A 72,089-nucleotide genomic window follows, 5' to 3' on the forward strand; every position below is an offset into this window, starting at 1 on the left:
ATCAGGCCTCCTTAATTCTCACTTGATACATTGTTTTTGCGTTAAATAGGCTAAATTACACATTCTTATACCATATGACACCAAAGTGAGCTGTTCTTGCAGTTTGTAGTCTATGATATTTCAGATGTACATATGCACATTTTTCACAAAGCAGTTTGGATGTAGTGAACTGCTTTTTCAAAGTAACTTTAGTTAAATAAACTATATTTTTTCTGTAGGGTATCTTTAGTGCTTAACTTCTTCCAGTGTGAAGTAATTGGTAGCTTGGCCAACTATATTTTCAGAATAGCTTCGCTAACACTGACAGTTCATTTGTAAGACATGTTTTGTGTTTTTTTTTAAATTGTAACTTATGAATGAGGCTGGTACCAAGTCTTCTGGTACCAGAGAAGCACCTCCATAGTTGGTCATATACACTATATGACACTGATAGAAGATTAACTGATATTAACCCCCCATCAACTTATATTTTTTGAGTCAGCTGTATAGTGCCAGGCAAAAATGAAAACATGCAGCCAGGGTTGGCCCCAGGACAAAGTTTGGGAAACCCTGATCTAATAGGTTCACGGCTTGCTACGGCATTGTGGATCGGGTTAGCAGGGGTATTCAACTCTTGCTCTACAAGGTCCGGAGCCTGCTGGTTTTCTGTTCTACCTGATAATTAATTGCACACACCTGGTGTCCCAGATCTAAATCAGTCCCTGATTAGAGGGGAACAATAAAAAAAAACGAGTGGAACTCAGAAGAGGTTGGTGGGAGGAACTATAGGAGGACGGGCTCACTATAATGCCTGGAATAGAATCCATAGAATGGTACCAAACACATCAAACACAAACCATAGATTTTTTCCCAGCCATTACAATGAGCCCGTCCTATAACTCCTCCCACCAGTCCCCTCCACTATTTAAGGCCCAGTGCACTAATTTTGTGAAAAAGTATATTTTTTCCCCAAAATTATATATGAAAAAAACAAAACATTTATTTATTATTCCGATTTTTTAGGGGGTGCTGCAGCACCCTCAGCACCACTACTTCCCGCGGCTATGACGGGACTACATTTTCTTTGGTGATTGAGTTGGCAATTGTATTTGGACTTAATGTTGTTTCCAAACAACTTCCAGCACACATTTTCAGAAAACTGGATACATCTACTAGTTTATACATCGATAATAAAGTTATGTATGTAGAAGTTGCGATAATGTCATTTTGATGCTTGCCAAAATATGATCTTCTCCAGGTGCACTATTATAATGCCTTAATGCACCATAATATCACAAAATGCATTAAATGACACACACAAAAATCCAACCATGGGTTTCAGTATATTATAGTTTATTACACATTTATTAATACATAATTAACAGTCTACAAACTTGATATACAACCTTACAATACCTCTTTAGAAAGTGTATACCTTAATGTAAAGTGTTTGTGTATTTTGATTAACAGAAGTATTGGCTATTCTGGGGGTGGGTAGACAGTGCTTTTAGAGAAATTTGTACATCATCAACTATTGTAATTTTCATCATTAGAAACATGGAACTCAAGATTCTACATTGAAGAAGTTCATTCAAGATTTTACATTGAAGAAGTTCATTCAAGATTTTACATTGAAGAAGTTCATTCAAGATTTTATATTGCTAACTGTAACTGAGACTCCACCTCACTAAACATGCCCCTGCTGCCATGACACTGGACTGTACAGTGATATTATATCCCTTACTACTTGTGATGCTAAGCTCTCTTTTGTTTGTGTTTTTTGTCTTGTCTTGTGCCACTGGTTCTCCCGTTGCAGGTGATCAGTCCTCCCTCTATACCAGATCCTCCTGAGGATGCTTGATGTCATCTTGTCCTCCTGGTCATTATGCTACTTGTTCCTCTCAACAATACTGCCCTCTAGCCTCTTGCTGCTTCCCTACTCGAAATGCCTGGCTGGCCTTTTCTATCAAACCATCGTGAAATTGTGTGCAGAAAGTCCTCTCCTTAATACTCCTCCTACTAGCTGTGTCTTTGGGACACAACAAAGGATTCCTCCAGACAACTTGGTTGATGGACTTTTATCAGCAATCAAAGTTCATGTAAAACAAAATGTGTTCAAGTGTCTGTGTTCCATTTCATTTTAAAGGGACACTTCACTGAAAATGCAGACTAAAATGATAAGAAATCTGTCTAGAACCTTACCCGTTTGTGCCCTGGCCTGCCTTGAACATCCTTGCCAGACACGTAATTGTTAGCTAGCTAAATGGAGCTTGTGGAGGATATGTTCAATGAGTGTATTTAGCACACGAGTGGTTTGCATGCGCAATGACAGCTAACGTTAGCGTTAGGCCTACAAGTGTTACTGACTGGCTGGGGCTGTAATTAGCCTAGTTATACGTGCCTGCATTGTGGCTGTCTCTGTCATGTTCTAGAGGGTATTATTTTTCAAGAGCACAATTCCCGCTTGCATTTTAAGCCACGCCTACCAAAACTCTGATTTGTTGGAAGAGTTGAAAAGCACCCTCAGTCATGACTGTCCTGATCAGGTCAGGTTACAGGAGACCACAACCCTACAGATTATCTCTCAACCCCAGCAGAGGAGGAGAGATCTAGGGGTCTGAAGATGTGTGGGGTTTTATGACCCCTCACGCCCCTGGTAAATCTCAGGCCACAGACAAATTCCTTTGTCCTGTTACTATGGAGAACCAGCCTCAGAACATTATACATGAAATAAAGGGACAATGGTTTCCGTCAGCCACAATGGTGGTCATGACAATAGATGGAATATGAAAATGTATGTCATTTTTGTTTTGTTATTAAAGGTTAATAGATGACGTTATTACGAAAACATTGTAATGTTAAGAGTTTTCCTGGTATATGTTTCATGTTTATACATTGTATGTTGTATGGAAAATATCCAAATCAAAGAGAATGTTTTGGGGAAGATGAAATGTTAAGTTGGTTGTCTAAAATTGGATTTGAATAAAATCCAGACCTTGCCTCATTAACTTGGTACGCCCAGAGAATTGCCCTAAAGGTGGTTACGCCCACTTCTGACCCAAGGGTATAAAACCTGTGAGTATAAAATTTACAGGAAGATGTGGCCCCAGCTGCAGCAAGGTCTAAAAAGTCAACAAACCCAGAACGCAACGCAAGTTTGTAGGCAAAGAAATCCTTTTCTACCCAAGCTACGGATGAGTAGCTGTGTCTAAGCGGGTGAATTCAAGTCGAACCACCTAGCCTCCATCTTCTATTGAATCGTGGTATCTAAAGGGTTTCATTCCTATGCTGTGAGCTCTGAGCTACAGAGCTGTCTGTCCTCAGAAGACCCCTTCCAGAGCAAAGGGTGAGGGAACAGACTCCTAAGCCCAAAAGGACACGGACAGCGGGAGGACGATCAGGGAGGTGCGCCAGAGTAGTGCATCATCGAACAGCTGAAGGCCTACGCAGAGAATCCTCAGAGATCATCCCCACGTAATTACATCATTATATTCTGACCCATAAGAGTGGCAGTTTGGGGCAAGGCTAGGGTTAGAATAGCATAGCTGACAAATTCACCCATATGTATATTTCTCTTGTGTACTTTCTTTTTTCTCTCTCTTTTGAAATGCTCACTGTGGGTAACATGCGCCATAGTGTGTTGGCCCGTTATACTAAGTTCTAATCAATAGCCTATAATGTGTTTTGTCTATGTGTATCTTTTATCATCATTTTAGATTTTTAGTAAATAAATATTCAACTAAGATTGGTGTGGTACGAATTCATTGGTGAGACCCGGGTCCGTGCAGATTCACGGGCTATATGACTTTCTGAACGAGATTGGTAGAGGCAACTGGTTAATTAGCGGCTGTTGTAAAATTGATATTCTGATATTCTTAGAGTTAATTTGGGAAATAGAAACTCAATAAAAACTAGTTTTCCCATGGTGCCCCAGGTTAATGAGTTAATAATTGCTTGATTCAGTTAATCACACAATTAGAAACTTTAATCATTCGATGAACAACTGTCATCACATTATCTAATACAACGTCATGACACCTCCGTGATCATGTTTAACTAGTAATGCTAAGCTAAAATATATGCCTTGTTTTCCTCATTATTGTTGAGGCGTATCTGTCCATTTCCTGGTTAGTTTGACTGTCAAACTGGGTGCGTTCGAGTGCATGGTTTATTCAGGGTACGGTAATACGGTAGTAGTTTATTCCCAGGGGGATGTACATCACAGGAGGTTGGTGTCACCTTAATTGGCGAGGACGAGCTCGTGGTAATGGCTGAAGCGGAATGGGTGGAATGATATCAAATACATCAAACACATGGTTTCTATGTGTTTATGCCATTCCATTAGCTCCATTCCGGCAAACTATTATGAGCCGTCGTCCCCTCAGCTGCCTCCACTGATGTACATGTTTATATCCCTAACTTCCATTTATGCTTAAAGCATGGGTGTAGCATCTTTATTGAAGTGTGCGCTATGGAAATACATTTATGTTTATGATCCGCACATGTTGTATTGTATTTCATGTCTTTTGAATATTACTTGTCATCATGATGTGAAATGATTTCCTATTGGCTGCTTTTCCACTTCTACTGCTCCTCTGCTGCTGCTGCTGGGTTTTTCCAGGCATGGGTGAAGCCTGTTTTTTCTTTTGATAGAGCTCCACGTAATTTATTCAGTTTATGTTCTTTGTTGCTCTGACCAGTTTGCAATTATTGTGAGTATTTTTGGCACCTGGTATTATCTTCACGGTTGCTAATTAAAAGCTTCACTCTGAGCAAAAAAAAGTGAGTAGGGTCTATCTGCAGACTGTGGTTATTACATGCTGCGCCCACTACATGCTGCTAGCTAGCTAGGACACCGGCACACACTGTCCTTACCCCCGCCTGCTGAGCACTTCTTTCCCGCCGTTATTTTAGTTAAGGCGAAGGTAATCATTCCCCGGGAGTGCCACACGAGAGTTGAGTTTGCTACACTTAACAGAACTGCGGGAACCCAGTGCTCGGCAGGCAGGGTCAAAGGACACTGTGTACCGGTGTCTCCTAGCATAGCTAGCTAGCAGGTTCCTTCTTCTTCTGTGGGCATTTAAAGCAGTTGGTATCCAACGTTGGTGCATTACCACCACCTACTGTGTTGGATTGTGGGTCAGAGACAGCACTACCAGCCTCAATGTCAGTGGACACAGCATGTAGCATGATAAAATCCTACTGCTGGGTCAACCTAACATACCAGGTGCTGTTGTTTAAGTATTTCTAAGACTAATTTGCTACCACCAAGGGTGATGCACAGCAACCATTTGTGCTGAACACTCACCACACATCAGCCAGTGAGGAGTGATATGTGCCAATTAGGAATCAAGGGGATGTGGCACCAGGGTCAACACCCCCAGTCTTACAATAAGTGCATGGGATTTTTTTGGACCAGAGAGAGTCAGGACACCCATACAACATCCCACTCGAATGATAGCACACTACACAGGGCAATGTCCTCTTCACTGCCCTGGGGCATTGGCATCTCTTTAGACAAGAGGGAAGAGTGCCCTCTACTGGCCCTCCAACACCACTTCAAGCAGCATTTGGCCTCCCATCCAGGGACTGACCAGGACCTACACTGCTTAGCTTCAGAGGCAAGCGTAAAGTTGATGCAGGGTGGTATACTGCTGGTGAAACAGTTCAGCACTGTGTCAGATAAGGCAATAAAAAATGTTACAACTGGACAAAAGACTGAGGAGATTACTATCATCAATCAAATTAAATCATAACAAATTATTCATATCGTATTATCATAACATGAGAAAATGTCTACCCAACGTACACCCCAATTTATCATTGCTACCGTTGTAAATGTGTAAATACTATTATTATTATCATTGTCTCATTCACTTCTCTTTTTTTAACCTGTACTGAGCATAACAATTTCACTGTACCCTGCAATTATATCTGCATCCCTGTGCATGTGACTAATAAACTAATCTAATCTAGTTAAAGGTACGCCATTGATAACACATTCACATGAATATAATAAACACTACGTTTATAAATCAGACCCTTATTGTGAATTGAAAGATCTACATACAAATCCTGGTCTAGGGAGTAACTTTTACCCTAAAGTAATTACCATACATGTTTTTCTTTAGGCTCACTTGTCATATAGGCCTATATGTGTGACAGTGTCATGTTTGAGTTAAAAAATATATATTTTTGTCCTTTCAAATCAAACTAATATGTACTGCTGTGAACAGATAAGAGGTTCACATTTTAGCTAATAGTGTTACACTAGAAATAACAAAAGACAATTTAAAAATATTTTTGCAGTTTTCTGCAAGAATGCCTGGATATCTTGTGTAGTCCTCATTAATGTTAATTGTTTCTCTTCATAGTTGTAATGTTAGAGTTGCTGTCTGTGTGATTGGTTTTCTTCCTTCATAAAATCACTATCTGCAAACGACTATTAAAAACAGCAATAAACACACAGAAGGTCTAATGCCTAAACAACAAGTGGAAAGGTAGAGAGACAGACAGACAGACAGAGGTTTAGTCTGATTCCCTACCCTTCTCCCACTTGAGTTCACATAATGTTTTGCATATTGCAGAGATGGCCAGAATATTGTCTTCTTCTAACTTTGCTTAATAACAACAAGTGGAAAGAGATGTTTACCACAATTACCACCTGTACTGGAGGAGATGTTTACCACAATTACCACCTGTACTGGAGGAGATGTTTACCACAATTACCACCTGTACTGGGGGAAAACAACACTCTGTATACCTGTTCCAGTAAGTAGACACCATGGCCATTCACAAGGCTGCATGTACATTATTTGATCTAATACTGTCTGTACTCTCGTCAAAGGTCAACAACTTGACTCCATAGGTAGGCCCAGTCAATATTAGATAGAACATCATGGCCCTGGCCGTCTGTTGGAAAACAACCTGTGGTTACCTAGGTTACTGCAAAAACTCACAGCATAAACTTGACCTTTTTTAAAACTAAAAAAACTAAAAACTATCTTACCTGTGTTTTCCACACACACAGCTGTGTGTAGCCTACTTGGACACTAGGTCCTCACATTTCCAACTCTCCCACACAAATAGCCTGAAGCCACAGGGCTCTTCTCGCAGGCTCTATTTCCTTATGTGGGAGCATTGCTAACTGGTTACATGTACATTGAACAACACAGCAGCTTTTTGGCATGTTTTGTTATTTCTGTATAACAATAAATGGACGACAAAGTTGTTTATTTTACAATGGGGTCAATGGCAAAGAATGTTTGTTTTCTTCAATTTTGGGCCTGGTCGAGGGGAATTCCTTATTATTATGTGAGTATCAATTCGGAGTATGCTGTAAAGGGGTCGATGAAACGCAGACCATTGACCAGATTGGCGCACATTCAGGTTTAGAAGAAGTGACTGCTAAATGCTAACTGTTCGTAAAAGACAGTTGCATAGCTAGCTTACAGAAATCGGTGGTGGTAGGCAAATACGTTTTTAACTGTAATGCAGTTGATTGTTGATGATGACAGGAACATGTATTGGTGGTGACATCCATACAAGCATTATACTCAGATTTTTACCTCAAAATAGTATGAAATACACATATAAACAATAGCCTAAATGTAGGCACATTTTACTGGGGGGCAATGAGGAGATTCGGGATCTGTTCCTTGCAGCCCTTTCCCCCACGTGTTTCCATGGCAATTCTATTGTTTGTTCAAGTTCCATTGACCTCTTTGAATCAAATCAAATCACATTGTATTTGGCAAATGCTTCATTAACAACAGGTGTACACTAATAGTGAAATGCTTACTTACGGGTCATTCCCAACAATGCAGAGAGAAAAGAAAATAATAACACAATGAATAAATACACAATGAGTAATGATAACCTGGCTGTATACATGGGGTACCAGTACCGAGTCCATGTGCAGTGGTACAAGGTAATTGAGGTAGATATGTACATATAGGTGGGGATAAAGTTACCACATCTATGCTCTGTCTCTCTCCCTTTCCATTTGTTGTTTAGGCATTAGACCATTTCTGTGTGTTTATAGCTTTTTTTTAATTGTAGTTTGCGGAAACATGCCCAGGATTACCCACAACGATTGAGAGGTAGAGCCTACATGTCACACCCTGACCTTAGAGAGCTGTTTTATTTCTCTATTTGGTTAGGTCAGGGTGTGATGTGGGGTGGGAATTCTATGTTTTATATTTCTGTGTGTTTGGCCGAGTGTGGTTCCCAATCAGAGGCAGTCAGTCTATCGTTGTCTCTGATTGGGAATCATACTTAGGCAGCTTGTTTTTCCACCTTAGTTGTGGGTAGTTGACTTTGTTAGTGGCCTGTATAGCCCTAGTAAGCTTCACAGTCGTTTTTGGTGTTTCTTGTTTTGTTGGTGACATTCTGAATAAAGGAAAATGTACGCTCTCCACGCTGCACCTTGGTCCGGTCATTTCCCCGACGACGTTCGTGACACTACGTGCAAAGTCATCACATGATCACAGGATTGGATTGATAGCTTTTTCGAATCATTAAATTAACTACGCACCCTGTCAATTTTTCAAATAAAGTCAGTCAGCCCTGTCACTTGGTTTGCAATAAAGCTGAGGGATGGAGCTGAAAGAATGTTTCTCTAATCAAGTAAGAGAGGCTCGGTAGTACTGATAACACCAGAAAAATGTATTATTGCTTGGTAGAAGCTGTTTGTAAAATTATTTCTAACTCTTCCACTTGTCACTCCCTCTTCAACAGCTTTTCCACCTGCATGGTGACATTGGGTGGAACGACATAGACCCAATAGATTACTTCTGCGACTGGGCTCAGTTCCAACGGGATAAGCTTCAACATGCTGGCCATCATTGAGTCCTGTGTATTTGTTTATAAATTACAGCCTGCGCAGAGAGTGCACATAGTTATTATTCTGATAATTGGAAGCCTCAACCATTGATTGGAGACTCCACTGGTAGGTTTTTCTGGAGGCCTACGGGCTGTCAGAGCAGTGGGACAACATCAACCCACTGCTGCAGAGTGACTTGAGCTTCAGGTATGCCAAGTTAGAGCAGCTAAAGGGCTGATAAGGATGCAGAAAAAATACTGGCGGTGGAGTCCGAATGACAGAGGCCCCTCCTTTACCTCCGCATGAATTTGGGATTCGGCACAATGTGGGCACTTTACCTGGTCATGTGCATCACCTGTGAGCTCTTGGGCCTGGCGGTCCCCAACTACTTCGCCATAAACATCCTACGGTTGGAGTGCTCTAACGGCTTATTGGTGGGGCTGATGTTCTGGCTCAAGAGTGATTGTCCAACAGCAATCTCCCTGACGACATCTGCCAGTGGCAGGTTTACTGGCGCTTAAGTAGATGACCTGTTAGAGACTCTAACAAACATCCAACGGCTTTGTTCAGCTTGTCAGGCAAGGACAGAAAGCCGCTCCCGCATGTCTGAATCAGGCCAATCAGGCCAAAGGAAAAGCAGACGTGATTCATGACACATAGGCTTACTGATGACCAGCAGGGTCAAATAATAATCACAGTGGTTCTAGAGGGTGCAACAGGTCAGCTGTGGAGTAAATGTCAGTTGGCTTTTCATAGCCGAGCATTCGTTTGAGCCAGCAGGTGCGGTAAAGAGAGAGAGAGAGGGCAAGCGAGAGAAGAAGATTTGAATACAGCAGGTCCGGGACAAGGTAGCATGTCTGGTGAACAGGTCAGGGTTCCATAGCCGCAGGCAGAACAGTTGAAACTGGAGCAGCAGCATGACCAGGTGGACTGGAGACAGCCAGGAGTCATCAGGCCATGTAGTCCTGAGGCATGGTCCTATGGCTCAGGTCCTCTGGGAGGGGAGGGACAGACAGAGAGAGAGAGAGAGAGAGAGAGAGAGAATTAGAGGGAGCATACTTAAATTCACAGAGGACACTAGATAAGACAGGAGAATTACACCAGATATAACAGACTGACCCTATCCCCCGGCACATAGACTATTGCAGCTTAGATACTGTAGATTGAGATGGGGGGGGGTACACTGTGGCCCCATCCGGAAATACCCCCGGACAGGGCCAACCAGGCAGGATATAGCCCCACCCCCTTTACCAACGCACAGCCCCCACACCACTAAAGGGATATCAATAGACCAACAGCTTACTACCCTGAGACAAGGCTGAGTATAGCCAACAAAGATCTCATCCACCTCACGAGCCCGAGGGCGATCAAGACCGGACAGGAAGATCACGTTAGTGACTCAACCGACTCAAGTTGAGTATAGCGCAAAGAAGCCTTGCATGGCGTGATGCACCCTTCCAAGGGACAGCATGGAAGCCAGAGGCAGAGAATCCCAGTGGAGAGAGGGGAGCTGGCCAGGCAGAGACAGCAAGGGTGGTTCATCCTTCCAGTGGCTTGCCGTTAACCTTCACACCCCTGGGCCAGACTACACTCAATAATAGGACCTACTGAATAGATAGGTCTTCAGTAATGGCTTAAAGGTTGAGACAGAGTCTGCAACGCTCACATGGAAATGGCAGACCATTCCATAAAAATTGAGGTGAAAGCCCTGCCTCTAGCTGTTTGCTTAGATATTCTAGGGACAATATAGTGGCTTGCGTCTTATGTACTGCAGGACAAAATCGTAGAGATAGGTAGGAACAAGTCCGTCTTTGCTTTGTAGGTTAGCAGTAAAACCGTGAAATCAACTCTAGCCTGAAGAGGAAGCCAGTGTAGAGAGGCTAGCACTGGAGTAATATGACACATTATTTTGGTTCAGGTCAAGATTATAGCAGCCATATTTAGCACTGACTTAAGTTTATTTAGTGCTTTATCCGGGTAGCTGGAGAGTAGAGCATTAAACCAGACTAATTTAGAAATGACAAAAGCATGGATTCGCTTTTCTGCATCATTTTTGGACAACAAGTTTCTGACTTTTGCAATATTACGAAGATGGAAAAAAGCTGCCCTTGAAATAGTCTTGATATGTTCATCAACAGAGAGATCAGGGACCAGATAATGCCGTGGTCCTTCACAGTTTTATTTGAGGCGACTGTACAACCATCAAGATACATTTTCAGATCAAACAGCAGATCTCTTTGTTACTTGGGACCTAGAACTAGCATCTCTGTTTTGTCCGAGTTTAAAAAATAAACATTTGCCGCCACCCACTTCCTCATGTCTGAAACACAGGCTTCCAGAGTAGGCAAATTTGGGACTTCACCATGTTTTGTCGAAATGTACAGTTGTGTGTTTTTTTTTATTTTTCACCTTTATTTAAACAGGCAGGCCAGTTGAGAACAAGTTCTCATTTACAACTGCGACCTGGCCAAGATAAAGCAAAGCAGTGTGACACAAACAACACAGAGTTACACATGGGAGAAACAAACGTACAGTCAATAACACAATAGAAAATATATATATACAGTTTGTGCAAATGTAGTAAGATTAGGGAGGTAAGACAATAAATAGGCCATAGTGGCAAAATAATTACAATTGAGCAATTAAACACTGGAGTGATAGATAGTGCAGAAGATGAATGTGCAAGTAGAGATACTGGGCTTAAAGTTAGTGAGGGAGATAAAAGATTCCAGCATCAATGATTTTTGCAATTCGTTCCAGTCATTGGCAGCAGAGAACTGGAAGGAAAGGCAGCCAAAGCAGGAGATGGCTTTGGGGATGACCAGTGAAATATACCCGCTGGAAAGCGTGCTACGGATGGGTGCTGCTATGGTGATCAGTGAGCTGAGATAAAAAAATATATATATTTTAATTTATTTCACCTTTATTTAACCAGGTAGGCTAGTTGAGAACAAGTTCTCATTTGCAACTGCGGCCAAGATAAAGCATAGCAGTGTGAACAGACAACACAGAGTTACACATGGAGTAAACAATTAACAAGTCAATAACACAGTAGAAAAAAAGAGAGTCTATATACATTGTGTGCAAAAGGCATGAGGAGGTAGGTGAATAATTACAATTTTGCAGATTAACACTGGAGTGATAAATTATCAGATGGTCATGTACATATTGGTGTGCAAAAGAGCAGATAAGTAAATAAATATAAACAGTATGGGGATGAGGTAGGTAAAATTGGGTGGGCTATTTATGGATAGACTATGTACAGCTGCAGCGATAAGGCATGGCTTTACCTAGCAAAGACTTATAGATGAACTGGAGCCAGTGGGTTTGGCGACTAATATGAAGGGAGGGCCAGCCAACAAGAGCATACAGGTCGCAGTCGTGGGTAGTTTATAGGGCTTTGGTGACAAATTGGATGGCACTGTGATAGACTACATCCAATTTGCTGAGTAGAGTGTTGGAGAGTATTTTGTAAATTACACCTCATAGTCGAGGATCGGTAGCATAGTCCGTGTTATGAGGGTATGTTTGGCAGCATGAGTGAAGGATGCTTTGTTTCAAAATAGGAAGCCAATTCTAGATGTCATTTTGGATTGGAGATGCTTAATGTGAGTCTACAGTCTAACTATACATCAAGGTATTTGTAGTTGTCCACATATTCTAAGTCAGAACCATCCAGAGTAGTGATGGTAGACGAGCGGGTGGGTGCGGGTAGCGATCAGTTGAAGAGCATGTATTTCGTTTTACTTGCTTTTAAGAGCAGTTGGAGGCCACGGAAGGAGTGTTGTATGGCATTGAAGCTCGTCTGGAGGTTAGTTAACACAGTGTCCAAAGAAGGGCCAGAAGTATACAGAATGGTGTTGTCTGCGTAAAGGTGGATCAGAGAATCACCAGCAGCAAGAGCGACATCATTGATGTATACAGAGTAGAGAGTCGGCCCGACAATTAAACCCTGTGGCACCCCCATAGAGACTACTAGAGGTCCGAACAACAGGCCCTCCGATTTGCCACACTGAACTCTATCTGAGAAGTAGTTGGTGAACCAGGTGAGACAGTCATTTGAGAAGCCAAGGCTGTTCAGTCTGCCGATAAGAATGCGGGATTGACAGAGTCGAAAGCCTTGGACAGTTCGATGAAGACGGCTGCACAGTATTGTCTTTTATCGATGGCGGTTATGATATCGTTAAGGACCTTGAGCGTGGCTGAGGTGCACCCATGACCAGCTCGGAAACCAGATTGCATAGCGGAGAAGGTGCGGTGGGATTCAAAATGGTCGGTGAGCTGTTTGTTAACTTGGCTTTCAAAGACTTTAGAAATGCAGGGTAGGATAGATATAGATCTGTAACAGTTTGGAGTCTAGAGTGTCTCCCCCTTTGAAGAGGGGGGTGACAACAGCAGCTTACCAATATTTAGGGATCTCAGACGAGGTTGAACAGGCTAGCAATAGGGGTTGCAACAATTGCGGCGGATAATTTTAGAAAGAGAGGGTCCAGAATGTCTAGCCCAGCTAATTTGTAGGGGTCCAGATTTTGCATCTCTTTCAGAACATCAGCTATCTGGATTTGGGTGAAGGAGAAATGGGGGAGGCTTGGGCAAGTTCCTGTTGAGGGTGCAGAGCTGTTGACTGGGGTAGGGGTAGCCAGGTGGAAAGCATGGCCAGCTGTAGAAAAATGCTTGTTGAAATTCTCGATTGTTGTAGATTTATCGGTGGTGACAGTGTTTCCTAACCTCAGTGCAGTGTGCAGCTGGGAGGAGGTGCTCTTACTCTCCATGGACTATAGTGTCCCAGAACTTTTTGGAGTTTGTGCTACAGGATGCAAATTTATGTTTGAAAAAGATGGCCTTTGCTTTCTTAACTGCCTGTGTATATTGGTTCCTATCTTCCCTGAAAAGTTGCATATCGCAGTGGCTATTCGATGCTAATGCAGTACGCCACAGGATGTTTTTGTGCTGGTCAAGGGCAGTCAAGTCTGGAGTGAACCAATGGCTATTTTATGTTCTTAGATCCTGGGTTGACATGGTTCCACGTGGTCTGTGGTTGTGAGGCCGGTTGGACTTAATGCCAAATTCTCTAAAACGACGTTGGAGGTGGCTTTTTGTAGAGAAAGGAACATTCAATCCTCTGGCAACAGCTCTGGTGGACCAGTATCTGAGAAGTAGTTGGTGAACCAGGCGAGGCAGTCATTTGAGAAACCAAGGCTGTTGAGTCCGCCGATAAGAATGCAGTGACTGACAGAACCGAAAGCCTTGGCCAGGTCGATGAAGAGAGCTTCACAGTATTGTCTTTTATCGATGACGGTTATGATATAATTTAGGACCTTGAGCGTGGCTGAGGTGCACCCATGACCCTCTCGGAAACCAGATTGCGTAGCGGAGAAGGTACGGTGGGATTCGAAATTGTCGGTGATCTGTTTGTTAACTTGGCTTTCGAAGCATAGCAGTGAAAGTTGACATTGTGTTTCCGAATGACATCCCCACGAGGTAGAATATATAGTGAAAACAATAGTGGTCCTAAAACAGAACCTTGAAGAACACCTGAGGACTGAGGACAAATCATCCACAGAGACAAACATATCTTTCCAAAAGATAAGATCTAAACCAAGCAAGAACTTGTCCGTGTAGACCAATTAGGGTTTCCAATCTCAACAAATGAATGCGGTGATCGATGGTGTCAAAGCGGCACTAAGGTCTATGAGCACAAGGACAGATGCAGAGCCTTGGTCTGACACCATTAAAATGACATTTACCACCTTCACGAGTACAGTCTCAGTAATATAGATTTCAATGTAAAAGAGGCACTTTAATTTACCTTCAAATTCTTCCACAAGATTCCTCCTTCCTTGGATCTTGGTTCTGTTGTAGCACTGTTGGCAGAACTGGAGAGTCTTGCCATGGAGAAACAATTGTGGTTTCCACTGGAACAGAGAAGGTTCCTCCTGGACCAATTTACAGTGCCTTCGGAAAGTATTAAAGACCCCTTGACTTTTTCCACATTTTGTTTCGTTACAGCCTCATTCTAAAATGGATTAAATTCGGGGGGGTTTCTCAGCAATCTACACACAATGCCACCATAATGACAAATCGAAAATAGGTTTTTGGAAATCTATTAAAAATGAAAAACAGAAATACCTTATTTACACAAGTATTCAGACACTATGCTATGCGACTCAAAATTGAGCTCAGGTGCATCCTGTTTCCATTGATCATCCTTGGGATGTTTCTACAACTTGATTGGAGTTCACCTGTGCTAAATTCAATTGATTGGACATGATTTGGAAAGGCTGTCTATATAAGGTCCCACAGTTGACAGTTTATGTCAGAGCAAAAACAAAGCCACGAGGTCAAAGGAATTGTCCTTCGAGCTCCAAGACAGGATTGTGTCGAGGCACAGATCGGGGGAAGGGTACCAAAACATTTCTGCAGCATTGAAGGTCCCCAAGAACACAGTGGCTTCCATCATTCTTCAATGGAAGAAGTTTGAAACCACCAAGACTCTTCCTAAAGCTGGTCGCCCGGCCAAGCTGAGCAATCGGGGAAGAAGGGCCTTGGTCATGGAGGTGACCAAGAACCCAATGGTCACTCTGACAGAGCTCTAGAGTTCCTGTGTGGAGATGGGAGAACCTTCCAGAAGGACAACCATCTCTGCAGCACTCTACCAATCAGGCCTTTATGGTAGTGTGGCCAGATGGAAGACACTCATCAGTAAAAGACACATGACAGCCCGCTTGGAGTTTGTCAAAAGGCACCTAAAGACTGAGACCATGAGAAACAAGATTCTCTGGTCTGATGAAAGCAAGATTGAACTCTTTGGCCAGAATGCCAAGGGTCACATCTGGACGCAGCATCCCTACAGTGAAGTATGGTGGTGGCAGCATGATGCTGTGGGATGTTTTTCAGTGGCAGAGACTGGGAGACTAGTCAGGATCGGGGGAAAGATTAACAGAGCAAAGTACAGAGCAATCCTTGATGAAAACCTGCTCCAGAGCGCTCAGGATCACAGAATGGGGTTAAGGTTCAACAGGAGAACGACCCTAAGCACACAGCCAAGACAACGCACGAGTGGCTTTAGGACAAGTTTCTGAATGTCATTGAGTGACCCAGCCAGAGCCCGGACTTGAACCCGATCGAACATCTCTGGAGAGACGTGAAAATAGCTGTGCAGCAACGCTCCCCATCCAACCTGACAGAGCTTATCTGCAGATAAGAATGGGAGCAACTCCCCAAATACAGGTGTGCCAAGCTTGTAGCGTCACACACCAGAAGACTCAATGCTGTCATTCAGTTTTTTATTTTTATAAATGAGCAAAAATTTTAAAAACAGTTTTTGCTTTGTCATGATGGGCTATTGTGTGTAGATTGATGAGAAAAAAACAATTTAGCCAATTTTAGAACATAGCTGTAATGTACCAAACCGTGGAAAAAGTCAATGTGTCTGAATACTTTCCGAAGACACTTTGCTCGCTTCTTTTTTGCCATGGTGTTTAACTTTGAAAAATCTACTTCCTAATTTGGAGCAGAATTCTTAGGTTATAACAGTGTAATTAATGTGTAATATGACATTTAATTGTATGGCAAACCCTGGTGTGGCAAACCCTGGTGATTTACAGGATGTAGGCCTTCCATAAAATAAAGTCCCCAAATCTCTAAACATTGCCTGACCATCTTCAAGCTAGGCACACTCATCTAAACTTGTAGTTATGCTCTTCTACAGGAAAGTTAGGCCTTTTCCAGAGGGGCTTGTTGGCATCAAAACACTTTTATGTGTTTTCAATCAACGTCAACATTTTTAAATTTCCCCCTTCTTATTAGTTGTGTTTTATACTGTATGTACAGTACGGGTTCAGGGGGTTACTCAAATGTATGAAGAGTGTATGTGTAAGCAGTTTACTAAAACACAAACACACACACACACACTCAACATTTTGAAGGAAGGCATGGTCCTGATGTGGTTTTTGTATTGTGGTTCAGTGCTTTCTGTCTCTTCTGTTGATGAAAAGGTACCTCAGTGGACTCCAACATAAAACTGTTCTTCTTTTTGGGAAGAAAACACACACTTTTTGATACATGTATACAGACTGAACTTTATTTCACCACTGTCAAATACAGATAAATAAATGTTTATTTCACCACTGTCAAATACAGATAAATAAATGTTTATTTCACCACTGTAAAACAGATAAATAAATGTTTATTTCACCACTGTCAAACAGATTAAAAAAATGCGTCATTAAAATAATACAATCAATATAAACTAGACTTTTACAGGGATCCCCATGAGGTTTAAACACTTTCCAGACAAAATACAAAACTTAGATCTATGACTTAAAGTGGAACTGACAGCACTTTAGCAAGATGAAATCTTATTAAAATCTGTTCCTATACACCCCCAGGACCAGAGTCTACGTAGACCGGTGCGCCATAGCCAATCAGAGATACAGTAGGCCTATATGCAAACAAGCCATTTGGCACACGGGCCTGCCATCATCCACTTTGAACTGGACTGTGTGTTTACAGGCAGTTGCAACAGCTCGACTTTAGATCATTAGAAAGCATTTGCCAAAAGCGACAAAATACACTTGAATGGTTTTCTGCAAATATGTAGCTAAATACCACGGGAGTCCTTATACATTTGGGAACTTTACAGTCCTATTGATCAAACAACCATAAAGAGGTAGGCTATCCCTATATGTACATCAACAGCAACACGATCAACAACTAATGATAGCCAGAGCAAGATGAGCTAAAAATCTAACAAAGGAACATTAGATAAACCCTCTCAAACGTGTTCAAATTGCACCGATAAACAATGTCGAATAGACTGTTTATCCTTCTGCAGCTTGCTTGCCTATACATGCATTGTCCCAACCAAGCACCCAAGCTTACTGACTAAAAATGGCTTGCTTGCTAGCTACTTCCAGACACAAATGAGAGAACACCTCACTGACCATGTTACTTGTCCTAGCAGAGCTGGTTACAATGTTTGAATGTTATATTGAGTGTTCTTGACTAACTATTACTTTGTTTAGCCTACATTTACTGATACTGGTCATATTCAACAGGTGTTGCGCGTTGGGAAATGCATCTACTCTGCGCTCTGGCACACTCAGACAAGAGTGCTCTGAAATTAGAGTAGATAGCTTGCCAGAGTGAATTTGCGAGCCCAAGAGATATGCTAACTGGATAAAAGTTGTTCACATTTCAAAGTGATTCACATTTCTTGCTAGCTAACAAAATGACACGTGCAACTCTAGCTGTGTAGCCACCGAAAAACAATATGAGTTAAAAAAGTAAATCACTCACACACTCCTCCAATGACATGATATCCTCCTAGCAGCTAACTGCCTATCTAGCTAAAGTTAGACTCTTTTTTTTTTTTAGCTTTCTACATAAATAGATACGCTAGCATATTAGCCACGTTATGACTGACTTGTGATCATTGCACTTGCTAAATTCATTATATTGACATTCCCAGCCTTAGTAACATTCATGCGTTTTTGTCCAAAATACTTAGTCATTGAAACACAGTACATCCCAAATGGAGGCAGCAAACAATGTACCAGGCCAGCTGTGATTTACAACCTGATAGCAATATGTTTTGGACTACCAAGAAATGTATTGGTGAATTATATGAATCTGCCAACAATGCCTTAGTGTACATAATGCAATGTTGAGTCAAATGAAACCTGTTTGTTTTATATATGCAAAGTAGTTAAAACGCTGTCAGTTCCTCTTTAACGTTTAAATAGTTTTGAGTTGTTATATTATACACAGAGCTTCCATCCAAGCTGTGTCTTGTTATCATGGTTAAACTGTTCTTTGATTGAAGAGTGTCTGTCTGTCTGTGACAGATGATGGGCAGTCATTATCAAACTGAAAATCCAAGCATCGATTGACACTGTTGGCATCTGAAGCATCTCAGGTTCATCTTGTGAAGAATGTGAGACAATCCATTTAGGGAAAGGCATACATACTCATCTCTTGGAACATGATTGTTGGCGTAGTCTCCAATGGCCATCTTACTTGAGAAGATTGTGCTTGTTATACAAGACATTTCAAGTCCTGAGGTGGAACATTGGGAAAGAGAAGACAAAGAAAATAAGACCAGAAATGAGAATACCGTAACCTCACAGCAACAACACTTTTGAATGGACAGAAGTCTAGTGCAGGAGTTTATATTGTCCATTAATATACTTGCTATGCGTGTTGTAGTGTAAATATGATACTTGTAATGTAGTTGACATACACTCTTCATGAATGCATCATTAATTGCAATAAGACAGGATACTACAGCCTGAATACAGAGAGAATCAAAAAAATATGGAATATAAGCATCAATTCAAAACAATTGATCAAACTTCAACATTGGGAAAGCTACAAAAAACAGAGCATACACATAAATCCTCTGCCATTTCCCCCTCGGTTCTCACTGGTAACTTGATAGGCCTCCAGTGCGCTTTGCTTTTGGAGACGACCACTTTGCCAATATATTCTCAACCTATTCCATTCGAAACTTGGGATTTATTGTAAGCAACTTCAGGTTCTCTCTTCGACGGCACTAAACAAACTGATGGATGTCTAAGCAAAGCATAATTAAACACAGACAGTTTTCTTAAAAACAGCCAACTCAGCGTCTCTGACAGCAAAATGAAGTTGCTGGTTTTGCCTGGTAAGCAGAATCTACTAAACCCATATGTGAGATGACCAGGCAATCTCTGATGCTTTTTTAAAAGCATTTCTCTCTGTCTTGTCGCATTTCATTGACTCCGCCGTTTGCACATTTCAGCTCTGTAGGATACTAGCTACTACTACACTGTCAAAGTGGAAGTCTAGTTCATACCATAGTATTAACATACTAATGTTCATATTGAATTTTGTTTGGCCAATGGGTCAGGAGAACGAACATAGGTTGTACTTACTTAGTAATATTAGTAATAACTTTGTTTTTCTGTGCACAACAGGTATGAATGGTAATGTAATGGCAATGGAACAGTAACCCATGACAAAACAAAACAGTGAAAAGTGATAGGATGTATGAAGGCAACAACTAGACCCAAGACGTTAACTCACTAACTTCCTTTACTCAATGCGCTGCACAGTAGCCCTTTCCTGCAGTCAAATTACCTAGTAGCCTCATGGGTGGAATTGTATTAATATTTTTCACAATTTCATAATTAATAAACATTATTTTAAAAAAGCCGCAAAATTCTGGTGTTTCTACATCAAACGGTTTTGTTGCGCGAGCGTTGCAAAATACATTTTGAAATAAATGTTGTTTAATTATTGCACCCACACTGCTCGCGCGCACCAACGTCTGCGTTGCCAAGGACTCAAATAGAAGTCATTCCTATTTCTGACGCAGATCACGCTGCAAGTCCTGCCTCTCCCATCTCCTCATTGGTTTATAGAAGCAGGTACCCACATGCCATCTGCTCATTGAGAGATGAGGAGAGATGACTAGAAACGATTCGGTTGACCGTTTTATGTGTGGATTAATTGTCAGAGTAGAGGACCTTGGGCATTTCAGGTAAAACAACAACTCAACATTTATATCCCAGGACAAATTAGCTAGCAATAGCAAGCTAGCTATATAGGACAAATTAGCCAGCATGTGCAAGCTAGCTAGCTAAATTGCCATACATGTTTAATGCTTTTCGACCTGTCCCCAAATTGATGTAATTGGTTCAGAGTTTGTTTTGATATTTTAACCTACGTGTCGTGATCGCGTTTGGTGTGGGGGGGACAAAATAATTTATGCCCGATGGCGCCGGTTTGGGTTCCGTGTTAGAAACACGCTGTGCGACCCTGATTTAGCCCACTGCAGTAAAAGGTTAAAAGTGACCCAAATAAATTAATTCCAAATAAATTAATTCCAAAGCCATTGAACTAGGTCACGATTAGTTGTCATCAAATGATACCTGAAGTAGTCACTGCAGTTTGGAGTCTACAGAATGCAACCCTGACCTCATACACAGTATAGATGTGCTATCCTGCAGAACTCTTGAAAAAGCAAGCAAGGGCAGACAGCTGAGACCTTGAGACAGTTATCATTATGGAGACAGGCAGCATTGACATCTCTGAGTGCAGGACTACTGAAGGTCACCGGGTGCCTATTGTACACAACACCTACTGAAAGAACCATGAATATAGCTGTTTTTCATCTTAACATCAACCTTCAACATTAATGTACTGAAAAGACACCTTTGGCCAGGTGCAATGTAGCATTTACATTCACAACCATATTTGTTATTAATTCTTCTAATTTAGATTACTGTATGGATCTATTCCATGACTCAAGGCCATACATGTCACATGGCAAAGCAATCACAGATTCTTTGAATTAGTGTTGGCCAGATGGTTCAAAGAAGAAGTAACACAGAAGAGCTGAATGTTATCATATTTAATCATTATTCACCTCACTTTACACGATCAAAGACAAACACTAAAGAAATAGTGTTTAGAAATATAACATAGAATGTGTATTGATTCTTCATCATATAGAATGCAGAACTATGTTAGGCTTATACATTACATCTCTACAAACAATGTTCTAAACACTATGCCTTACTGGCTTCTGGTGGTTACATATCTCTTGCTCATATCTCTGTTGCTGTGTGTGTCATCCAGCTATATTCTCTGGGAAGCTGAGCCTTCACCCGAAGCATTTCAGCTCCTCCAGCTTCAGTTTTTATACTGTGAAGGCCAGCATAGACCTGGTAGGGATAGAACGCACGCACGCATGCACGTACACACACACACACACACACACACACACACACACACACACACACACACACACACACACACAGCTTTAAAAAGACAGCTCTTAAATCCACAATCTGTAGGATATGCATATCACCAACAAAAACAATGAGCATTTTCATATGCAAATAGCCTCAATTTTGTAATTCGCCTTGAGAGCTACTTAAAAATAACATGATGTATTGCTAATACATTGTTGCTATTGTTTTTAATTGACAATGAACACATAAACAATGACATTGGTCAACATGGTATCAATGCACAGTTTACAACAAAGCCATTTTAATAACACAACCAGATTCAGTTATCTTTCTCTTTACTCACCTGTTTCCCTCGTCTCTCTGTAGTTACTAGTCGTGTAGATATTTGGATGATTCAAATACTGACAGTTGTGGTACTAACTGCAGTCCATCCATGAAGTACCCAAGGACCACACTATTCCATAAAGGAGAAATGTTCCTGGTCTAAATCATGTCTGGCTAAATTGACTGCCCCCCAAGAGGCGGGCATCATGCAGGCACAAAATAGAGAAATCTCTGGCCAATGGATTTTCAATGGATTTAAAAAATATATATTATAAAACACTGATCATGTATAATCATATATTTACGCATATTTGCTCAGTTATTTCTTACCAGCTGGTAGTGAAGAAGTAGGTCTTTCCAGGGGTTCTCCATCATTTGTTAGAGTTTAGAAAAGGTCTGTTGGTTAAATACAAACATTTTTATTATTCTGATGGAAAAGTGATTTTCTTACAAAACCACTATGATAGGCTTAAATAAGCTATTGAAAAATACTTTTATGTATATTTTTCCAAAGGCCAGGTCCTTGACTCAAATGAGACAATAAGTCCTGCTAGGGTTTCCCGGCCATGTTGAGAATCGCTGCCTGTCCTATTCTGCCTGATTCATAGATGTTCAATTGTGTTGATATGGAGAGTCTTTACAAAGTTTGGAACGGATAGACTCTCATATAAACACATACAGTGCATTGGGAAAGTATTCAGACCCCTTCCCTTTTTCCACATTTTGTTACATTACAGCCATATTCTAAAATATATATTTTTTTATTCCCTCATGAAGATACACACAATACCCCATAAGGACAATGCGAAAACAGGTTTTAAGAAATGTTATCAATTTTATTAAAAATAAAAAACAGAAATACCTTATTTACACAAGTATTCAGACCCTTTGCTATGAGACTCGAAATTGAGCTCAGACGCATCCTGTTTCCATCGATCATCCTTGCAATGTTTGTACAACTTGAATGGAGTCCACCTGTGGTAAATTCAATTGATTGTAGATGATTTGGAAAGGCCTGTCTACATAAGGTCCCACAGTTGACAATGCATGTCAGTGCAAAAACCAAGCCATGAGGTCGAAGGAATTGTCTGGAGAGCTCCGAGACAGGATTGTGTCGAGGCATAGATCTGAGAAAGGGTACCAACATTTTCTGCAGCCTTGAACACAGTGATTTCCATCATTCTTAAATGGAAGAAGTTTGGAACCACCAAGACTCTTCCTAGGCAGCTGCCCGGTCAAGCTGAGCAATCGGGGGAGAAGGGCCTTGGTCAGGGAGGTGACCAAGAACCCAATGGTCATTCTGACAGAGCTCTAGAGTTCCTGTGTGGAGATGGGAGAACCTTCCAGAAGAACAACCATCTCTGCAGCACTCCACCTATCAGGCCTTTATGGTAGTGTGACCAGATGGAAGACACTCATCAGTAAAAGACACACGACTGCCCGCTTGGAGTTTGCCAAAAGGCACCTAAAATAATCTCAGACCATTGAGAACCAAGATTCTCTTGTCTGATGAAACTCTTTGACCTGAATGCTTACCGTGCGATCTGGAGGAAACCTGGCACCATCCCTATGGTGAAGTATGGTCATGGCAGCATCATGCTGTGGGAATGTTTTTCAGCGGCAGGTACTGGGAGACTAGTCAGGATCGAGGGAAAGATGAATGGAACACAGTACAGAGTTCCTTGATGAAAACCTACTCCAAAGCACTCAGGACCTCAACAGGGCAAACAACAACAAAAACACAGACAACGCAGGAGTGACTTCGAAACAAGTCTATGAATGTCCTTGAGTGGCCCATACAGGGACTTGAACCCGATCGAACATCTCTGGAGAGACCTGAAAATAGCTGTGCAGCAACGCTCCCCATCCAGCCTGACAAAGCTTGAGAGTATCTGCAGAGAAGAATGGGAGAAACTCCCCAAATACAGGTGTGCCAGGCTTGTAGCGTCATACCCAAGAAAACTCGAGGCTGTAATCGCTGCCAAAGGTGCTTCAACAAAGTACTGAGTAAAGGGTCTGAATACTTATATAAATGGGATATTTTTTTCTTTTTATATATACATATATATACATTTGTAAAAATATCTTAAAACCTGTTTTTGCAAGTTTTTTTATTTTTTATTTTTACTTTTAATTATACCCCTTTTTCTCCCCAATTTCATGGTATCCAATTGTTTTAGTAGCTACTATCTTGTCTCATCGCTACAACTCCCGTACGGGCTCGGGAGAGACGAAGGTTGAAAGTCATGCGTCCTCCGATACACAACCCAACCAAGCCGCACTGCTTCTTAACACAGCATGCATCCAACCCGGAAGCCAGCCGCACCAATGTGTCGGAGGAAACACTGTGCACCTGGCAACGAAATTGGGTAGTGCATCATCAGTTCCTCTTTTCATATTAGTCATTACATACCTTAACCACATGCCCACTGTCACGAACATTCCAGGAGACTGCTTTAAATTAACTGTTTATGTTACAGAATATTATAGAATAACTTAACCCAGATGAAGTAGTGTATCACAATAACAAAACAATAAGACGTTTGTGTAACTCTAAACTAAATCAAAACAGAAAAATGTAAATTTGCAAAACCACACTGCCGAGTCCCTTTTTTATATATATTTTTATTTCACCTTTATTTAACCAGGTAGGCAAGTTAAGAACAAGTTCTTATTTACAATTGCGACCTGGCCAAGATAAAGCAAAGAAGTTTGACACATAAAACAACACAGAGTTACACATAGAGTAAAACAAACATACAGTCAATAATACAGTAGAAAAATACGTCTATATACGATGTGAGCAAATGAGGTGAGATAAGGGAGGTAAAGGCAAAAAAAAAGCCATGGAGGCGAAGTAAATACAATATAGCAAGTAAAACACTGGAATGGTAGATTTGCAGTGGAAGAATGTGCGAATTAGAAATAGAAATAATGGGGTGCAAAGGAGCTAAATAAATACATAAATACTGTAGGGGAAGAGGTAGTTGTTTGGGCTAAATTATAGATGGGCTATGTACAGGTGCAGTAATATGTGAGCTGCTCTGACAGCTGGTGCTTAAAGCTAGTGAGGGAGATAAGTGTTTCCAGTTTCAGAGATTTTTGTAGTTCGTTCCAGTCATTGGCAGCAGAGAACTGGAAGGAGAGGCGGCCAAAGGAAGAATTGGTTTTGGGGGTGACCAGAGGGATATACCTGCTGGCGCATGTGCTACAGGTGGGTGCTGCTATGGTGACCAGCGAGCTGAGATAAGGGGAGACTTTACCTAGCAGGGTCTTGTAGATGACCTGGAGCCAGTGGGTTTGGCGACGAGTATGAAGTGAGGGCCAGCCAACGAGAGTGTACAGGTCGCGGTGGCGGGTAGTATACGGGCCTTTGGTGACAAAACGGATGGCACTGTGATAGACTGCATCCAATTAATTGAGTAGGGTATTGGAGGCTATTTTGTAAATGACATCGCCGAAGTTGAGGATTGGTAGGATGGTCAGTTTTACGAAGGTATGTTTGGCAGCATGAGTGAAGGATGCTTTGTTTCGAAATAGGAAGCCAATTCTAGATTTAACTTTGGATTGGAGATGTTTGATGTGAGTTTGGAAGGAGAGTTTACAGTCTAACCAGACACCTAGGTATTTGTAGTTGTCCACATATTCTAAGTCAGAGCCGTCCAGAGTAGTGATGCTGGACGGGCGGGAAGGTGCAGGCAGCGATCGGTTGAAGAGCATGCATTTGGTTTTACTTGTATTTAAGAGCAGATGGAGGCCACAGAAGGAGAGTTGTATGGCATTGAAGCTCATCTGGAGGGTTGTTAACAGTGTCCAAAGAAGGGCCAGAAGTATACAGAATGGGGTTGTCTGCGTAGAGGTGGATCAGAGACACACCAGCAGCAAGAGCGACATCATTGATGTATACAGAGAAGAAAGTCGGCCCAAGAATTTAACCCTGTGGCACGCCCATAGAGACAGCCAGAGGCCCGGACAAAAGGCCCTCCGTTTTGACACACTGAACTCTATCAGAGAAGTAGTTGGTGAACCAGGCGAGGCAATCCTTTGAGAAACCAAGGCTATCGAGTCTACCATTGAGGATGTGGTGATTGAGTCGAAAGCCTTGGCCAGGTCAATGAATACGGCTTCACAGTATTGCTTCTTCTCGATGGCGGTTAAGATATCGTTTAGGACCTTGAGCGTGGCTGAGGTGCACCCATGACCAGCTCTGGAACCAGATTGCATAGCGGAGAAGGTGCGGTGGGATTCGAAATGGTCAGTAATCTGTTTGTTGACTTGGCTTTCGAAGACCTTAGAAAGGCAGGGTAGGATAGATATAGGTCTGTAGCAGTTTGGGTCAATAGTGTCCCCCCCTTTAAAGAGGGGGATGACCGCAGCTGTTTTCCAATCTTTGGGAATCTCAGATGACATGAAAGAGAGGTTGAACAGGCTAGTAATAGGGGTTGCAACAATTTTGGCAGATAATTTTAGAAAGAAAAGGTCCAGATTGTCTAGCCCGGCTGATTTGTAGGGGTCCAGGTTTTGCAGCTCTTTCAGATCAACTCTTTCAGCTGACTGTTTTTGGGAGAAGTTGCTGTATGGGTAGGGGTTAAATTCTCAATTATTGTGGATTTATCGGGGGTGACAGAGTTTCCTATCCTCAGTGCAGTGGGCAGCTGGGAGGAGGTGCTCTTATTCTCCATGGACTTTACGGTGTCCCAGAACTTTTTTGAGTTTGTGTTGCATGAAGCAAATTTCTGTTTGAAAAAGCTAGCCTTGGCTTATCTAACTGCCTGTGTATATTGGTTTCTAACTTCCCTGAAAAGTTGCATATCACGGGGGCTGTTCGATGCTAATGCAGAACGCCATAGGACGTTTTTGTGTTGGTTAAGGGCAGTCAGGTCTGGAGAGAACCAAGGGGTCTGTTCCTGGTTCTAAATGTTTTGAATGGGGCATGCTTATTTCAGATGGTGAGGAAGGCATTTAAAAAAAATAACCAGGCATCCTCTATTGACGGGATGAGGTCAATTTCCTTCCAGGATACCCGGGCCAGGTCGATTAGAAAGGCCTGCTCGCTGAAGTGTTTCAGGGAGCGTTTGACAGTGATGAGTGGAGGTCGCTTGACCGCTGACCCATTACGGATGCAGGCAATGAGGCAGTGATCGCTGAGATCTTGGTTGAAAACAGCAGAGGTGTATTTTGAGGGCAAGTTGGTTAGGATGATATCTATGAGGGCACCCGTGTTTACGGCTTTGGGGTGGTACCTGGTAGGTTCATTGATCATTTGTGTGAGACTGAGGGCATCAAGCTTAGATTGTAGGATGGCTGGGGTGTTAAGCATGTTCCAGTTTAGGTCACCTAGCCGCACAAGCTCTGAAGATAGATGGGGGGCAATCAGTTCACATATGGTGTCCAGAGCACAGCTGGGGTCAGAGGGTGGTCTATAGCAGGCGGCAACGCTGAGAGACTTGTTTTTAGATAGGTGGATTTTTAAAAGTAGAAGTTCAAATTGTTTGGGTACAGACCTGGATAGTCGGACAGAACTCTGCAGGCTATCTCTGCAGTAGATTGCAACACCGCCCCCTTTGGCCATTCTATATTGTCTGAAAATGTTGTACTTAGGGATGTAGTTAGAGTTTTTGGTGGTCTTCCTAAGCCAGGATTCAGACACGGTTAGGACATCCGGGTTGGCAGAGTGTGCTAAAGCAGTGAATAAAACAAACTTAGGGAGGAGGCTTCTAATGTTAACATGCATGAAACCAAGGCTACAGAAGTCATCAAAAGAGAGCGCCTGGGGAATAGGAGTGGAGCTAGGCACTGCAGGGCCTGGATTCACCTCTACATCACCAGAGGAACAGAGGAGGAGTAGAATATGGGTATGTCTAAAAGCTATGAGAATTGGTCGTCTAGGACGTCTGGAACAGAGAGTAAAAGGAGGTTACTGGGGGCGATAAAATAGCTTCAAGGTGTAATGTACAGACAAAGATATGGTAGGATGTGAATAGAGTGGAGGTAAACCAGGTGATGTCATCGCATGTGTGGGTGGTGGAACTGTAAGGTTGGATAAGGTATAATGAGTTGGATAAGGTATAATGACCCTTAATGAAATGACAGACCCCAAAAACACTACCTACTCTATTTTCTGTCACGTTACTAACAGGAAGCCCACCAAGGCTTTTTAAGAAAATAAATGTCACTATGTTCTGTATTGAATAAAGGGGAATTAACATAGATCTCTGGACATGTGGATGAAAAATTTGTAATACCCTAATCGTTCAAATCTTCCTAAGCATTAGTGCTTGTACACTCATATGCATGTTCCCGCACACACACCATACAGTTACATGTAGCCAAGCCCAGGGGATCCCAAACGTTTTCACTCGGTGCCCCGCTTCTAGAATTGGGGAACAACCCACACCAGCGCTGTGTGCACGCACGCACGCACTACGTCTATTTCTATGAGCACTGTTCATGACACAAACTATTCACACCCCTATTTCTGGTGGAGAGAATTTTGCAGCTTATTTCCTGCAATTCTACATAATTTGTCAAGGGGTGCAAAGATCGTTTTTCAGTTTTAAATTTTTTTTCTTGCAATTCTATACATTTTGCCATGTCTAATGTGTATTAATCTGATATTTGAGTGACAAAAGATTTAAAACAATATCTATTGGCTAAAAATCCAGAATAAAAAACGTTAGCTAACATGGGCTAGTTGTTCTGGATATTTCTGACAAGTTAAAAAATAAATAAAATCTAATTATATTTGTCACATACTAACCTTACGGCGAAATGCTTACTTACAATCTCTTAACCAACGATGTAGTTATAGGAAAATACCTAAAAAAATATGTAAAAATAATTAAAGAGCAGCAGTAAATAGCAATAGCGGGGCTACATACTGGGGGTACCGGTATAGAGTCAATGTGTCAATGTCTGAGGGCACCGGAATCAAGGTATTTGAGATAATTATGTACACGCAGGTAGGGTTGTCAAAGTGGCTATGCATAGATAATAACAGAGAGTAGCAGCAGCGTAGTGGGGGGTGCAAATAATCTGGGTAGCCATTTAATCAGCTGTTCAGGAGTCTTATGGCCTGGGGTTAGAAGCAAATCGGAGTGGGTCTAGAGTTTCTGGGATAATGGTGTTGATGTCAGCCATGACCAGCCTTTCAAAGCATTTCATTGCTACAGACGTGAGCGCTACAGGTCAGTAGTCATTTAGGCAGGTTACCTTAGTGTTCTTGGGCACAGGGACTATGGTGGTCTGCTTGAAACATGTTGGTATTACAGACTCAGACAGGGAGAGGTTGAAAATGTCAGTGAAGACACTTGCCAGTTGGTCAGCGCATGCTCTGAGTATACGTCCTGGTAATCCGTCTGGCCCTGCGGCCTTGTGAATTTTGACCTGTTTAAAGGTCTTACTGACATCGGCTGCGGAGAGCGTGATCACACAGTCATCCAGAAGAGTTGATGCTCTCATGCATATTTCAGTGTTACTTGCCTCGAAGAGAGCATAGAAGTTGTTTAGCTTGTCTGGTAGGCTCGTGTCACTGGGCAGCTCTCGGCTGTGCTTCCCTTTATAGTCTGTCATAGTTTGCTAGCCCTGCCACATCCGATCAGGTGTAGTACGATTCGATCGTAGTCCTGTATTGACGTTTTGCCTGTTTGATGGTTCGTCGGAGGCCATAGCGAGATTTCTTATAAGCTTCCGAGTTAGAGTCCCTCTCCTTGAAAGCGGCAGCTCAACCCTTTAGCTCAGTACGAATGTTGCCTGTAATCCATGGCTTCTGGTTGGGGTATGTACATACAGTCACTGTGTGGACAACGTCCTTGATGCACTTATTGATAAAGCCAGTGACTAATGTGGTGTAATGCCTTCAGAAGAATCCCGGAACATATTCCAGTCTGTGCCAGCAAAACAGTCCTGTAGTTTAACATCTGCTTCATCTGACAACTTTTTTTATTGACCAAGTCACTGGTGCCTCCTGCTTAAATTTTAGCTTGTAAGCAGGAATCAGGAGGATAGTGTTATGGTCAGATTTGCCAAATGGAGGGTGAGGGAGAGCTTTGTACGCGTCTCTGTGTGTGGAGTAGAGGTGGTCTAGAATTGTTATTCTTCTGGTTACACATTTAACATGTTGATTAAAATTCGGTAAAACTGATTTAAGTTTCCCTGCATTAAAGTAACTAGCCACTAGGAATGCAGCTTCTGGATGAACGTTTTCCTGTTTGCTTATGGTGGAATACAGCTAATTTAGTGCGGTTTTATTTCCAACCTCACTCTGTGGTGGTATGTAGACAGCTCTTTAAGAGGAAGAAAATTCTAACATTCTTAAAAAAGGAAAGAGTTTCAATTGCTATTCTACAGGAGACCCATTTATCTTCAACAAAACATGCTAAAAAGGAACTGCGTGGGCCAGGTGTATTTTTCTTATTTTATTTCAAACAAAAGAGGCACTGCCATCCTTGTAAATAAAAATGTCCCATTTAAATTTGAGCACCAAGACACAGACCCTGAAGGGCGATTTATTTTGATTACAGGTGATATTCTGGGTCAACATATTGCTACCCAAATGTATATCTGACACAATTTTATTATTTAATGAACACTGCAAGGGTCTTGGGTTTATAGCAGGAAATTTGAACTGTACTTTAGATAAAATGGATAAATCATCAACTGCTCCAGTATTGAATCATATAGCCTCAAATAATCTTGGAGGCATTTGTGATTAATCTGGTTTAGTAGACATATGGAGGAAGCTAAATCCTAATGTCAGAGAATATACTTTCTACTCTAGATCCCATAATTAATATTCTAGATTGGAAAAATGTTTTATGCCCTCTACTTACATGTATGGTATTGGTTCTATAGACATTTCTGACCATGCCCCAGTGTATAAAGATATTGAAATTGGCAAAACAATCCCAAAACGAGATATTGGAGACATAATAAGTCTCTGCTTAAAATGATGAAGGATTCTGCTCTGTGATAAAAGATAAATAATCAAATTACTGGCTCAGCAGTCAACTCTCTCGTCTCAGCTGCAACTATTTCCCAAGTTCCTCTGATTAAGAAGCTTGGAATGGAAAAGTGGGACAAATTGGAAGCTGAAGTAAACCATTTAGAACTTTTCCATAAACAATAACCAATCTAGGCAAACTGGAATTCACTAGCTTGTACTACGACCAAACTCAATTATTTGGATCATACAAAGCATGTTAAAAAACGTGTTTTTCACCAAGCAAAGATTTTCTGAGTTCGGTAACCGGCTGAGCCGTCTACTTGCACACCAACTTAGTCTATAAGTATGGCAGATAGCTCCACTTCTTTTGACCCATTGCTTATCAATAATACATTTTGCGACTTCCATAAATCTCTTTATACTTCACAATGTACAAGATCGAATGACGAAATTACAAAATATATGAATAAGATCATCTTGCCCACTATATCAGATGAGAATAGAAAAATAATAAATGCTTCCTTTACTCCTGAAGAGGTTAGGGAAGCTATTAAGGCAATGCCTTCTGGTAAGGCACCCAGCTTAGATGGCTTCTCTGCAGAGTTCTACAAGAAGTTCTGGCCTGAGATATGCCCTATCTTCATTCCTGCTCTAAATTATTTGTTCAAAATAGACATCATACCAGAGTCCTGGGAAACTGCATCCATTTGCCTGATACTGAAAAACTGCTTTTTGTTTAGACCTATAAGTTTGCTAGGAGTTGATGTTAAAATAATTGCTAAGACACTTGCTCGCAGGATGGAGGACCATTTTATTAATTTAGCAGCATTACTTTATTCTGATCCATCAGCAGCAGTTAACTCAAATGGTAAACTATCAGAAAGATTTCCTACCGGTAGGGGCTGCCGTCAAGGCTGTCCTTTATCTCCTGTTCTGTTCTCGTTAGTCATAGAACCACTGGCTGAGGCAATAAGGTCTAGTAATAACATCAGGGGCTTCTCTGTGGGTGACGAAGAGCATAGAATTTCATTATTTTCCGATTATGTGCATTTATACATGTCTAAACCAGAGACCTCTGTCACTGCAGTAACTTACATACTATCTGAATATGGTAACCTGTCAGGGTACAACATTTATATAGATAAATCCATGGCTTTACCTTTGAATATTCCCTCTACAATCAACTTAGAAACGATATCTCCATTCTAATTTACTGAAACAGGCTTTAAGTACTTGGGCATATATGTTACTCCAAATTTTAAAGACCTGTTCACTTCAAATTATATGCCTTTGCTCACAAAGATTTAACAAGACCTGGTTAAGTGGTCAGCCTGTCACGTCCTGACCTTAGTTCCTTTTTTATGTCTCTATTTTAGTTTGGTCAGGGCGTGAGTTGGGGTGGGCATTCTGTGTGTTGTTCTATGTTTTGTATTTCTGTGTTTGGCCTGGTATGGTTCCCAATCAGAGGCAGCTGTTTATCGTTGTCTCTGATTGAGAACCATACTTAGGCAGCCTGTTTTCCCACTATGGGTTGTGGGTAGTTGTTTTCTGTCTTTGTATTAGTTACCAGACGGAACTGTTTCGGTTGTTCTTTTTGTTTACTTTGTATTGTAGTGTTCAGTTTAATAAAATGACGAACACTTACCACGCTGCATATTGGTCCGATCCTTCCTGCTCCTCCTCAGAAGAGGAGGAAAACCATTACACAGCCCTACCAAACACTTTTTTTTCTCAGGATTAATGTAGTCAGGATGAATATCCTTCCTCTGCAAAATTATATATTCTAAAATATCCCCTGCCATCTATTTCAGTCCTTTTTTTCAGAAAACGAATGCCTGTATCTCTAAAAATATCTGGAACAATAAGAAACCTAGAAACAAATTTACAAAACAAATTAAGCCTGAGGAAGTAGGAGGTGTCTCTTTGCCAAATCTGTAACTATATTACCGGTCTGGTCAAATCAAGCACACAGTTGGTGCCTAGACAGACGCCACTCACTTTGGGTTCGGATGGAATCAATAGAATGTCATCCAAGAGCAATAGTTTCCTTCACATTTATTAATAGCTTTGAAAGGTTCCAGGCCTTATCTGACAATTGTACAGTACATAATACACTCTTAGCTTGGAAAGGTGCAAGGAGATACTTGCAGATTCCAGACCATATATCACTCTGGTCACCGATTGCCCTTAATCCTGACTTCCCACTCAAATAAGGAGTATTGGACTTCTGGACTGAAAGACAAAGGGTATTGCTGACCTTATGCCTATATTTAGTCAGGACACTCTTAAATCTTTCCAATAGATAAAAACAGATTTTGACTTACCCCACAATTTTTTAAAGTGCCTACAACTTAGGCAATTCATATAGGGTCGGAAGAAAGTTGATAAACGTTTTCAAATGACTGAAGTTGAAAAATTATTTACAAATCCTAGTGTTTGGAGAGGTTTAATCTCTGATTTATATTATATTTTATTGAACAGAAGTGTCCTATGATGCATTCAGACATGTTTGGGAGAGAGACATTGGACATGCATTCGGTGAGGAAGGTTGGACTTCAATCTGCAAAAGGGTCTACCCCAAATGCACCTACATAAACACACAAGAACTCAATCCCCCCACCCCCCAAAAATATCATAGAACCTACTTTACACCTGTTCGCCTTCACATAATGTTTTCCAATGCATCACATTTATGTTTCAAATGTAAACAGTATACTGGCACCTTCATGCACATTTGGTGCTGTAGCATAATCCAGTGTTATTGGAATGATATTCGTCTACACATCCAGAAGATCTTGGGTAGACAATTAGCTCTTTCACCAAATGTATTTTTACTCTACTTTGATTGTAACATTGTGTTTGACCCTGACTCTGAAGTCTGTTCAATACCCTTGTTCACTTAGCCAAAAACATTATTTTGTTATTGTGGTCCACACCTGAAGTGAGGATGATCTGTGAGGATGTGGCTTTCTCAGGCTTCTGCTATTCTACACCTAGAGAAACTTACCTTTGATTTACACCAGAAGTCTGATACATTCTGATACATTCTGTTTTCCATTGTGGTCCTATGTAGAAAACCTCCCATAAAATCCCCACATTATAATTGTGATGTTTTTATTGCCTTTTTGTATAACGTTTTGCTGTATCCTTATTCCATTTATTGTACTTAGTCTGTGTGGTGGACTTTGTTTGGTTCTCTATGTAAACCCTGTTAAAATAAAATAAAATTCAAATAAAAAGATAATTACAAGAGAAAATTAAATACAGAAATATCTCATTTACACAAGTATTCACACCCCTGAGTCAATACTTTGTAGAAGCACCTTTGGCAGTGCTTACAGCTATGAGTCTTTCTGGGTAAGTCTCTAAGAGCTTTCCACACCTGGATTGTGCAACATTTGCCCATTATTATTTTAAAGATTCGTCAAGCTCTGTAAAATTGGTTGTTGGTCATTGCTGGACAACCATTTCAGGTCTTGCCATAGAATTTCAAGTAGATTTAAGTGAAGACTGTAACTCGGACACTCAAGAACATTCAATGTATTCTTGGTAAGCAACTCCAATGTAGATTTGGCCTTGTGTTTTAGTTTATATTCCTGCTGAAAGGTGAATTAATCTGACAGTGTCTGGTGGGAAGCACACTGAACCAGGTTTTCCTCTATGATTTGGCATATACATTTATTTGTTGTCCTGAAAAACTTCCCAGTCCTTAACTATTACAAGCATACCAATAACATGATGCAGCCATCACTATGCTTGAAAATATGGAGAGTGATAATCACTAATGTGTCATATTGGATTTGCCCCCAAAATAACACTGTATTCAGGACAAAAAGTAAATTGATATACCCACATTTTTTGCAGTATTTCTCTAGTGCCTTGTTGCAAACAAGATGCATGTTTTAGAATAGTTTTATTCTGTGCAGGCTGCCTACTTTTTACTCTGTCAATTAGGTTAGTATTGTGGAGTAACTACAATATTGTTGATTCATCCTGTTTTCGCCTATCACAGCCATTAATCTCTGTAACTGTTTCCAATCACCTTTGGCCTCATGGTGAAATCTCTGAGTGGTTTCCTTCCTCTCCGGCAACTGAGTTAGGAAGGACGCCTGTATCTTTGTAGTGACTGGGTGTATTGATACACCATCCAAAGTGTAATTAATAACTTCACCATGCTCAAAGGGATATTCAATTTCTATTTTTTTTTTTGTACACATCTACCAATAGTTGCCCTTCTTTGTGAGGCAATGGAAAACCTCACTGGTCTTTGTGGTTTAATCTGAATCTGTGTTTGAAATTCACTGCTTGACTGAGGGACCTTACAGATAATTGTATGTGTGGGGTACCGAGATGAGGTAGTCATTCAAAAATCATGTTAAATAATATTATTCCTCAATACTATTATTATGTGACTTGTTAAGCAAATGTTTACTCCTGAACTTATTTAGGCTTGGCACTCAAGACATCTCAACTTTCATTTTTAATGAATTTGTAAACATTTCTAAAACATAATTGCACTCTGACATTAGGGGGTATTATTGTGTGTAGGTCATTGACAAAAAAAGGCAAATGAATCTATTTAAATTCAGGCTGTTACACAATTATTATTATTTTTAAGTCAAGAGGTGTGAATACTTTCTGAAGATACTGTAAGGTGTTATAAACCCATATGTTGTAAAATGCACAATGAGGCATCTGAGAACCAGTCAGTCATCATATCAAAAAGGTATGTTTCCACCACTGCATCTCCATCAATTATGTATATAAACATTGGTCTCCATACTAGGTTACTCATTAGTCTTTAACACAGTGAATCGCCTTAATGTGCTTCAATGTGATACCCTTAAATAAAAGCTAACCAAAGTAAGCTATTTGTTACTAGCGCCAACTCTACTGGCCGGTTGTCCTGGCTATAAAAGTATATGATGCTGCAAAATTGCTTAAAATGATGGATGGTATTGGTAACTTATGGCTGAATGAATCCAACATCAATACAAATGATACGGACTCGGAGGCTTTCTGTAGAGAGGTTGATAGAAATAGCCATTTTTATTGTTGCTTATTTGTGCTTAAATAGCCCCCCCTGGATGTAATAATTTGTGGGAGCAGGGCACCATTGCTCTGAGATGATGATGATGATGATGAGGAGGAGGAGGAGGAGGAGGAGGAGGAGGAGGAGGAAGTTGATGATGGTTTCACAGTGAAATATCCTTTTTAGTATAATAATCAATAACTTTACACTGGTCAGTTTCCAGGAATTACTTTATCCAATTCCACCGCTGAACACATAGGCAACTATCTATCAAAATATTATATTCTCAATCAACCTCTAAATTCCACCAACTTATTGACAATTGCATGTAATTATTGACAATTGCATGTAATTGCCCTTAGATGACCTCGGTGCTGCAATAATCAAAAATATCAATACATTTCATGCATATGGCAATCAATGATATGGAAAATGTTGAAACTATGTTCGTTAAAATTCCTTTCATAATCCAATTGCGCCACACTGTGGAGTTTCTCTCTCTCTCTCTCTCTCTCTCTCTCTCTCTCTCTCTCTCTCTCTCTCTCTCTCTCTTAATGAGAGTGCGTAATTGGTTTTATTTTCAAAAGTGCAATATAATATTGGAATGTATGTCATTGAAATATTGTAGGCTACACCAAGCTTGTCTTTGTTTCTAATTCAACCAATTTTTAATAAGCATATGATTGTTATTTTTAAAAGGCACCATAATGATCAATAAGTAAAATAATATTAAAATGTAGTAAATTATAATGATAATACTGCCTATTCGTTTTGAGGACAAGGGCGCAAATATAGATCCAAACTATAGACCTCTACTTCCATCTGGTGGCAACCAGGTGTATCGGTTATATTTCCTATTTTTTCCTCTCTCGGTCGCTTTCTCTCTCTCTCTTTAATATCTGCAATGTGCCACGGCGGTAGGCGAATCTAATCTGGATCTTCTTTAAGGCAATAAAACTAGATTGCTTCCTTTAAATGAAAGCCCTGCTTATTGTAGCTTTGAAATCCTCGTTTATTTGGAGATGTACACGATACAGAATGATTTATGTTGGGGTTCAAACGGTCAGAATGACGAAGATCCACAGAGCCCCAAGTGCATATTTCCTGAAGTATTCTATTCTAAAGCATATAATAGCATTATCCACGGGGTGAGCTATGGTGCACACACCGATATGTTTGTTTTAATGTTGTTGAGTTTCTTAGTGCATCCTAAAGCAATTTCAGATAACATGTCGCTTCTACTGTTCTGGCATTGAACAACTGCATTACCTCGTGTATTAATCAGAATATAAGAACCAAAGTTGGATGTCAAGGTGCATGTGCATCATGGATAATATTTCTACCTGGGTTTGAGGTGTGCACACTTCCATATCCAAAAAATGTGATAGACCTTGAACATATGCAATAGTAACTTTTGCCATCAAAAGATAAGATACATTGTGCATGCTCTTGGGAATGAGTAATCGCATTGATAAGTATCCCCTCTCTGACATAAAACAAAAAAACAATAACAAATGTGCCTAATGCTGAATCTTGGTGAGCTATGTGCTATTCAGCAAGTTAGTCATTATTATCGAAAATAATTCGCTTTTTGTCTGCATGGAGACCTGTCTTTATTATATTACATTCTTATCCCAAGGTCAAGGGCAACAAACAAAATTACTAAATGAACAAGGAAGCCTATAGTTATCGTTGAAGTGCATTTAGGCCTGCATCCGACTAGATTTACAAGAACAAATGTAAATTCAAAACCAATATCCCTTGCTCTCTCTTATCTATTTGTTGGCCTATTGTATTCATCGTATAGTCATTGTTGAAAACTACACGTTTATACTCTAAAAACTAGTTCTGTAAGTGTTTTAAAATGCCCATATAAGATGATAGTTACGCATTCATAGTATATAACGTGTATTCAAGTGAATGGAAACGTCTGGAAAATTAAACGGATAAATCTCAGGGAAATTATTATTTCATGCAGAATCCAGAATTCCTAAATGTCTTGTCTCTTGTCATGGTATATAAATCAAGTAAGATATTTTCCATGGAGATCAGAAATATGCTATCCGTGACACTGATACAAAGCTAACAGGAAATAAGACTGCTCGAAATTAAGAGTTTTAAAATAGTTTTGCTGCCCAGTGACCACACACTTTTGGGGACAGACAATACTCACTCTTTGAGCTGGAAGGATCGAGGGGAACGAGAGAGAGGGAAAGAGAAATGAGAGGGCTGTTGTTAGCGTAGCTTTATCGAGGAAGAAGGACCCCCTGTTATCTGTGAATGTGGCTTCTTTTTCCCAGAATAGATATAGCACGAATTTTTAATTCGTTTTTCTTTTAGACAACAATGCTTTATTTGAGAGCTGGACACAATTTGGGTTTTGTGAGGGATCCTTTTCTCCTTGCCCGAGCCCAGCTGTCCATATGGGATACAACGTGTACAACAAGGATCACAATGGCACTAACTGACAGGCACGACAAAAAAAACCCAAGGATACATCTCCCTGACTCCGGGATGCACTGGTCAAGATAAAGGAATTGAATAGCACCAAGAAACTTTGACAGGCTCTCTATCCACACTGTCTGCAATCCCACTCTGGGTCCTCGTTAATATGCACGCCTCTAACATCCACGACAACTGGCCCTACGCCTTTGTGTGCTTTTTGTGTGGTGTACTGTATATTGTGCAACGATAGACTGCACAAAACTGCCTCGTCACAGTGCTAAATCTCTGGCCATCGGGGTTAGGGCCAGACAGAAATCAACATGTTTTATTGACTTAAGTAGACTCAAATTATGTCAGCGCTCTTACGCAGGTTGCTAGAGTGATGGGTGTTTTTAGAATGTATTATTGTAGCCTACTTGTGTAGTCTAGTTGTATTGTAGCATAACATTAGTGTCATATTTTTACATCAAGCTGTTATTTCACTCGAGGGTATAGGCGTATAGACAAATGAAAGCAACAATAATCTATCTAGAAAAAATGATGTTATAAATGAAAATCAACTGCTATAAATTGTACTTCCATGTATTTATCATTCCCACTTCCACACGTCTGCGATCAAAATTGTAGCACCATGGGTAAGGAGCCCAATGGTGCTATATGAAATCGAAACTATTCGCCTATAGGTCATTCAAGGATGGCTATTTCCATTGAAAAACTATTTTTATAGCCTATAAACAACAACTTAATTGTGAATAAATAATGCGATACAACACCGCCATTAGCTTATAGTAATACTATTACATGGTTAATGGAGCAACGAATAATATCAGGGAATACGTCAGCAGCACAGCTTGCAAATGTAAACATTGTAGCCTCTCTCTGAAGAAAACAAATTGAGTCTCTGTAGCCTGGACCAAAAGCAGTGGCCCCCCTAATTAGCAATCGGTGTCAATTTAGCTGTTTGTTCAATGATAGTGAGGGCGACTCTAACATCTGTTCTATAAGATCTCGGTGCTGGGTCAAAAACAATGCAGTTAAGATTTTGCCAAAGGTAATCATATTTACCCAACATACTGCATTGGGTCTGATAATCACAATGCACTCTGTGATTCACTTGGGACCCATTTGGTTATTGTGTCGACTACTTTGGTACACTGTTTAAGATCCACAGCCCATCCATCCATAGGCCTGCATCTACAAAAAGCTAAAGCATAAGCTAACATAGAGCAAGGGATATTGAAGACTACGTAACTTGATTGATATTCCTTTCACGGGTTGTGTTTGTTTGACAACAATGACGAGCGTAAAACCGTGCGTAAAATAAAAACGTCTTTGCATTAAATCCGTTTTAAAATATAGGCCTACCACTTCACACCCCAATCCGAGAGGAGTTCGAGACCTTGAAAAGGAGAGCTTTTGACTCAAAAGCTTCTTAGCTGAAGAAGCCCTCTTATATTAGGCTAAGTGAGTGGATTTTAGCCCCATTTCACAAGTGACTTTAGCCTCCTTATTACTGACGTGTCCATATTCAGACCATTTAGACGGATTAATTTAGGTAAAAAATAATAATAATAAGTGCCCGACACATAAATTCACCTGCTTTCTGGTAACACGTATATGCTGCCATGCATCACATTAACAATGTTTAGCGTATGTATTCAATAAATTAAATAGGACGGATTAAGACACGCAAACCAAAACGTAATTTCTGAAACACAGCATTTTATTAAAATCCTTATAAAAAAATGGGATATTTCCCCATCAGCGCGCGATTTACCTGTTATTCACATAATAATATGGGCTCTGTTAGACAGTCATGACAATTCCGCCAGAAATTCTTCCTTCTTTTTGAATTGGAAATATGTATATCTCCACGTATACGATCCTGACATGTTTCTAGGTTGCAAATAATTACCACAAAGTATTTACAAAAAACAAAAACAAAGGGAAAAAAGCTAAAAGTTGCCAATGTTTATTCATGGCCATAAATATTTTCGGTCCATTGTAAAAGAAGCAAGAAATAAAATATTCCATAATTATAAAGTGGTTTTGCACGTGCTTATAACACGAATGACAAAAATAAAACATATCTACAACACAGAAACATACTGTACAAAATTTCACAAGAGCATTGACATTCTTAAATCTCGGGAGAGGCTGGACCCAGTTCTCTTAACGAAAACATGTAAACACGGCGCACATATTAGCCCCGAAAAAATGGTAGATATGGGTCAAGCTGCAAAATGAAAAGTCTTTATTTTCTAGTGAAATCCCTATCGTGCTCCTAAACAGCAGCCCCGTCAGTCTCAACTAGTTCACCAAGTCCACTGTTGCGTTTGCACCAAGTGATGTGCTGAAGGGAATTGTGGCGTGGTGGCGGCGCAGTACTGAGCATTATATTGCATTTGATGAAGGGTCTGGGCGCTATACGCCGAGAGGGGGAATCCAGCCTGAAAAGTGGCCGCCAAGTCCTGAGCTTTAAGAGTATGACAAGGCTTTCCATCCCTGACTAAGACAGGTACGGCCACCCGCCGGGGAGAGGGGAGATGGGTCACTTCCATACCTTTTTCAGCGCGCGCTCTCTTCATTTTGTACCGATGATTCTGGAACCAAATTTTCACTTGAGTTGGTGTCAGGCGAATCAAACTCGCGAGGTGTTCTCTCTCTGGCGCGGATAGGTATCTCTGTTGCCTAAACCGACGCTCAAGTTCGTACGTCTGTGCCTTGGAAAACAGCACTCTTCTTTTTCGCTTCTTACCGGAGTCGCTGCCGTTGCTTGACGTTTCCTTGTCATTGTCTGGCGATTCGTCCGCAGAGGGTTCTGGGGACTTGGCTGAGTCTTGAGAACTTGCTGAAAGACCATGCACTGCGTGGGAGAGACAAAATACAACGGTTAAAATGATTTTCTCGACTGAAATACACCTGCCAAGCACACATGGAAATGTTAAGCTGCTACATGTAAAATGCATTTTTCAAAGCATGTTAAAGTAACGCATTTCGTTTGTACAGCCAAAATACAGTGTTATTTGTTTTTTTGTGTGTAATACACAGGGTCAAATTTATAAAGTCTATTTTATGTGTCTTTATAGTTCGTTTGCACAGACAAAATACAATGTTATTAGTTTTTTATGTTGGGACCCACAATATTGATTCCCATCAGTCCCCAAAGAAAGTTAATCACTGTAGCAGCAAAACCATGCAATGTCTGCCCACAAATCTTCATCATGCAACAAATGTAAATTTCTGATGCCGATTTTATCTGGCTTTATAGTCGATGCATTAACAAGTCTCTATCGATCATATTCTAAAAACGTTTAGAGTCACTAGAGCACATGTGAACATGAAATGATTTCAATGGTGGTAACGCCTTTAAGACGAGCGCAGCAATGCATGGCGAATAAAGATGAATACTGCACATCATTCAAGGGCACCATTGAGCCCAGACACGACGGAATAAAGATTATGCATTCCATCAAGTGTAGATTGGATAACATATATATGATGCGTTCTCACTCAGAAAACAGGCAGATTAAATTATTCACTTAAGTGCATTGCAAATGAATTTACAATTATTGAAGAGTTGGCTACTTACGTGAATATTGGAGAGTGTCTGTGGTGGCAAGCCATCTTGTGTAAGGATTGTCACTACTATCATAAAAGCGGTTCTTTATAGGCAGATTTTGAACGTTTTCTAGCGGACTTTGTACCAAAACTCCAGTGGGTTTTGTCGTCTCCGATCCCTCGTTATCTTCCTCCGGTCCAGTGATAGATCCTTCTTCATCATTCGTGTCAGGGAGGTCCAAAATGTCCTTCACAGAAAAGCCGGTCTTTGTGTTGGTCAACGACATATTCTGGGGAAATGTATGCTGGAAATTTGCTGCACCAGTTTGGCAATCCGCTGCTTTAAAACACAAAACACAATCGCAGTTCAGAAAAAATGATATCTCAGTGCTGTTTTACCTTGAACTATTCAAAGAAAATCATGAGCCTCTGTCGATAACCATTGCCTATCCAAGTAGTAGAGGAATCAGTTCTGTAAGTCCAGGAAGAATGCCAAAGTGGCTGAAGTGCTATATCTGTCTCATTGATACTGTGCTACTGCTGGGTGCTACGGAGAAATAAGCCATTACCGGTCCGATCAGCCCATATAAGGTTGGTCTCAACAGATGAACCTGCAGTGAAAAAGCATTAAAAACGCAAAAGGTTGGCCACGTGTGGGCGGGTCTTGGGAGTCAAGTGGATGAAGACAGTGTTTGCAGATGTGAAATTGTGGGTTTTGGGGAGATCCGAGCCTCTACCATTGGTGCTTCAGAACATGATGAGTGGTATAACGTGTCAATTAATTACAAAGATGGGAAGGGCCTTTTTTTTTACACCCTATTTACATACAAAGGACCTCCAAGTAGCTTTATACTCCGAATACTTGAAAGCGAGTTTTAACAAATTGCTCCTGAAAAAGCTATTGCATTATAGGCTTCTCTCCACATATATACAATATTGAATCAATAGGAAAACTGCATTTTGGCGGTTGGTCCAAAACTGTGGTCTGGATGCCCGTTCGATAGCATTGATATCATAATTTCCCTCCTGAATAAAAAGATGTTTGAATTGTCAACACTAATTCATGTAAAACATTTGAGTCAATATTTTGTTTCAGATTTAGGGGCTTAATTAAGATCGGATTATATTTGGAAAACACACCGATCGGACCTAAAAAGATAAATGATAACCGACTGATAATAATAATAATAATAATGGTGAACAGCCTATAAGGAAATAAATTAATAATAATACTCATAATAATAATGTAACATACGCCTATGAATAATAGCAGCGTTTTAGTCGACATGAAGAATACTGTTTTTATAGGCTGTTTAGGACTATATCATAATCTTGACAATTATGGTTTTTAACCTACTATATTAAATTGTACATAACAGGTTCTCACAGGATTTGTGTATATTTTTGTACACATTTCTCCAATTCCATTATTCTTATGAAATGTATTCTATGTGAGTTTTCCCCCAGAACATAGCAGAGTAGCCTATTGTCTGTGCAGGCTCCTTTAACGTGCTACGTCGTCACCTCTTTTGTAGAAAGCGAGGAATTATTGCAGATTACTTTATTTTACTCCCTTCAAGGATCTTTTTTTTAGCTTCCACTGCTTCTGCTGTAGCCCCGCTGCCTGCTATCTAGTATGTGATGTGGGTGACAATGTTGCACTTTTCTAGCAACTCCTCTGCGCATCCTGGGTGGTCGGACCCGGGCAAACACAAATACAAACCGACTGCTAAGCTGCAGACAATGGGGGAAATGTAGACAAATGTCCGGCTCCTGTTGGAAGCTTTTGTCCGCGTGTAGTTTCTGCATTTATTTCAGGGGCGAAATAATGGATGATTGACGCCCCTGTACAATGCTTTCTAACCGTTTGGAATAAATCTGAGGTTGTTCCTAGTTGTCATGGTATTCAACTCCTTTCAATGGACTATCTCTTTACTCAATCCTGTATCCTTCGAAAAAATTAAGGAAAGTCCTTCATTTTAGCGCACACTGATACACGTACACTCTCCTTATCCTTCTCCCTCTCACAAACTAGGAAGGTGTCAAAACATCTTCTCTAGTGCCTAAATATGTCATTTACTTTACTGGCTCAATAAATACAGTGGGCTACAAAGTGAGGTACACTCTCGCCCACAGAGGCAATTTTCACGGAGGAAAGCCCGTTCTTCCACAGTTTGAAATAGGCCTACAAAAGATTTGTATGATAATATCAACATTATTACTGTTATTATTATTATTTTGTTATTATTATTATTATTGGTCCTCATCAACACTGCATGATGCTAGATCTGTTTTCCTTCTCTCACGGAGCTAGAACTTCACCTAGCTAAATATTTCACCAGAGGAGAGTTTTGGCAGCTAGAATGAATCACACTGTCTCAACCAGTTACAATGGTTCTAATGAACAGAACAGGGTTTGAGCAAAGTCGAGCCGTGACATAGACCTTACTGCCCGACATAGGCTACAACGGTGGACTTTTTTTTTGCAACGCCTATGTGCACATCTAATCAATAGACTACATTCAATATTGAGCAGTTCCTTCATTTTACGAGTAATTTTTATGTTCCGCAAACTTGAAGTTTATGCATTATGTATAGTCATGCTAGGCTATAGGCTTACCGGCGTTGTCATTGCGCTTGGCCATGATTCTTGATGGCAAAATGAGAGAGCACGCTGTTGTTGGTGGTAGGAGCACACGAGCGCGGTCTGTGGGCAGTTATTGGGGATGTATTTGAACAATTGAACTGAGGGTTTCGGCAAGAAGAGGTAAATGTGCACAGGCTAAGTGGCCGTACTTCACTTCGAGAGCCATCTCCTTGTGTTTACCTGTTTACTTTCACAGGTAACTCAAACAGGCCGCTTGCCTTTTCACTCGGACTTATGGGCAGTGCATGGCAGTCTTTAGCAAAGCAGGATAAGTTAACATGACTGGACCGATTCCTGGCAATAAGTGCCTCATAATAAGTATATGCACCATCCAACCAGCCCACTGCACGAAGTGAGCTTAATTTACTGAAGCTTATTAAATGAATTAATAGGCTACATATTTGATATGAATATGTTATTACTATGGCTATATCATTTCAAACTGAAAAATAAAATAGAAAGCACACTAATTGCTATGATAACAGTAGCCTCCTAGAAGGCCTAATGATATGCGTATTCACAGCAATCCAAATAATAATAACAATAATTATGTAATACCTAATCTCTCTTGTTATATTTAACTCGGAAAACTACGTAACTGAGGATGACAACACCACGTCATTCCCTGCTGCTAGAAGGTCTCAGGCTCAGCGTTGAAGGGGGTGGGTGAGTGAGCGCTTCTTCTGGTGGGTATTGGACCCAATAATGATCGGAGAGGGAGAGTGCTGATGAGCAGAATAACCTCTCATTGCCACAGATGCACCAAGATGCAACATTGACTATTGTTTTAAATTGGTGCTCTACAAACAAATAGAGCTCGAGCTCTGGGGAGGATATGGAAGGCTTGTTGCTTACATTTACCGTCCAGTTGTCGTTAAAGGCATGGATACACTAAACAATAATACACTCTAAACAATGCATTTTGAATTCACATGGGAATTCCTAGTTATTTTACCACTGGTTGTGTGTGTAACTAAAACTGGAGCGTGCATAAAGGTATGGAATAGTCGGGTGATATAAATAATTAGTCTATACTCCACCGAAAAAAATACTGTTGGATTAGTTTGTGTTTTATAAGAATACGTGATAGAGTCCTAAATGCCGTAAACAGATTATTTTATAAGACGGTTCTCATACGTAAAATGTATAAAATACAATACCAAACTAGGCTACTGCAGAAACATGCATTCTCCATCATCGCATAAGTAATTTTCAAATTAATCAAAAAAGCCTTCGGGAGAATAGATAGTTCTCACCCAAATTTTTGTTCACAAATGAAGGAAGAAAACCCTTTTATACAGTTTATTAAATACGTATTCAGATTAACAATGCTTCAGGACGGTGTATAATATCGTTGACCATTCCTTTCTTTAATCGCTGAATTTCAGTGTGTTTCGATGCCTCAGGCTGGCGTTTAGGCTTTGTAAAATGTAACCCCGTTTGCCTCGAGGCGCTCATGATGAATGTATAAAGTGACAAGACCGAGTTCCCCCTCTATGATTAAAAGGCTATATATAATATGCAGGTAAAAGTATGTCAGTTTTATTTATGGGACTAAGCCATGGCCCGGGGAGGTTGGCCCGAGGCACAAATCATTTGGAGCGGTTTGGTTCCAGAAATCCAAGCACCTTTTGCTTGCGGGCAAACCCAATGCCTGTATTCGTCTCCCTTCTTCTAATGATTAAACATGTCACAATGAGATTAGCGCTGAGCCGGTGCCCGGAGGAGTTGCCTTCATTTGTTATACCACCAGTGTATTTGTAACGTTGAATTTCATGCTGCACTTTCTGTTAGTGAGCCAGGCCTTTATCCGCTTCTCTGAGACAAATTGCTAAACGGTTTATTATTTTTAATCACTTCCCCCTTTCAATCTCTAACCGAGAAGAACAATTTGTTTGTCTCTGCGACCTGCTTGAAATTAATCATACGAGAAGTTGACTCTTTGTGCCTGCATTCACCCTGCAAATACGATTACATTTTCTCAAACAATTCGCATCACCTATACCAATAAGCAAATAGCTCCGGAGTCACTAATATAACAAAAACATTCTGACAGTGTTCTTATGCAGGAGTGTTACTCTGGCACTGGAGACACATCTGTAATACTCCAGCGGCCTCTACTGACCAAGCAGTGAAATGACAGGAAGAAAAAAACACCCGAGTCAGATGCAGGCCTGTGTAAACGTTGCTCTCTCAACTTTGACTCAGAAGCCATACTTATTTCACTCAATAATATATATTGTCTTCACGTTTTAATGTTAACTATTGCATTGATTTGACCATAGTAAAATACTTACAGTATTTATTTTTACCATATGACGCGCAGGAAGTCATGAAGGGAAGACAACAAGCAGGCAGTTACAGTGGACACTATATTGATTTAACCATTATTTTTGTTTTATATATGGAGGCATTGAAAGTTACATGTAGAATATGGTGGGAAATGTGTGCACAGTAACTGTCATAGTAAAGCCTAATCCCCACGTGTGCGTAAAATCATCAACAACCAATGTTCCAATACTGACAAAAAAAACGTTGTTGTGATACACATGCAAGTCTAGGAATATAACACATGCAGTATGCATGTTATAAACACATGGACATGTAAGCTATGGCATCCTTGACTTGTTAGGAAAAGGTAGGAAGCAGGCATACACGCACAAACAAACACAAAAATAAGACGTACTACACTTACAGTGCACAGTAGCCTAATTGAGTGATTTACAGCTAAAGTACTTAATTGAAACAATAACAAGACGGTTTACTCCGCCTCTGTTATGGTAAAAAAAAAAAAAAGCAGGTATAGGTTAAATTCTTCATGGGTATATAATTAGTTTATAAGTACAAAAAAATTGATGTAGCAACTAATGATTCTAGCTTTAAACTATCATAGGCATATTGCGCTCACCTGGTGATTGATGACTGGAAGGGGCTGAGTGGTGTAGCCGGCGTTAAAACAGCTCGTTCTAACTGAAATATCTCCAAATGGGAGTCAGCAGTGCGTGCAGAGATAAGCCTGATGCGGGTTATATACCCAGAAAGCAAGTGGCCCTCTTCTGATGTGGTCCAAGTAAGTTTGCATAGCTGGCAAAGGTGCTCTGCTCTTACTGAATAGCTGACATTGCATGATGTTTGTTTTCCCCCTTGCTATGACGTGAGACAAAATATTGTCCATATGTTCATTGGCAATAAATTGGTCATGAGAACAAACACGGCTCCTTCTTGATGGTACTTGTAACTGAGCCAACCAGACTTTCTCGTTCAGGTTGATTTTTGTGCCTCTAAATCGCGTGATGTTTTAAGATTTTGCATACATATTTACGTGTGAAACTTAGATCTTTAAAACTGAAATTGAGCCCGGGACTTTGTCTGTTCTTTAGAACATGGCTCGTAGCCAAGTCGTTGTGCAGAAGGGTCTCTAATAAATCGCTTGGTAACCAAGAAGCAACAATGCCGAGTGACCAGATGTGGCATGTTATCCATGCGACACCCGCGTTTACATTAGATACCCGGATACAATGATTGATAGCGAAAGTCTCTATGACTCTTTGCAATTGTATGGCATTCTCTCAATGATGCAATTTACACACAGTTGTAGTCTAATAGGCCTAACCAAATAACATAATATATGCACACTGGTTGATTCGGAATATATCTAATGCAACAAGCGTGGAATTTAAAGAATATATGTATTTTACAGGTTATGCATTATATCAATCAATCGAAATATATAGGCAAAACATGTCATGTATATCTCTATTTTAGCTTTATAGCGTTAAAGTTCAACGTTATGGGGAGACTTGCTATCACGCCAATTAGGACTAAATGTACATTTACAATACAAATACAATAACAATAAATAATAATACTATAATTAATCTAATAAATATAATATAAAATTGCCTACACACTTTGTTCCTAAATATTATTCATATTTTTGATCACCATGCCAGTAATTATGCTACATGCTGCTATCCATAGGCTACAGTAAGCAATTTCTCACCCGATAACAATGATAATCTCAGCAATTTAACTGTACATTTTCATTATACACTACCGTGGGATTTTACAACGACATGATGTAGACTATACAAAGTGTTCATTATTTCGGGAACGAGGGATAGGCTACGTTCACTGTTGTCGAACGTTTGTCAGTCATCATGCACGTTTGGTGATAATATTCAACTGCAACTTGTAAACATAGCTACAAGCCTGACATTAGTATATGACTCAAGAATCATAGCAAATAAATGAAAATAGCATATTTTAGCTGGATATAGAAGACTATTCATAACACAGCAGCAGTACGAATTACAGATTTGCAAAGTATGTCGCCAACTGAGCATGCAAAACATTTAGTCTGGATAAAAAACTTGTTTTATTATTTTAAATTCAATTAAAATATCTACATATAAACAACTACATTGGGAGTTTTTTTCACCATATTAAGACCAGAATTACTAGGCATTCTGTAATTTCGATATGGGCTGGATCTCAAATAATATTTGATTATCGTCTGTTACATATTGCAGGAAATGAGAAATGTCTTTAATTCAGAAAACTTCCCAGATTGTAGCAACAGGACTACTAAGTACATCTATGTGTGGTTGTAAGGATGAGGCGGAATGCCAATGATTGCTGTGAAGAAAGATATATGAAGCAAACATCAGCTGTGGTATTATGACAGGGGGGAGGACAACTTGAATCAAGCCACAGTGATTTTATTGTGGGCAGTTTGGAATTTTTACATGATAATAATGGTGTTGCCTAGTACTGCAGGAGCGACCATCAATCAATACAGAATACATTACCGATGTTTTTTGTGCACATCCACTTTACCACTGAAAGACTGAGATTATCCTTCCTGCTAAAACGTAGGGAATACAAATAAATACATTGGCCTCATCCCACTTTTCAAATTCCACATTAAGCCAAAGTAGTTAGTTAGAGTTTGAATGTATTCATAGGTCCCGAGAAATGAGAAATACCTTCCACTCAACCGCACTGTGAATCCTCTTGTGCTGCTTCAGATTCATCAAAAGTGCTCTGGAGACTAAATACAAGACCTCCTGAACAAGGATGCGTAAAATAGGCCCAGCGGTCAAGCTACTATCAATCCTTGGTCTGAAGCCTGATGACTAAGACACTTCAGATGTAGTCAACCGCCATATAAAAACACCGACGGCACGGCATTCTCAAATCAATCAGTTTATGTTTGAATATATCGACCACTCGAGGAGAGCTGAGAGAGGAGCTTCTCGAGTCACAAATACCAGGGGAAATTGGGTTGATTTTCACGGGAAGATTCACTTTCGGTAAAAATGTTTAATTATCACGAGGGCACACTTGTGTGGTTTTGTGTGAGCCCTGCAGAGCGGCTGAGACCCCTGGTATGGGAGTGGTTAATATACAATACCTTTGGTTCGTATCATAAACAGCCCTCTCCTATTAAAAGGCACAGCCATTTTTCCTCATGCACTCAGAGAGCGTGAGGCACTAGTAGTCCTAGGCCTGGGTGGCAGCCCTGATGAATGGAAGTCTTTGGTCCGCTAAGAGCTGAGAGGGAATGTAGAAATAAAAGCCTTGTTTTGCTCAGGCTCAGACAAAAGTGCCTGGTTCTAAAGATTGGAGGATACTATCATTTCTTGTGTGGTGATGGCACATTGTGCAGAGAGGGGAGCTGTAGAGTGTTGGGTGGTGGGTCTTAAACATTCCGGCTTCTCACAATTCCTCTTGGAAAGGGAAAGGTAAGGAGATGAGGGCTGGAGAGAGGCTTAGAAGAGTGGCAAGATGTTTCCAAAGAAATTCATTTAAACTGTTATGATATCATACGAATTGCAAAATTAGTAATATATCACACGAAATGGATGACGTAGTACACAAAAAACAGGGACACATTTTGTCTTGTGAAATTATACAAAGTTATTTAACTAATGTCACCAAACTCAAAATGAAGAACGTTTCTAGTTTACTCCGATACTTAACCATAAATTAACTATTTGCCTATCCAGTCATATACTGAACTGAAAAAGGCAACATTAAGCAACACTTATTACCTTGACCTACTAGGTGAAAATTCATTAACGCTGTAATTGACTTGGATGAAAACGAATTGAATGGTGCAAACCATCTTTTTGACCAGTGATCAATGGAAAGAGGAGCAAAACATTCACAGTGGAATGGTGAGTATGCTTCCAAGAATTGCTACATGATAACTGCTGAAATGCCTTCCAATGAATACAGTGGGGCAAAAAAGTATTTAGTCAGCCACCAATTGTGCAAGTTCTCCCACTTAAAAAGATGAGAGAGGCCTGTAATTTTCATCATAGGCACACTTCAACTATGACAGACATAATGAGAATAAAAAAAATCCAGAAAATCACATTGTAGGATTTTTAATGATTTTATTTGCAAATTATGGTGGAAAATAAGTATTTGGTCAATAACAAATGTTTATCTCAATACTTTGTTATATACCCTTTGTTGGCAATGACAGAGGTCAAACGTTTTCTGTAAGTCTTCACAAGGTTTTCACACACTGTTGCTGGTATTTTGGCCCATTCCTCCATGAACATCTCCTCTAGAGCAGTGATGTTTTGGGGCTGTTGCTGGGCAACACAGACTTTCAACTCCCTCCAAAGATTTTCTATGAGGTTGAGATCTGGAGACTGGCTAGGCCACTCCAGGACCTTGAAATGCTTCTTACGAAGCCACTCCTTTGTTGCCCGGGCGGTGTGTTTGGGATCATTGTCATGCTGAAAGACCCAGCCACGTTTCATCTTCAATGGCCTTGCTGATGGAAGGAGGTTTTCACTCAAAATCTCACGATACATGGCCCTATTCATTCTTTCCTTTACACGGATCAGTCGTCCTGGTCCCTTTGCAGAAAAACAGCCCCAAAGCATGATGTTTCCACCCCCATGCTTCACAGTAGGTATGGTGTTCTTTGGATGCAACTCAGCATTCATTGTCCTCCAAACACGAGAAGTTGAGTTTTTACCAAAAAGTTATATTTTGGTTTCATCTGACCATATGACATTCTCCCAATCTTCTTCTGGATCATCCAAATGCTCTCTAGCAAGCTTCAGATGGGCCTGGACATGTAATGGCTTAAGCAGGGGGACACGTCTGGCACTGCAGGATTTGAGTCCCTGGCGGCGTAGTGTGTAACTGATGGTAGGCTTTGTTACTTTGGTCCCAGCTCTCTGCAGGTCATTCACTAGGTCCTCCCGTGTTGTTCTGGGATTTTTGCTCACCGTTCTTGTGATCATTTTGACCCCATGGGGTGAGATCTTGCGTGGAGGGAGATCGAGGGAGATTATCAGTGGTCTTGTATGCTTCCATTTCCTAATATTGCTCCCACAGTTGATTTCTTCAAACCAAGCTGCTTACCTATTGCAGATTCAGTCTTCCCAGCCTGGTGCAGGTCTACAATTTTGTTTCTGGTGTCCTTTGACAGCTCTTTGGTCTTGGCCATAGTGGAGTTTGGAGTGTGACTGTTTGAGGTTGTGGACAGGTGTCTTTTATACTGATAACAAGTTCAAACAGGTGGACAGAGGAGAACAGAGGAGCTTCTTTAAAGAAGAAGTTACAGGTCTGTGAGAGCCATAAATCTTGCTTGTTTGTAGGTGACCAAATACTTATTTTCCACCATAATTTGCAAATAAATTCATTAAAAATCCTACAATGTGATTTTTTTTAGAGGAAAATGCACTAAAGGAATGGAGAGAGTGGTTTCAGAGAGGTTTCCATTGATGGTAATAATCCATAGCCTCAGCCAAGGCCGGATCCATCCCTGGTAAGTGAGTCAGTCCTTGGTTGCACACTCCAGCCCTCAAGGACTGCTTTAGAGCCTCTATTTCAAAAGCTGTTCAGAGGTAAAAGATGATGTTTGCCTCATCCCTATACGTTCATAGTGAAATAGCAGAGAGAGGAAACTCATACAGTACTGTTGTATAGCTACATTCATGAACCTAGATAATGTTTGGAAAACATGGACTGCTGTTGATCAAAGGACAAGCATTTGTAGCAGAGAAGTCTGGTTCCAGTTTAGTTTACAGTGTAGTCATTTAGCAAATGCTCTTATCCAGAGTGACTTACAGGAGCAGTTAGGGTTAAGTGCCTTGCTCAAGGGCACATTGACAGAGTTTTCACCTAGTCGGCTTGGGGATTCAAACCAGCGATCTTTCGGTTACTGGCCCGACGTGGTAAACCACTAACCTACCTGCTGGTAGGACGAGCTATAGGAGGATGGATTCATTGTAATGGCTGGAATGGAATTAATGGAATGGAGTCAAACGTGGTTTCAATATGTTAGATGTGTTTGATACCGTTCCACATATTCCATTCCAGCCATTACAATGAGCCAGTCCTATAGCTCCTCGCACCAGCCTCCTCTGACATGTACAATATCACAAGGACCATTCACAAAAGATGGCCTAATGGAAATAAGTCTACATACAATGGTTCTACATACAACGATAAACTCTGGATGTGAAAAGATGTTTGAATGTGGTTGTTGAGGTTAATTTCAGTTTCAATTAGATTCATTTGTGACGATTGTTTGACATCATTACAACAGCACCACTCTTAGCATTTGCACTTTCAACTAGTGCCTTTGGTTAAACCAACTTGTTTAATTTCATGACACATTTACATGACTTGGATTTATAGTTGATATAAAGAGTCTTCCCATTATGCCATGTGTCCTTCATATCCAGTTTCTTTTAAAACTACATTTGAAAGTATCTTGAGTAATGTATCGAAGTGCCTTTGAAGGTAGGAGAAGACTAATCTACTGTTTTCATTAATGCAAATCAAATCAAATTGTAATTGTCACATGCGCCGAATACAACATTACTGTGAAATGCTTACTTTACAAGCCCTTAACACTGTTTGGAATAGGGGGCGGTATTTTCACGTCCGGTTGAAAAGCGTGCCCAAAGTAAACTGTCTGCTACTTAGGCTTAGAAGCGAGGATATGCATATAATTGGTAGATTTGGATAGAAAACACTTTTGAGGTCACTCTCTTTTCAATGGATTTTCTATGGAGATCTAGATTTCTAAGGCACTTGCTTGCAGTTCCTATCGCTTCCGCTGGATGTCAACAGTCTTTAGAAATTGGTTGATGTTTTTCCTTTGAGAAATGAAGAAGTAGGGTTGTTCAGAACGAGGGTCGAAGAACCCCAATTCAAGAAATAGAATTAAGAAAATATTTACTAAAATAAACTAAAGTAAAAACATAAAATATAATCTAAAAGTAACACGAAAATCACATAACAATAACAAGGATCGATACAGGGGGTACCGGTACCAAATCAATGTGCGGGGGTACAGGTTAGTCGAGCTAATTTGTAAAGTGACTATGCATAGATAATAAACAGTGAGTAGTAGCAGTGTAAGTCCTAGACTTGTCGCTCTGTGGTAGCAGAGAGAACATTCTATGACATGGGTGACTGGAGTCTTTGACAATTTTTTGGGCCTTCGTCTGACACCCCCTAGTATATAGGTCTTGGGTGTCAGGAAGCTTGGCCCCAGTGATGTGCTGGGTCATAGGCATTACCCTCTGTAGCGCCTTACGGTCAGATGCCGAGCATTTGCCATACAACGCGGTCATGCAACCAGTCAGGATGCTCTCGATGGTGCAGCTGTAAAACTTTTTGAGAATCTGGGGACCCATGCCAAATCTTTTCATTCTTCTGGGGGGGGGGGGGGGGGGGGGGGGAATGTGTTGTTGTGCACTCTTCACAACTGTCTTGGTGTGTTTGGACCATGATAGTTTGTTGGTGATGTGGACACCAAGGAACTTGAAACTCTCGACCGGCTCCACTTCAGCCCTGTCAATGTTAATGGGGGCCTGTTCGGCCCTCCTTTTCCTATAGTCCACGATCAGCTCCTTTGTCTTGCTCACATTGAAATATAGGTTTTTCTCCTGGCACCACACTGCCACGTCTCTGACCTCCTCCCTATAGGCTTTCTCATCGGTGTCGGTGATCAGGCCTACAACTGTTGTGTCATCAGTAAACTTAATGATGGTGTTGGAGTCGTGGCTACGCAGTCGTGGGTGAACAGGGAGTACAGGAAGGGACTAAAAAGGGCAGTGTTGCGTGTGATTGAGGTTGCGTCATCTGTAGATCTGTTGGGGCTGTATACGAATTGTAGTGGGTCACCGGTTTCCGGCATCATGGTGTTGATGTGAGCCATGACCAGCCTTTCAAAGCACTTCATGGCTACCGACGTGAGTGCTACGGCGGAAATCATTTAGGCAGGTTACCTTCACTTTCTTGGGCACAGAGACTACGGTAGTCTGTTTGAAACATGTTGGTATTACAGACTCGGTCAGGGAGAGGTTGAAAATGTCAGTGAAGACACTTTCCAGTTGGTCCGTGCATGCTTTCAATACACTTCCTGGTAATCCTTCTGGCCCCGCGACATTGTGAGTGTTGACCTGTTTAAAGGTCTTGCTCACATCAGTTACGGAGAGCATGATCACACATTTGTCTGGAACAGCTGGTGCTCTCGTGCATGCTTCAGTGTTGCTTGCCTCGTCTGGTAGGCTCATGTCACTCCCTGGCTTTCCCTTTGTAGTCCGTAATAGTTTTCAAGCTGTGTCACATCTGACGAGCGTCAGAGCCGATGTAGTAGGATTCAATCTTAGCCCTGTACTGACGCTTTGCCTTTTTGATGGTTCGTCCACTTCTGTATTGAACGAGTTACTGGTACTTCCGGCTTTAGTTTTTGCTTGTAAGCAGGAATCAGGAAGCTGGAATTTTGGTCAGATTTACCAAATGGAGGGTGAGGGAGAGCTTTGTATGCATCTCTGTGTGTGGAGTAAACGGGGTCTAGATGTATTTTTCTCTGGTTGCACATGTGACATACTGGTAGAAATGAGGTAAAACTTAAGTTTTACAGATAACAGATACCTGGCCACTAGGAGCGCCACATCTGGATGAGCCTTTTCTTGTTTGCTTATTGCCTTATACAGCTTGTTGAGTATTGTCTTAGTGCCAGCATCAGTTTGTGGTGGTAAATAGACGGCTAAGAATAAAATAGATGAGAACTCTCTTGGTAGATAGTGTGGTCTACAGTTTCTGATGAGGTATTCTACCTCAGGCGAGCAATACCTCGAGACTTCTTTAATATTAGACATTGCGCACCAGCAGTTATTGACAAATAGATACACACCCCCGCCATTCCTCTTATCAGACATAGCTGCTCTGTCCTGCCGATGCATGGAGAAGCCAGCCAAATCTATATTATCCGTGTTGTCGTTTAGCCACGTCTCGTTGAAACATAAGATATTACAGTTTTTAATGTCCCGTTGGTAGGATAGACTTAATCGTAGATTGTCCAGTTTGTTTTCCAATGATTACACGTTGGCCTATAACACGGAGGGTAGTAGTGGTTTACCGACTCACCTGCAAATTGTTACAAGGCACCCGCCCTGCTCCCCCTTTTTCTGTCTTTTCTTCACACGACGACAGCGAATTTGGGCTTGTCTCGACAAAGCAGTGTTTCCTTCGCGTCGGACTCATTCATGAAAACATATTTGTCCAGTTTGAGGTGAGTAATTGCTGTTCTGACGTCCAGAAGCTCTTTTCGGTCATAAGATACGCTAGCAGTAGCATTATGTACAAAATTAGTTACAACAATGCAAAAAAAATAAATAAATAACGCAGTTGGTTTGGAGCCTTTAAAATGGCAGCCATCCCCTCCGGTGCCATTATCCAAGAAGAATCTTATGAAATGTTTCACTCGAGAGCAGATTAAACCGTATGAAGTTCTAAATCATTTTACGACAATGCTCTTTCTGATAACAGACTATTGTAAGTCATGAAATACCCTTGATAACACCATCAAGTGCACGAGAAAATAAAACCCTTTTTAGGCCTTAGATGGTGCTGAAATCAGCAATGACCACTCACTCATCAGTGAGTCACACCTGGTAATCAGTGCCTTCCTCTTTGCATTTGTAGACCTTGTAGTGTGTGTGAAAGTGTGTGTGTGTGTGTGTGTGTGTGCGTGCATGCATGTGTGTGTTTCTGTGTGTGTGTGTGTGTTCATAGGCTACAGAAAGTAGTCCGTATGGCACACAGTGAAACCTCAAGATCCAATCCAGATACATCACCCAAAGAGGACAATGGAGGGCAGCAGGAGAGTCTACAAGGAGGTAACACTCACCTTGAACCAGACTGCATTACCCATCTGCACATTTCTGAAGCCTTTTGATTAACAATGTGTCCAAAATAAAAGCAGAAAAGGGAAAACGCAATTTAGAAATGTCAATGTGCCTTTTACAGATGGCCAGCCAAAAAATCAGGATAATTAAGTTGTAGATATTCTTTTATACAAGCCCACGATGGCAATTAACATGTTTTGTGGAGAGGTGAAAACTTTTTTTGAATGTGATGACGATAGATAGAAATCAATTAGAGGAGGTTGGACTCCCATTATAAAACATTGAAAGGACGCTTTTATAAGGTGATATCAATTGATGAATAAACCTCCAAGGGCAAATTAATGATGAGAACTAATCTTTAATTGGCCTTCTTGTTGGTTTATATGAATACAACTCCATTATAAAGGTAAGGCCCATCCCCATTTTCCTTTGAATGCATGGCAAGGCCCTCTTGAGCTATAGGATTCCAGAAGGCAAGGAGAGTTATAATAACGACTAAAAGAACAATTTGTGCCTTTCTAAGTGAGCTAAATGTCTTGCTTACACATTTGCACACACAATGTACAACAAGAAGTTCAATAATTCTGGGAAGCGAAATAAGAACCACAATGCCTGTTAAGAATATCAAGTATATTTTCAATCTCTTAAAAAGTTTGAGAGTAACCTATGCTTCATTTTTCATTTTAAAGTAATATGATTTACATTTCATGTCTTCCCCACCAACTTTACAAACATGAATGTGTAATACACTTGCTGATTTAAGCAGTGAATTCTGGGGTTGAAAATAAGACATTATTTTTGTGGTCAAAGTAGGCATTAAACCAGCATGTGAGAATACAGCAGCCATGAGCAGTTAGGATTAATACAATGAGATTCAAGTGATTGCAGCCATGGGTTAGGAAACCCTGTATTACAGATCCTGAATGAGATAGCTTCTTAGCTATCACAATGTTTTTCACCGTTACTTGGTAGCCTATTCACCTATTCATCATTGCTCCATATTCATTTCCCCAACACAATCAAAGTAAACTGATTTAACTATGTAAGTGTGATTCTCATGCCAGTTTTCCCCAGGGCCTAGACTAGACTGTATCTCTCCGTACTCCCCTCTCTGTCGCCATCTATTGGTGGGAGCATATTCAACTAAGCCCTGGAGCCCAGCTGAGGAAGAGTAGGAGAGTAGCGGTAGCAGCAGCACATCGTCCCCTCTCAGGTAATTGCTTCTTTTATCCACAAACAGCTACTTTCACATTGGACATCCAGCCGTCCTAATGGCCCATTATTTAAATAAATGGGGGTAACAGTGTGGGGTTGGTGACCCCCTCAGAGCCGGCAGGCCTCTCCATACAGGCACACCTGCTGAGACAAGGTAACGTTTATAACTGACACCTTCACGGGCCAGAAAAAAATGGCTGGCAGGGTCAGTGCTGGAGGAGCGCATAGGGCCCGTCATATTGCAAACATATCCATTTGCTAAAGCTTTGCTCTTGTGGTTGCCAGGCTACCAACTAATATAGGGCGACCAAGCGTGCGTCAGGAAAACAGAAGTAAGATGTTGACTTTGAGATAAGTACCTCTTCAAATTAAACAGCCACCTCACAATGCATTCAAAATAACATTTCCAGAGGTCAACTTTAAATGGCTCCTATTTGGTAAAAAAAAAATCCTTGTGGTCTTTAACTCTTGAAAATCCCTGAATTTGCATACCAGTCGTGTTAGTTAGGGCCAATTAATCATTAATGTTTTAATTGCGTAGAATGAAGGGGATAATATCATTCTGCCGTATTTTTCAGTCTGTGTGCTCATATCGACTGAACACTCGGATGTCTCCTTATTAAAGTACACAAAAAGAGAATTATGTTCTTCGCTGTCTAAACATTGACATGGTGCTGCTCGAGGGGAGCATTGGTGAATTGGATACAGGAGAGGTTAAGGCCTCTTAGGCTAATGTGATCGGTCACACTTACACACCGGTGGTCAAGGCATGTCAACTCCCTCTCTCACTGTTCATGAGTCAAGGTTCAGAAAAATTGTTTTGATGGCGCTGATTGCACCACTAACCCCACTCACCATGAAGTGAGTTGTCCATTGGGCCTGTTGGGAAGCAGCCAAAGTAGACACATAGCCAGAGTGATGCTCAGTAGCACAATGAACCTTCCCTTCAGTTGGCTGGTCCTGAAATCAAAGGGGCCAGTTTACCCTTGGTTTAGATAAAGTTATAAATTGGTAATATTTGCTGAACAAAAATATAAATGCAATATGTAAAGTGTTCCCATGTTTCATGAGCTGAAACAAAAGTATCCCAGAAATGTTCAACACGCATAAAAAGTTGATATATCTCAATTTTTTTGCACAAACTTGTTTACTTCCCTGATAATGACCCCCTCCCCCCCAACCCCTCTTTTACGCTGCTGCTACTCTCTGTTTATCTTATATGCATAGTCACTTTAACTATACATTCATGTACATACTACCTCAATTGGCCCCACCGGCACATTGACTAACCGGAATATCTGCATTGTGTCCCACCACCCGCCAACCCCTCTTTTTACGCTTCTGCTACTCTCTGGTCATCATATATGCACAGTCACTTTAACAATACCTACATGTACGTACTACCTCAATAAGCCTGACTAACAGGTGTCTGTATATAGCCTTGCAACTCTTTTTTAAAATGTCTTTCTACTGTTGTTTTATTTATTTATTTACTCCCCCCCCCCCTCACACACACACACACACACACACACACACACATACACACACACATACCTTCTTTTCTGGCACCATTGGTTAGAGCCTGTAAGTACACATTTCACTGTAAGGTTTACACCTGTTGTATTCGGCGCATGTGACAAATAAACTTTGATTTGATTTGATTTCTCTTTTACCAAGATAATCCATATGCTTAACATCTGTGGAATATCAAGAAGCTGATTAAACAGAATGATTATTACACAAGTGCACCATGTGCTGGGGACAATAAAAGGTCACTCTAAAATGTGCAGTTTTCTCACAACACAATGGCCACAGATGTCTCAAGTTTTGAGGGAGCATGGAATTGGCATGCTGAGTGCAGGAATGTCCACCAGAGCTGTTGACAGAGGATTGAATGTTCCTTTCTCTACAAAAAGCCGCCTCCAATGTCGTTTTAGAGAATTTGGAAGTAACTCCAACCGGCTTCACAACCACAGACCTCCCCCATTTCTCCTTCACCCAAATCAAGATAGCTGATGTTCTGAAAGAGCTGCAAAAATCTGGACCCCTACAAATCAACTGGGCTAGACAATCTGGACCCTTTCTTTCTAAAATTATCTGCCGCAATTGTTGCAACCCCTATTACTAGCCTGTTCAACCTCCCTTTCGTATCGTCTGAGATCCCTAAAGATTGGAAAGCTGCCGCGGTCATCCCCCTCTTCAAAGGGGGGGTGACACTCTAAAGGGGGGGTGACACTCTATCCTACCCTGCCTTTCTAAAGTCTTCGAAAGCCAAGTTAACAAACAGATCACCTACCATTTCGAATCCCACTGTACCTTCTCCGCTATGAAATCTTGTTTCCGAGCTGGTCATGGGTGCACCTCAGCCATGCCCAAGGTCCTAAACGATATCATAACCGCCATCGATAAAAGACAATACTGTACAGCCGCCTTCATCGGCCTGGCCAAGGCTTTCGACTGTCAATCCCCGTATTCTTATCGGCAGACTCTATAGCCTTGGTTTCTCAAATGACTGCCTCGCCTGGTTCACCAACTACTTCTCAGATAGAGTTCAGTGTGTCTAATCGGAGGGACAGTTGTCCGGACCTCTGGAAGCTCTATGGGGGACCTCTGGCAGTCTCTTTTCTCTGTATACATAAATGTTGTCGCTCTTGCTGCTGGTGATTCACTGATCCACCTCTACGCAGATGACACCATTATGTATACTTCTGGCCCTTCTTTGGACACTGTGTTAACAAACCTCCCATACGAGCTTCAATGCCATACAACACTCTTTCCAAGGGCCTCCAACTGTTCTTAAATGCAAGTAAAACTAAATTTATGCTCTTCAACCGATCACTGCCCGCACCCGCCTGTTTAGCATCACTACTCTGGACGGTTCCGACTTAGAATATGTGGACAACTACAGATACCTAGGTGTCTGGTTAGACTGTAAATTATCCTTCCAGACTCACATTAAGCATCTCCAATCGAACTTCGGTGATGTCATCTATAAAATAGCCTCCAACACTCTACTCAACAAACTGGATGCAGTCTATCACAGTGCCATCCGTTTTGTCACCAAAGCCCCACACACTACCCACCATTGCAACCTGTACGCTCTCGTTGGCTGGCCCTCGCTTCATATTCGTCGCCAAACACACTGGCTCCAGGTCATCTATAAGTCTTTGCTAGGTAAAGCCCCACATTTATCTCAGCTCACTGGTCACCATAGCAGCACGCATCCGTAGCACGCTGTCCAGAAGGTATATTTCCCTGGTCATCCTCAAGGCCAACTCCTCGTTTGGCCGCCTTTCCTTCCAGTTCTCTGCTACCAATGACTGGAACGAATTGCAAAAATCACTGAAGCTGGAGTCTTATATCTCCCTCACTAACTTTAAGCATCAGCTGTCAGAGCAGCTTACCGATCATTGCACCTGTACACAGCCCATCTGTAAATAGCCCACCCGATTACCTCATCCCCATATTGTTTTTGTTTTTTTGCTCCTTTGCACCCCAGTATCTCTACTTGCACATTCATCATCTGCACATGTATCACTCCAGTGTTTAATTGCTAAATTGTAATTATTTCACCACTATGGACTATTTATTACCTTACCTCCCTAATCTTACTACATTTGCGCACACCGTATATATATATATTTTCTATTGTATTATTGACTGTATGTTTGTTTATTCCATGTGTAACTCTGTGTTGTTTGTGTTGCACTACTTTGCTTTATCTTGGCCAGGTCACAGTTGTAAATGAGAACTTGTTCTTCACTGGCCTACCTGATTAAATAAAGGTGAAAAAAATAATAATTATAAATCTCCACATCCGGCTTCTTCACATGCAGAATCATCTATTCCAGTTCCCGCCAATATCCAGCAACGTCGCACAGTCATTAAAGAGGAGTGCAACAACATTCCACAGGCCACAATCAACAGCCTGATCAACTCTATGAGAAGAAGATTTGTCGTGCTGCATGAGGCAAATGGTAGTCACCAGATACAGGCTGGTTTTCTGATCCATGCCCCTACCTTTTTTAAGGTATCTGTGACCAAGAGATACATATCTATATTCGCAGTCATGTGAAATCCATAGATTAGGCCGTAATTTATTTATTTCAGTTGACGGATTTCCTTATATGAACTGTAACTCAGTAAAATCTTTGAAATTGTTTTGGTTTTAATCTGATAACAGATAGGTCACATCACCCAAACTCCTCTGATGACCAATTCCCATGAGCACGTTGTACAATGAGTTCACCAGATAATCCTTGGGGTGGGGGGTGTGTCGAGGAGGGGGGTACTTAAAACATCCATTCTTGGTTCAGGAGTCGGTGGCATGATGAGGCCTTTTTCTCACCAACTCTCCTACGAAACTCCCATCACCTGGAAAGCCCCAGTGAAAGGAGAGGCTGATGTCACCATGGAGGAGGTATTGATTGATCAGGAGAAGCAATGGGCGATGCAATTAAGAGACAGAAAACATACAGCGTCAAAGACTGTGTACATAAAGAGACTCTGCAGTGGGGCCACACAAAGGCCAAACCAGAGCCCATTCAGGACCTTGTTGCTCCACATTAGCTTGGGGTCTTCTCCAAGGACTGATGGCCTGCGTGGGAGTTGGGGAGGTGGGGGGTCCAGGGAAGATGTTGCTAGGATGTCACTGAGTGGCTGATGACAGCAAGGCTCTCGTTGTCCAGAACTATCAGGGTGTCAGTTAATTACCAACTGATGTAACCTTAGAGAGCCTCTTCACAAACCATTCTCTCCCTTTCTCCTTCTCCTCATTTTTCTCTTTTTAGAATGCTGTGTAGGAGTAGCAAGTGGAGACAGACTAACATGTGATGTGGCTCTAAACCAGGGACAACCTTTTCTTGCCCAGGGACACGCTCCCAGGCAAACCCAACGACCCAGGGACCCTTCTCATCAGGTGAATGATAATGGCAAGGAGAAGTAATCAACATTTTAAAATGAATAGATTTGGTAAATAGTTTTTCCTTATTTTGACCTCCCACATTATAATTGGAAGAGGAAGTGTAATTTCTAACATTGCCTATTAGCTAGAAAGGTAACTCATTTTCGCTAAGAACAACAGTTAAGCTGGTTAAGGATAGCTATGTGTTGGCAAAAATGTCCAAGTCAAGAAAGCTTATCAGCAGCCAGAAGCACTTGCCACACTGGTAGCCGATTCACGTGTGCTTTTTCAAAGCCTATGTCAGATACTCCAGTGAGTGTAATTGGCTCCAATGAGCGTAATTTGTTCAATGTTAGGAGTTGAGAAATAAAATTGGCATCATTGGAAAGAAATGTTCTCATTTTCTTCTGTTGGTATGTCATTGAAAATGTGTCTATGCTGTTGTTGCTAGCAATATTCAGAAACACATTGAGAAAAAAGATACATGGATGCATACTTTATTTGAGGAAATAGACAATTTTCTGACGTAAGGATGTAGCCCTTTCCTACAGTCAATAACCAAAAGCACCCTCTTTGGTCACATGGGTCAAATTTTATTTCTATTTTTCATAATTTTATCATTAATAAAGTTTGTATTTTTTTTACGACGATAATCCACTGTTTCTATGTCAAACAGTTTTGTTATATTTCAGTCTTATGTGATGTAAATAAAGTGTAATATTGGGATGCAAACTCAAAATGTAATACATTTCAACTCTATATCTGGCATTGTACAGGTGTCTTATTTTTTTAAGTCCATAAACGTGTGTGAGGTGTATACTTTTGTTTCAAGGTAGATTTGTTTAAGATTTCGAAGAATCACTCTGTGTGCAGAGTTGTTACGGTACAATGGTAATGTATGAATTAAATAGTCTCTCCTAGTCTCCTTAAATCTGTGGAGGGTTTCGAATGGGGCTCAGCCAGACTGCATTTACACACAAACAGATACTATACATCCACAGTGTATTTATTTATTTTCTCCTCACCCTGGGTGTGCTGAATCATTTCTGAGAACTGTTGTTGAAACATAATGTGAAAATAGCCCAAGCCTCCAGTGTGCCCGCTCATTCAAATGGTATGAATTGTAAAAACGTCCAGCATTAACACCAATATAACTGAGCTCCACATCTCTCCGTATCTACAGCGTACTCACATCAGCTGTGTTGTAAAGAGATACAATCTGGATTTTATTCCAGCAGGAATGAATAGGTCCAGTGTCACCCCTAAACCGACTATAGAACTGCCACAACATGCAAGTACCAGGGATGTGTTCACTTTCCAGCAATTATATAGTGGGAAACCGAAGGCTTTGTGCTTGGTAGAGTTTCTCCATTTCCTGCATCATAACAGTGTTATCTTAAAACAAAAATACGTTTAAGCTCATAATTCCAATAAATTGAATTGACAGGAAGAAGCGTCATAAGCCAGACTAAACAGAGAGCTCTGTGTATTTTGTATAAATATATTTTTTAATTACCAGCTTTTTTGTTTTTGTCATTGAGTGTTGATTGGATATACGTGGTTCTTTTCACCCGTGGAGTTTAAGGAATGATGGCAAGTCTGCTTGTTTGGTTTGGCTAGCTAGAGAGTTAGCTGTTTCCATTTAAAAGATGCATCTCACTAACTGGCTTATTGTTCAATGAGACCTGACTGCATTATGGAAATGGCAGAGATCTTGTAGTGAGGATGGCTTTTGCTCTGGGCCAGGTATCCCAAAAGTATCTTAAGGCTGAATTAATCTTATAACAATAGGATCCTTAATCTACAGTGTCCTGTGGCAGGGCTTGATAACTATTATGGACTACAAAGGGAAACCCAGACGCGAGCTGCCCAGTGACGCGAGCCTACTAGACGAGCTAAATGCCTTTTATGCTCGCTTCGAGGCAAGCAACACTGAAGCATGTACAAAATAGCCTCCAACACTCTACTCAACAAACTGGATGCAGTCTATCACAGTGCCATCCGTTTTGTCACCAAAGCCCCATACACTACCCACCATTGCGACCTGTACGCTCTCGTTGGTTGGCCCTCGCTTCATACTCGTCGCCAAACTCACTGGCTACAGGTTATCTACAAGTCTCTGCTAGGTAAAGCCCCACCTTATCTCAGCTCACTGGTCACCATAGCAGCACCCACTCGTAGCACACGCTCCAGCAGGTATATCTCACTGGTCACCCCCAAAGCCAATTCCTCCTTTGGTCATCTTTCCTTCCAGTTCTCTGCTGCCAATGACTGTAACGAACTGCATAAATCTCTGAAGCTGGAGACTCACATCTCCCTCACTAGCTTTAAGCACCAGCTGTCAGAGCATTTTACAGATCACTGCACCTGTACCTAGCCTATCTGTAACCAGCCCATCTATCTACCAACCTCATCCCCATACTGGTATTTATTTATTTATTTTGCTCCTTTGCACCCCAATATCTCTCCCTGCACATTCATCTTCTGCCGATCTAGCATTCCAGTGTTTAATTGTTATATTGTAATTACTTCGCCACCATGGCCTATTTATTTCCTGAACTTACCTCATTTGCACTCACTGTATATAGCCTTTTTGTTTTCTTTTGTTCTACTGTATTATTGACTGTATGTTTTGTTTATTCCATGTGTAACTCTGTGTTGTTGTATGTGTCGAATTGCTACGCTTTATCTTGGCCAGGTCTCAGTTGTAAATGAGAACTTGTTCTCAACTAGTCTACCTGGTTAAATAAAGGTGAAATAAAAATAAATAAATACAACTTTTTTTAAAAAATTGGCTTCCTTCCACACACACACACACACACGCACGCACGCACGCACGCAGAGTACAATGGTAGCTAGCTCATCTGCCACTCAGGTGTCAATCTGACTGTGATCTGCTGTTAATTTCTCCCCTCATCCTTGTTTCTTCATCAAATGAAGGCCACTTTCTGCCAGTTCTTAGAACTCATTTGCATTTTCTCATTAGCCAGCCACTTTTATCATTCAAATTTGTACATTATCGCTCTTCCTTCCACATGCACCGCCCCAAACAACAAAGAGAGAGACTAGAGGCGGCAGGCGAGGGCTACACGTCCACTTTATAAACCATCTGACACCAGCAGGACACTGCCCAAAAAGGTGTATTCTCTGTGTTCCGTGTACACTACATTCAAGGCTGGATCTCACATTTACACTATAGTGAAAAGAGAACTTAGTACAGATGTAGGATCTTAATTTGATCACTCTTTTGTTGATAGGTTATTCATGGTTTAAACCTTTACACTCGAGGGAATTGGGCTAAATGGATAGGGCTACATGGAAATGTTTCTTACAGAAGAAATATGAGTATGCATAACAGTGGTATAACAATGGTAGCAATTGAAATTGAACAGTTTTAAGATTATGCTAAAATTATTAGACCAAAGGTCTAATAAACATTACACTGTTGATTATATGTGCATTTTACAGGTATTGTTCTTTTCGCCGCATTTGTTGTTTACGAAATCTGAAAATACATTCAGTAATATGACAAGAATATTCCTGGAAAATGTGGAGTAGGAGCAGCATAAGACAAAGGAATTACAAGGGTTTGAGTGAGGGGACTAACTGGTGTATCCAAGTGGCTCCACACCTCTCCAAAGTCTGCACAGTTCCTAAGTAATTTAAATGCACTTTTATGACTCAAAGAAGAGTCTTCAACTATAAGGTGCTTTTTTATATAACTCTCCAAGATTTTCCACTGAGGAACTAGAGCAAGCACACTTGTAGTTATTTTCTTTGGAACACAACCCTGCATCCCAGCCATCACACAACGGTCCATTATAAATCACAATCTGGGTCAGGTGGGCATCATTTGAAAGCCTGTTCTATTGCCAAAATGAGTAGCTAAATTATACAATTTGATTTTACAGTGTTAGGCTATCACAGTGCAATTCAGGGAAACAGATAATTTATGTGTGCATAGAAAGGAGTCATGAGTGCATTTTTAATTTTTTATTTTTTTTTACCTTTATTTAACTAGGCAAGTCAGTTAAGAACAAATTCTTATTTTCAATGACGGCCTAGGAACAGTGGGTTAACTGCCTGTTCAGGGGCAGAACGACAGATTTGTACCTTGTCGGCTCTGGGATTTGAACTTGCCCAACACTCTAACCACTAGGCTACCCTGCCGCCCCGGCATTCAGGTGCTGTAGCAAATTTTCTTCAAAATAGACAAACATAGGCTCATTCTGTTCAAAACAACCCAAGGTATGATGACATGTCATCTCGTAAGTGTACATCGAACATAGGGATCAGAAACGTTGACACTGTAAAACATGAGTTTTATGATATACAGTAGCCGTGCGTGGGTAAAATCACTGGGGAGGTCAACATGATGTGGCTGTCCATGGTTCTGATTGAAGTGTGCGCGCGTGCGTGTGTGTGTGCGCGTTCATTCAAGTAGAAAACATGTTGACTCATCCTACTTGTAGAGATACGTCAATGCCATCCTCTTTCATGTTGACAAAACAGTCTATCACTCTGTCATACAGTACACTCTTTTATTTTTTTGTTGTCCTAGGCTACCTGGCTAAAATGCTTGCTCGGTAGACTAAGTCCCATTCATGGACAACGTTAGCTAGTTAACATTAGCCTTCTACATCTAGCTACTGTAAATATTGAACTTCCATCCTCTGAGGCCTCGTTCTCGTCAAGATGGCGTAGCAATGTTTTGTTCGTCCTCTTGTGTACTTTTGTATTTTTTCGTATTTTTTTGTATATATTAAAATTGTATTTTCAATCTCTTCTTCATTTTAGTTAAATTATACCTTCCGGTAACCTGCCTCACCCAATGTGATACGGAACCGCTATTATTTTTTATTTTTAAACCTTATAGCAAGAACCACCTAGCCATCAGAAGCTAGCCAGCTAATTAGCTACAAGCTATTTAGCTACTGCTAGCGGCCTTTACCTTCTGCACAGGTACCAGACCTTTTTTTAGCTTGGATAATTCTCGTTAGCCTACTAGTAACAGAATTTCTCTCCACTACAATGCCGGATTCCTGCCGTAAACCCTGGACCATTCTCCTGATCTCCACAGCTAGCTAGCACCCACCGAGTTACCCAGTACCAAAACTATCCCTGAGGCCCACCTCCCGGCCTACTCAGTTGTTCACCCGGACTCCACCCAAACACAGCTAGAACACACTACTCCAGCCTTGGTTTCATTAATGTCAACAACAGAAGCCTCCTCCCTTAGTTTGTTTACTCACTGCTTTAGCACACTCCGCCAACCCTGATGTCCTTGCTGTGTTATCCTGACCAACTTGCCCTCCAAATACACCTCCACTGTCTTCAATCAGGATCTCAGCGATCACTGCCTCATTGCATGTATCCGCTATGGGTCTGCGGTCAAACGACCACCCCTCATCACTGTCAAACGCTCCCTAAAACACTTCTGAGCAGGCCTTTCTAATCGACCTGGCCCGGTATCCTGGAAGGATATTGACCTTATCCCGTCAGTCGAGGATGCCTGGTCATTCTTTAAAAGTAATTTCCTCACCATCTTAGATAAGCACGCCCCGTTCAAAAAATGCAGATCTAAGAACAGATATAGTCCTTGGTTCACTCCAGACCTGACTACCCTCGACCAGCACAACAGCATCCTGTGGCGGACTGCAATAGCATCAAATAGTCCCCACGATATGCAACTGTTCAGGGAAGTTAGGAACCAATACACCCAGTCAGTCAGGAAAGCAAAGGCTAGCTTTTCAAGCAGAAATTTGAATCCTGTAGCTCTAACTCCAAAAAGTTTTGGGACACTGTAAAGTCCATGGAGAACAAGAGCACCTCCTCCCAGTTACCCACTGTACTGAGGCTAGGTAACACGGTCACCACTGATAAATCCATGATAATCAAACATTTCAATAAGCATTTCTCAATGGCTGGCCATGCCTTCCTACTGGCTACTCCAACACCGGCCAATAGCTCCGCCCCCCCACGCAGCTACTCGCCCAAGCCTCCCCAGCTATTCCTTTACCCAAATCCAGACAGCAGATGTTCTGAAAGAGCTGCAAAACCTGGCACCGTACAAATCAGCTGGGCAAGGCAATCTGGACCCTCTCTTTCTAAAACCGCCCGCCCGACTAGCATCACCACCCTGGACGGTTCTGACCTAGAATATGTGGACAACTATAAATACCTAGGTGTCTGGCTAGACTGCAAACTCTTCTTCCAGACTCATATTAAACGTCTCCAATCAAAAATCAAATCTAGAATCGGCTTTCTATTTCGCAACAAAGCCTCCTTCACTCACGCCGCCATACTTACCCTAGTAAAACTGACTATCCTACCGATCCTCGACTTCGCCGATGTCATCGACAAAATAGCTTCCAACACTCTACTCAGCAAACTGGATGCAGTCTATCACAGTGCCATCCGTGTTGTTACCAAATCACCTTATACCACCCACCACTGCGACTGTATGCTCTAGTTGGCTGGCCCTCACTACATATTCGTCGCCAGACCCACTGGCTCCAGGTCATCTATAAGTCTATGCTAGGTAAAGCTCCACCTTATCTCAGTTCACTGGTCACGATAACAACACGTTCCAGCAGGTACATCTCACGGATCATCTCCAAAGCCAACACCTCATTTGGCCGCCTTTCCTTCCAGTTCTCTGCTGCCAGTGACTGGAACGAATTGAAAATAATCGCTGAAGTTGGAGACTTTTATTTCCCTCACCAACTTTAAACATCAAATATCTGAGCAGCTAACCAATCGCTGCAGCTGTACATAGTCCATCTGTTAATAGCTCACCCAATCTATCTACCTCATCTCCATACTGTTTTTATTTTATTTACTTTTCTGCTCTTTTGCACACCAATATCTCTACTTGCACATCATCATCTGCCCATTTTTCACTCCAGTGTTAATCTGCTAAATTGTAACTATTCATTCCTATGGCCTATTTCTTGCCTACCTCCTCATGCCTTTTGCACACTGTATATAGACTTTCTTTTTTTCTACTGTGTCATTGATTTGTTTATTGTGTTATTGGCTTGTTTATTGTTTACTCCATGTGTGACTCTGTGTTGTTGTCTGTGTCACACTGCTTTGCTTTATCTTGGCCAGGTCGCAGTTGTAAATGAGAACTTGTTCTCAACTAGCCTACCTGGTTAAATAAAGGTGTTCTCAACTAGCCTACCTGGTTAAATAAAGGTGAAATAAAAAATAAATAAAAGGCCAGTGGCACAACAATGTATGAATTAATGGTTGGATCAGAATCACCATTATAATCATTGGCCAATACATAGAATTAAGTAAAACCACAAGTCCAAATCCCTATCTCCATCCATGGCTAATTAGGAAAGGGCCCATTTTAGCTAGTTAGCCACTGGAGGACAACAACCCAACAAGATGCAACAATTCAGGCTGTTTTTGTTAATGAAAGTGATTTGATAAAAAACATGTCAAATCCAAGCTGGCTTCCCTTGACACTTTTTTTTCTCCACCAGGACCGTTCACAGTTGAGCTCGCTCAGTTTAGCTCAACGCTGATTGGCAAATTGTTATACTTTTTGTCAAGGGAGGCCAAATGCTTGCTGGCTTCTCTTGAATTCAAATCAAATCAAATTGTATTTGTAACATGCGCCGAATACAACAGGTGTAGGTTCACCTTACAGTGAAATTCTTACTTACAAGCCCTTAACCAACAATGGTTTAAGAAGTTAAGAAGAAAAACAATTTAAGTAAAAATAGATAAGTACAAAAATATGTTTAAAAAATTAACAAATAATGAAACAGCAGCAGTAAAATAACAATAGCAATAGCGAGGCTATATAAAGGGGGTACCAGTACAGAGTCAAATTGCGGGGGCACCGGTTAGTTGAGGTAATTCAGGTAATATGTACATGTAGGCAGAGTTAAAGTGACCATGCATAGATAATAAACAGAGAGTAGCAGCAGCGTAAAAGAAGGGTCTGGGTAGCCCTTTGATTAGCTGTTCAGGAGTCTTATTGCTTGGGGGTAGAAGCTGTTAAGAAGCCTCTTGGACCTAGACTTGGCGCTCCAGTACCGCTTGCCGTGCGGTAGCAGAGAGAACAGTCTATAACTAGGGTGTCTGGAGTCTTTGGACATTTTTAGGGCCATCCTCTGACACCGCCTGGTATAGAGGTCCTGGATGGCGGGAAGCTTGGTCCCAGTGATGTACTGGGCCGTACGCACTACCCTCTGTAGTGCCTTGTGGTCGGAGGCCGAGCAGTTGCCATACCAGGCAGTGATGCAACTCGTCAGGATGCTCTCGATGGTGCAGCTGTAGAAACCTTTGAGGCTCTGAGGACCCATGACAAATCTTTTCAGTCTCCTGAGGGGGAATAGGTTTTGTCGTGCCCTCTTCACAACTTTCTTTGTGTGTTTGGACCATGTTAGTTTGTTGGTGATGTGGAAACCAAGGAACTTGAAGTTCTCAACCTGTTACACTGCAGCTGCGTCGATGAGAATGGACGCATGCTCGGTCCTCCTTTTCCTGTAGTCCACAATCATCTCCTTCGTCTTGTTCATAATGAGGGAGAGGTTGTTGTCCTGGCACAACACAGCCAGGTCTCTGACCTCCTCCCTATAGGCTGTCTCATTGTTGTTCGTGATCAGGCCTACCACTGTTGTGTCATCGGCAAAGTTAATGATGGTGTTGGAGTCGTGCCTGGCCATGCAGTCATGAGTGAACAGGGAGTACAGGAGGGGACTTAGCATGCATCCCTGAAGTTCCCCGTGTTGAGGATCAGCGTGGCGGATGTGTTGTTATCTACCCTTACCCCCAGGTGGCCCGTCAGGAAGTCCAGGATCCATTTGCAGAGGGAGGTGTTTAGTCCCAGGGTCCTTAGCTTAATGATTAGCTTTGAGGGCATAATGGTGTTGTACGCTGAGCTGTAGTCAATGAATAGCATTCTCACATAGGTGTTCCTTTTATCCAGATGGGAAAAGGCAGTGTTGAGTGCAGTAGAGATTGCAGGAGTACACGTCCTGGTAATCTATCTGGCCCTGTGGCCTTGTGAATGTTAACCTGTTTAAAGGTCTTACTCACATTGGCCATGGAGAGCGTGATCACACAGTTGTCCAGAACAGCTGAATCTCTCATGCATGCTTCAGGGTTACTTGCCTCGAAGCAAGCATAGAAGTAATTTAGTTAATCTGGTAGGCATCGTGTCACTGGGCAGCTCGCAGCTGTGCTTCCCTTTGTCGTCTGTAATTGTTTGCAAGCCCTGCCACATCCGACGTGTGCCGGTGTAGTACGATTCAATCTTTGTCCTGTATTGACGC

At 41.2% G+C, this 72,089-nt stretch overlaps 1 protein-coding gene across 5 annotated transcripts; it reads right to left on the reverse strand.

Moving 5' to 3' along the window:
- Positions 1 to 16,874: 16,874 nt before the first annotated feature.
- On the reverse strand, positions 16,875 to 47,478 carry LOC110498031 (homeobox protein Nkx-2.2a-like). 5 transcript variants are annotated; one of them, XR_005037761.1, is made up of 4 exons: positions 41,881 to 42,798; positions 40,852 to 41,154; positions 22,198 to 22,263; positions 21,201 to 21,513 (listed from the first exon to the last, which is right to left on the reverse strand). XR_005037761.1 is itself a non-coding variant. In XM_021574574.2 (3 exons), exons 1-3 carry the CDS (start codon positions 42,134 to 42,136, stop codon positions 18,669 to 18,671), a joined length of 753 nt encoding a protein of 250 aa, XP_021430249.2. In that variant the 5' UTR covers positions 42,137 to 42,803; the 3' UTR covers positions 16,875 to 18,668. The 5 variants fall into 5 exon arrangements, 4 of the variants coding, with proteins under 4 accessions (XP_021430249.2, XP_021430250.1, XP_036810848.1 ...); XM_021574574.2 differs by lacking the exons at positions 21,201 to 21,513; positions 22,198 to 22,263 and adding an exon at positions 16,875 to 18,862 and having other exon boundaries at positions 41,881 to 42,803; XM_021574575.2 differs by lacking the exon at positions 21,201 to 21,513 and having other exon boundaries at positions 21,887 to 22,263.
- Positions 47,479 to 72,089: the final 24,611 nt, after the last annotated feature.

This window comes from Oncorhynchus mykiss, chromosome 19, assembly GCF_013265735.2.
Source record: "Oncorhynchus mykiss isolate Arlee chromosome 19, USDA_OmykA_1.1, whole genome shotgun sequence".
NCBI classification, from domain to species: Eukaryota; Metazoa; Chordata; class Actinopteri; order Salmoniformes; family Salmonidae; genus Oncorhynchus; species Oncorhynchus mykiss.

Excerpts from the sequence above, each read along its gene's own strand:
- LOC110498031 (XM_036954953.1), bottom strand. The coding sequence starts at position 42,136 with ATGTCGTTGACCAACACAAAGACCGGCTTTTCTGTGAAGGACATTTTG. Across the intron at positions 41,155-41,880 it reads AGACACTCTCCAATATTCAC|TGCATGGTCTTTCAGCAAGT; the intron begins GTAAGTAGCCAA and ends TCTCCCACGCAG.